Source organism: Strongylocentrotus purpuratus, unplaced genomic scaffold (assembly GCF_000002235.5).
Source record: "Strongylocentrotus purpuratus isolate Spur 01 unplaced genomic scaffold, Spur_5.0 spur5_scaffold_21, whole genome shotgun sequence".
Taxonomy (NCBI): domain Eukaryota; kingdom Metazoa; phylum Echinodermata; class Echinoidea; order Camarodonta; family Strongylocentrotidae; genus Strongylocentrotus; species Strongylocentrotus purpuratus.
In genome coordinates this window covers 21,690,040-21,762,128 of record NW_022145607.1, presented here as the reverse complement: position 1 = coordinate 21,762,128, position 72,089 = coordinate 21,690,040, and the positions used below count along the sequence as shown (strand labels likewise).

At 38.5% G+C, this 72,089-nt stretch overlaps 2 protein-coding genes and 1 long non-coding RNA gene across 4 annotated transcripts; all 3 read left to right on the top strand.

Annotated features, from left to right (window-relative positions):
• The first annotated feature begins 23,763 nt into the window (after nucleotides 1-23,763).
• Nucleotides 23,764-30,803, top strand: LOC100892677 (lachesin). The gene is made up of 3 exons (XM_030995355.1): nucleotides 23,764-24,211; nucleotides 26,802-26,920; nucleotides 27,884-30,803. The coding sequence occupies exons 1-3, from the start codon at nucleotides 24,083-24,085 to the stop codon at nucleotides 29,190-29,192; spliced, it is 1,557 nt and encodes a 518-aa protein (XP_030851215.1). The 5' UTR covers nucleotides 23,764-24,082; the 3' UTR covers nucleotides 29,193-30,803.
• Nucleotides 30,804-34,818: 4,015 nt separating this feature from the next.
• On the top strand, nucleotides 34,819-45,241 carry LOC582474 (creatinase). The gene is made up of 6 exons (XM_030995499.1): nucleotides 34,819-35,319; nucleotides 39,510-39,878; nucleotides 40,392-40,638; nucleotides 41,188-41,305; nucleotides 43,479-43,726; nucleotides 44,739-45,241. The coding sequence occupies exons 1-6, from the start codon at nucleotides 35,131-35,133 to the stop codon at nucleotides 44,936-44,938; spliced, it is 1,371 nt and encodes a 456-aa protein (XP_030851359.1). The 5' UTR covers nucleotides 34,819-35,130; the 3' UTR covers nucleotides 44,939-45,241.
• Nucleotides 45,242-56,366: 11,125 nt separating this feature from the next.
• On the top strand, nucleotides 56,367-71,785 carry LOC100892535. Of its 2 annotated transcripts, none has more exons than XR_143580.3 (3): nucleotides 56,367-56,869; nucleotides 58,400-58,660; nucleotides 65,162-71,785. It is a non-coding gene; the product is annotated as an uncharacterized LOC100892535 (long non-coding RNA). The 2 variants fall into 2 exon arrangements; XR_004065991.1 differs by lacking the exon at nucleotides 56,367-56,869 and adding an exon at nucleotides 57,741-58,196.
• The last annotated feature ends 304 nt before the right edge of the window (nucleotides 71,786-72,089 follow it).

Below are 72,089 nucleotides of genomic sequence, written 5' to 3'. Positions count from 1 at the left end.
TCAAAGTAACCTAAACAATTATCATCGTCAATATTTCCAGGTGGATGATTCAATCCCGGATATACTTATTTACATGAATTAAGTATGATTTTAGCAGATTTTCAATCAGATTGCTTAGACGTTATCGGTAGGACGCACTGGTCCTGCAATTACTGGTCTCATTTTTAAGAAGAAAGAAAGTAGAAAAAGGATCTGTAAACTTCATGGGCACTACAAAACGTAACGTTTTAAGTACATGGGTGTAACAAATGGGGCAATAGACGTCATAGTAATTAAGAAACATTGAAGGGCACTGAACTATATTAAGTGTACTTGGTCCACAAAGCCTATTTTTTCTCTTAGCATACTTATTGTATGACCCGATTTGATGTGATTTTGCTGGTCAGTGTGATTTGAGCAAGAATGATGACCGGCAATAGTGATCGCACTATTATTTAAATATTGTGTAAATCTTTTTTGTCTTTAATATGTAAAATTTCTCTTGTCAGTTTTATGTAATAAGCATCATTATCCGTTCTTCTGTTTAGTTTATCTTTATCTAATTCAAATACCAATCATGGGAAACAATCAAATCGTGCACTACAAACTTATACAGCAACAGCCATATAGACTCCATGTAGTGGTTACGAGCTTTTGTTTATGTTTTGGGGACATGCTACAATCGCCTACGCCACATTATTTTGGGTGTTTTATTGGTTTGATTCGGGCGAGAAAATGAATGATTAAAAAAATAATAATAATAGTAATTGCTTTTCGTTTTAATTAAACGACATAATTAAGCATATAAAATCTGAATTAATTTTCCCCGATTTCTGAGGTCACAAGCTATCCATTAATATATACAGTGTAAACAAATTGTTTTAAAAATCATCTATGAACAGTAAATTATTATACGTCATATGAAAGAGTGTTTCATCCCGAATCATTTGGTATCATTTTTGTGTGGTATGTGGTAACGCTTGGATGAACAAGATGCATTGTTTGCGAGAGTGCAACATTCGTCTTGCGCCAAAGTTGCTTATGTATATTTATAAAATAATTGGGATTTGGGTATTAATTCGGCCTTTGCAGATCCAAATAACATTCCTAACAAATTTAATCATGCCACACATACCGAATATCGAATATCAAATATCAAGAACATTTGTGCGCGTCGGTGTGTGTGTATGTTTTAGGTAGTATGTGTGTGTGTGCGTGCGTGTGTGTGTGTGTGTGACTTTGCTTCTGCAAACAGCATATGCAATGCATTTCATTTGATACATTCAATTCACTCTCTCACTCCTCTAATCCCAACATAATACATACTGTAGGCATCACTTTGGCGCAAGTCGATTTTTGCACTCTCGCAAACTATGCCTCCTGTTTATCCAAGCGTGAACACATACCACACAAAAATGATACAAAATGATTTGGGATAAAACACTCTTTCATAAGATGTATAATAAGTTACTGTTCAAAGATGATTTTTAAAATAATTAGCAATTTTCTAGGTGTAAACTTTTTTTTGACTCACAGAATGGCGACTTTAATCCCACTTGTATGTTCAGTGGGTGACGAACACATCAGGGTGACAAGAGGTGTGGACCCCTTCATCTTTACCAAATAACTACAAGGAGGTGGTAGGTTAGAACCCTGAAGTATCGAGATGCAGTGGACCTCGGCTGGAAAGATGTCAAATCTGTTACAGTAAACCACATATTATGGACAAATTTTGTTGCTGGTCAATGTACCACATGGAATAGAGGGAACTAAGGCTAGGCTAAGTAAGATATAATTGTACTGATCCTTTCTCTTTTTTCAATTTTTCCTTTGGAATAAGCATGTGTTCGGAGCAAGTCGTTTGGGTGGGTAATAAATGCATGTTTACGATATTTATGACGTTTATTGAAAGGGGGTGTAGCTTGGCAAATACTGGTAAACGCCAACTACGTCTACTTTTGGACAACTGCACGCAAACGAATGGGCTTGATTAACGGTAGTCAGCGAATTAATCTCTACACGGTCAGCGTTCGCGAAACAGGAAGTTCTCCTCACGCTTCGGTTTCGCGTATGTTGCACGCACGTGATTGCTGCGGTCGCGTCGTCCGTAGTCGTATACCATATTGACCCCGAGTCAGGCCACGGGATAGACACGTAGTCTCGTCAGGCTACACTCCCTTTAAGTATTTGCTAGTTCTGATCCTCTGTGGTGCACACGCAATCTCTGTGAACATCTACCATTATGCGCACATGTATTAATTATTCGTTTAATAATTAACTACAGGTTCGCCTTCGGAACCCTCATCGATTAATACCCAGACCAACGGCGGGTATTCACAGGAGTTCCTGAGATCCGTTCTGCCTCTTTGCTCTCTTACGATGATTGGTATCTAATATAGCAAAACCGTTTTCGCGCAGTGACAAGGATACTGTTCGGATTCTCCATGCATCGGACAAGAAGGGGTTCTTCTCCTAGTATGAGTGCCATCTTTATCCATATCGTCACCACTTCATTGTGTGAATATCTCATTGATCTGGAAATCAAGACGACATGATTGTACTATTGTATTTGGGGTATTTGGTCACCGCTCTTTAATTTGGAAATGCTAGAAACACTGTTAAATTACACTTTGCATTATATATACAACGGATCATACCCCAAAAAGAATAATAACTTTAAGAGCACCAAAAACTTTCAGGCAAAGCCGGGACTGGAGCAGGAAAAGATGATCAAAAAAATATTTGATTTGATGACTATGATCGATAAGTTTGGAAGAGCAATGGGATTCATTGTTGAAATGCCATGAAAAAACGCAAAAAACGGAAAATACAAAAATAAACTTATCGTATCCAATTTAGATCGGAAGAGTATAAGGACTTATAACGTTAACATTAGGCTCATATTTTAAATGCGGTAGCCAACTTACGTAATCATTTATACAGTTATTAGGGACACGTTTCGATTCATTATAACAAGTATTCAATGGACTTTTTATCTCACCCGAACTTGATTTGAAGTTGTCATAATTGTTTTTTCATAAGTTTTGTCTTAACTTGATCCTTCGACATGTATATGGTAACAGCAATCGAATTTATATATAAATTTAGACTTTACATTTTGCTCTTTTTATTTTTTCTGACCCCTACAATGTGCAATTCTAGACACTTGAAAGCAATGGAGGGAACGGAAGTACAGCTTTATTTCTCATACCCATGCGATGCTACTCTAGTGTCATTACAGTATGGCAATCGTCTTCCATTTTACCGCTTAGAAGGCTCCTCTGAATCCCTCACTCTCAGACCCGATCAAATTGATAGATACACCATCAAAAATACGACTAAGATGATTCATGTAAAAAGTTGTTCAATCCACTTGTTTATCAGTCCTGTTAGTAGGAATGATGAAGGGACATTCATACTTTTTGCAAACATTAATTATGATTATATGACGAGGGTAGGGTTGCGTGTTACCTTCCCGCCTGGCAAAGCACATTGCCTAGGGAATGGAAAACATTTTGCAGGAGATTGGATGAAGCTACAGTGCTCGGCTCCAGCAGGTAGTATCGAAGGAAACATCCAATGTTATCAAGATGGTATCATGATGCCTCCATTCAATACACCATTTGAAACCTGGAAAACTTTAAAACAGACCATACTGGTACGGCAGATTGATTACCATGCTTTCTGTTGCTCCTCTGTCTTGGCAGAACCTAAAGGGATACGCGAATGTGCTGATTTTGAGTGGGATCCCAATTATAATAACGAGTCAATGATCGAAGAGCAACCTTGTCCAATAACAACTGTCCGTGTTGAAAAGGAGCAAACAGACGAAACTACGACAACGATTGTCAAATCACAAAAGACGAGAAATCCACGCAATCATGACGACATTTACACAGATGGTGATGATTCAAAATTTTCTCTTCCATTATATATTTCAATCGTGGGCACATTATATATGCTTTTACTTTTACTCCGTTTTGCCGTATATCTTGAGCAGTCAAAATGGTTTATTCCATTATCACAGACAATATAGTCTATTATAGACATTAAATTTGATGACTGCAAAATTGAATCCAATGGTGTACGTAATAGCGTTAGTGAACAAAAATATATTGCCAATGAACTTAATGTAGTTTCTCCCAATGTTTGTTAAAAGTTAGCAAGTAATATTAATGGAACTGAAAATAAATGTCATGATAGTAACAAACGTACATACTCTCACGCGGGACACAGGTCAGAGTACAGGCGTTTTAATTAATGAAATTCCTTTGAAATTATAGCCTTTCCCTTTATAGCTGTCTGCACCTCTATGTTTATATGTATGTTTTATTTCAATTGAGAATGAAATAAATAAACGAAACGAAACGAAACGTGCTAAGTTGTCATTGCTATTGTATTGTTTGTAGTTATGATTTTTTTCTTCATATTAATCAAGACTAATTCATCATTGTTAAAAAGCTTAAGTATGGGCATATAGTATGGTAAAGGTTTACCTTGTTCTAGAATTGCATGTAGCTATTTGCGGAGTGTCAGTTTTGTATGCACTTCATTCATAATATGTTCGACACCATTTATTTGTCCGTTTGCTTTATGCTATGATATCAAAAGTTTGTGTGTTGCTCAATAAATGTATATACTAGTAATTGAATTTATCGTGCGTTTGTTCTTCCTTTTCAACGAAACCTTCTAACCCGTCGTTAGGTAGAGCTCCGGTCCTACCATGTGACAGCCACAATAAAAGAGCTCCAAATGAGATTGTGCTGTTTAAGCACACTGTCTGAATCAATGATAGTCCGATGAGGCTAAGACCCCTTTATAGTGAGCAAAAAAGCCGGGCCGGCCTAGCACTGTAAACGCGCAAAAGGCCAAATGCGAGCCCAAACTGGCCGGGTATTTGGCCCTGCTCTGGAGGTAGTCTCGGCCGCAGCCAGGCCGCGGCTCGGCCCGGGCTTTTCGCACTGTAAACGCACGCTGGGCCAAATGCACTGTGACCCCCGGCGCCCCCCCCCCCCCCATAATCGTTTGTTTACATGCAGAGCGCCACTACGACAAAATATTGAAAGGTTACAATTTAGGCCGCGGCCGAGCCTGCCATTGTAAACGCACAAAATTGCGGAGCCGAGTAGGCCTGGCTCGGCCGCTGCCCGGCCACGGCCCTTTTCTCACTGTAAAAGGGGTCTTATTTTCACAATTTACAACCTAATATTTTTTATTTTAGCTAAAATAGATTATCAACAATTGTGAATTTTATGTAAATAATTTGATTTGACCTGATATGTTTTGTTTCGATTTGATTTGATTTGATTCGGTTAATTTGATCTGGTGTGATCTGGTTTGATTTTGTTTAATTTGATTTGATTTGTATTGGTTCGAGAGAGGACTGTTTACAGCCAAGTAGACCCAGTATTTGATTTTTTTTTTCAATGTTGAGATGCATATGCGTTTAACAGCCTGCTCGTCTCCTCCTCCACCATGTGAGTTGGTCTAACGGCACGTTCACTCGTGGTCAGCTCTCTTTCTTTGCGTTCGAACTGGCCCAAGGCAGGCGACCCCGGTTCGAAACTGAGTCAGGACTTTCGGATGGTGACGTTAAAGGTCGGTCCCAATACGTAAATAAGCATATCTGATCGATACACGTCAGACTCTGTAAAAACCCAATTACACACCCACACAAACACACGCACACACGTACACCCACACTCCTACCCTCCCTCTCCGAGAACTACAATACTATACAAATAGTGAATGGTCATGAGTGCAATGGTACACGATTTTGCACGAGGTGAAAGATAAGAGACGCTATATTCAACGAGGCGCAGCCGAGTTGAATGGAGCGTCTCATCTTTCACCGAATGCAAAATATTGTTCCATTGCACGAATAAAAACCATTCACTATTTGTTTTATACAACACCTCGGACGTTAGCGGGCTTAAAACAGCTTTCCTAGGCCTAAATATCAGCGATTTTTTTTTGTTAGTTTTCAGTTGATGAAATTGCTGATAGTGAGCGCGCACTATTAAGCAGGCAGCAATGACAATGACAATGACAATGACAATGACAATTTATTCTCATGTCACCCACATTGGGGTATTGGAGAAGTTTGCAATCAGTTTGAATTTGTCAATTAAACACTGTGAAATATACAATACAAATAGAATTAATGTTAATCCATACAAAATAAAACTATCGACAATAGTGAGAAAAATTATGATGATAATGATAATAACAATATTGATGATGATAATAATAATAATAATCAAAAACAAAACGATAATATTAATTAAAACGATAATTAATGACGAAATTAATGGAAGCAATTGAAAAAGAAATTTACTGGCACCAGTAAATTGATATCTGAATTAATGAATTACTGAAAATATTCTTGATATCAATTTAATAAAGAAGGGAGAAACATAAAGTTAATATTGAACTCATAACATGTTTTTGCACATACTTAAATTAATGAAAACGAAGCATTATTTTTCGACAGAATTTTACTAAGTTTAAACGTGTTTGTACATTATTGGAGTTAAAAAGCTGATCCATTTTCAGTGTATTTGGTCTTTCAATAAAATATTTATCGATGAACAATTTTCTTTCTGAACGAAAGGTAGGGCATACAAACAAGTAATGAAACTCATCCCCAAGCGATTGCAAATTGCACAGCATACATAGCCTCATTTCCCTTGGATTATTTGAATATCTACCAGCTACAATCGGCAGGTAATGATTGCCACAGCGAAAACGACTTAATATTGTCCGATCTCTTTTAATGAGATCGATTAAGTATCTTTCTAAACATAAAGAATGTTTGAAGATTCGATAGTTAACACAATGCGAATTATCGTACATACAAGCAAACCAATACTGAGCATGAGAATCTCTCAATCGACGTTCCACAGTTTGTTTGACCCACTCATAGCTAGTATTTTCACAAATTTCCCATAAATTAGACATCCCCATATTGTCCAGAGTCTGCTTGATTTTTTTTAACCAAGGTGCCTGATATATATTCTTCTCAAAGAGTAATTTTAAGATAATATACACCTTACCAGAAAATTTATCCTGTCCACTATGTACAATCCTACACCAGAAGTTTATCATTCTGCTTTCGATATATTTCTCAAGTTTAAGCCTCCCCAATTCACCAAGTACCATACAATTTGCAGTTGTTTTGTTGACAGAAAGGGTTTGCTTACAAAATTTCATGTGGAAAATTTCAAGATCATGTAGCACTTCAAATCCCCATATCTTACTTCCATAGAGCAGAATGGGCAACACAAGTTGATCAAATAATTCCAAGAGGATATCAATAGGTAAGTGCAGTTGATAAGTTTTAGATAATAGACTATACATTGCTCGTCTAGCTTGATTAAGTTGCTTAATTTGTGCTTTACGAAATTTGTTGTTGTAGTTAAAAGTAGTTCCAAGATAGACGTATTCATCAACAACTTCTACAATATCATGATCAAATTTAAATATAGGAATTTTTCGAACTTTACCACGAGAAAATACAACAACATTGGTTTTAGCTATGTTAACTTGAAGAAACCATGCGCCGCGCGTACCAACCTTTATGTTTAATGTGACGCGGAGTGCAATTTCGTTTCATCCTTAGTTAGTGACGTCAGAGTGCAATGGTGCGAAAGGATCAAACGGAATTGCAAGGCTGGAGAATGATGCCGTTTAATGGTACTTTTAGCGCATGTCATGTGATCAAGAATTGACCAATGAGTTTGCAAGAATCTTAGTAGGCGTTGTACAATATACAAATAGTGAATGGCCATGAGTGCAATGATACAAGATTTTGCACGAGGTGAAAGATAAGAGACGCTCTATTCAACGAGGCGCAGCCGAGTTGAATAGAGCGTCTCATCTTTCACCGTTCCATTGCACGAATGGAGGCCATTCACTATTTGTTTTATACAACACCTCGAACGTTAATGGGCTTCAAATGGGCTTTTTTGTTTGTTTTTAATTCATGAAATTGCCGATAGTAAGCGCGCACTATTAAGCAGGCAGCAAACCATGCGCATACTATGCACCGCGCGTACAAAGATTTATGTTTATTTTGACGCGGAGTGCAATTTCGTTTGATCCTTTGGTACCATTGCACGGCGACGTCACTTACCTCACCATATACTTTGTACATCGTAAGTGACGTCAGCGTGCAATGGTGCGAAAGGATTAAATGGAATTGCACGGCTGGAGAATGATGCCGTTCAACAGTACTTATAGCGCATGTCATGTGATCTATAATTGACCAATGAGGTTGCAAGAATCTTAGTAGGCGTTGTTTAAAAGCCTTTAGTCTAGCTCGCACTTTCTTTCGCCATAGGCTCATTTGAACCGGCCATCCGAAAGGGCAACTATGCAAAATACGTTCGGATCACTCTTAGCTTTGAGGCACTATTTCAGCAGTTAGATCTACATGCACAATGGTGGATGACCGGGATAAGAAAAAGATATATATACAACATGCCAGATGAGCTCCAGTGAGCAATAATTTTTTTTTTGGCCCTCGAAAATTTGAAAAATGCACCCCCCTTGACCGCTAGGGGGGGGGGGGCATCTCTAAAAAAAGGTAAAATTAACGTTAAAAAATGTAAAAATACACATTTTTTCCAAGAGAGGGGGGGGGGGGGGCGCCCCCCCTCCTGGATCCGCCACGGCTGTAAGACACTGGTGGATATGATAAGAGAATAAGAGAATAGTTTCAATGATCATGATAAATAATTTCAGTCATGAATCAGAAAAATATTCCCTCGTTTCATTTTCATCTCCTATTTGTTTATTGGTTCATTGAATTCTCTCTTGAATGTAAGTCGCAAAATGCATTATTTTGTTTAAAATTAGTTCATGATCCCTACCTGAAACACGAGTAATATTTTGTGTCTTATAAGAGGGCACGGTCAACGCACTGATATACTTTCGAAACTGGGATCTCCTTTAACACTCTTTACACGTCATTCCAAATCCTCAAGAAGAAGAGATATTGTGATTAGAGGGCCCTTTTTATTTCATGTTTATTACCAACATGATCATGGACGTTTTTCTCTTCGTTAGCGATCAACAACGTTTTTTCTTCAAATAATGCCGTCTGTTAAAATCTACAAGACCCTAAAAATGGTGAAGATATAGTATAATAATACATACTTGTTATTAAACGATTCAATATCATAATATGTGTACTATTTTTGTTTATGAAAGAGCTTAAACAAATACATGTATATGCAATTATTTTATAACATTTATTAAACTACCTCTAAAATTCGGGACCTTTTACAACTCGGTCCTCATCTCATCATTTAAGCATATAAAATGAAGGTTTCATTTTTTTGCTGAAATCACCACTGAAAAAAACCATACGTATAGCTTTCATATTAAATGGCATATTTAGTTTAGACTTTGGCATTCTACACACGTTTATAACAGAGCTTAAACACGTATTTGAAATTATTTTATGATATTTATTGAACTACCTCTAAACTTCGGGATTTTTTTTTACAACTCTCGGTGTTTATCTCATCATTAAAGCATATCAAATAAAGCTTTCGTATTAAATGACATCTTTAATTTAATTTAGACTTTGGCATGCTAGATAGGGCTAGATCTATTTTATGACTGAGTTATGGAGCATAATTTCTAGCCTACTCATCCCGAATGGTGTGGACTAAAGGAACAAAGAAAACAAACACACGTGTATTTGATGCCCATAATAATTTGCTGACTCTATCTACATCAGTTATTTATTTATTTTATTTCTGAAATGTGCTCAACCGTCCGACTTTATGGCCTAACAAATACGAAAGACTTTAAAAAAAAAATGTCTAATCATCATTTCATCCTCGTAACCTCTTATTTACAATCCCCCCCATAAAAAAGCCATTAAAAGGTTAAACTATAATTTTTTTAAATGTTATTATCATTCGTGAAATCCGTGTATAATTGTGAATACACGAGATTCTCAATGATCACAGCCATTATACAGACAGATATGGTTTTATTTCAATATTCTTTTATGGCAAGGTTTCATTGCCAAAATCAGAAGTTTGAAGATTCGAGTTCGGAAATGTTGTAAGCAGCTTTGTAAGCAGTGTATTGGTATGCAGTTTATCTTATTTCAGTAGTATGATTAATCCACTTTTTTTGGGGGGGGGGGGGGGCAATAACAAGTTGTTTTTTTCTACCCCCAAAAGTTAGCCGTGTGTTACCAGTAATGATACAGCATCAAGAAGAGCAAACAAATAGCTTAAGCTTTGATTCCTGATCTGTAATGATTAGGTTTCATTTCAAGAAGAATAAATGTTATCAGTTCCTGATAGTTTAAGCATGTGATTGTTTGCAAAAGTGCCACTTAATATGTATCTCCTTGATTTGATACAATAGTTCCCTTTTTAACGTATATGAAGACATTCCAGTCAATATTTCCGCATTCTGCCAGAACATGTAGCAATATTATTAGTTGGTGGATGGGAGAAACACCCTATGTTTTTAATTTCAAGTAGTAAAACTGAAATCTGGGTAACAAAATAATGTCTCTTAATTTTCAGATTAAACAAATCACATGAATAAATGGACTAACAAGAGCGCAAGTAGCCTCGGACAAACATGTGGTCAGATTTCAAAAAGCTCTGTGAAATCTCTGTGAAATTATTATCTTATCCTCCACTTGCACTCCTGCACTCTCCGATTGGGAAAGGCTGCCAATGCTATACTCATCTGAAAGATACATGTAATCAAGAAAGGTCTGTATGTTCATTTGAATCAACCAGATACAAAGAAGATCCTCAATTCTCGTCGATGCAGCAAAGGCCTTCATATCCCAAGCATCTGTCCATAACTTCGTCGGTAGAGTCATCTGTATATGGTACATCGTTCTTGAAGCCTAAAATGTTTCAAGAAGGTCGATTTCGAAACAGATTGTTTTATATAATTCTTTTGTTTTCTTTTTCAAGTACAAGATGTGATTCTATAATGCATGCTAGAGACGGAGAAGAGGTAAACCTCGAATTCCCATATCCATGTAACAGTACAGATGCTACATTACAGTTGGGATACAGAACCCCATTTTACAATTCAGCAGATCCGAAAGCTCTGATTCTGCATCCTAATCAATTTAATAGAATCTCGGTGAAGAAAACATTTAAAAATGGCATTTGTCTGCTCCAGTTAAACATTAGCCATGTGAATAGGCATGAAGAAAATATTATAAAACAACTTGAATCCGACACAAAGACCAACTCAAAGCTTCTGAGTAAACTCAATGATGATATGACAGATAACCACCAACGTTTGCTGACAAGATGCGAAAAGTTGGAGTAAACTATTAAGGACCTAGAAAATGAAAGAGATATAAGAACGCAACATATCACACGTCTGCAAACACAACTGGAAACTAAAGAAGACAGTCTACAACACGTCACCAATGACATGAATAGCCTACATCAATACTCCAGACGGAATTGCCTTCGCATTTTTGGCCTGAAACCGGAAACACCAAATGAAAGTACAGATGAAATCATCATGGATGTTGCAAAGAAGATTGGAGTAAGCATCAATACAGGAGACATCGACCGAAGCCACCGAGTTGGATCAGCGCCGACAGACAAGAAAAAAGGCCGCGCAGTCATTGTCAAATTTTGTTCCTACAAAAAGCGCGAGCTCTTCATAAGAAGCAGAAAAAAGTTGAAAGGAACAGGACAGTCAATCCACGAGGATTTAACACCAAGGAACAGCGGTCTTCTGCATGAAGCGCAGAAGGTTGATATAGTGACATCGGCATGGTCAATGGATGGCCGGATCTTCGTTGCTGTGACTGGCGAGAACGGAAAATCAAAGAAGCACCTCATTAGAAGTGCTGACGATCTGAGAAAGCTGGAAAAGAAATGAACACCGAAAACAGACACTGAAATCTAAAATGGCTCCTCTAGCGGATTTTTTATATTCTCCACCGATTAGGTTCTTTTAGGTATTTATATTATTTTAATCATTGGTACATATATATTTGTTTGTTTGTAGTATTGTGTAGTTATGTCTTGCCAAAGTCTTGTTGCAAAATGTCTTGAACATACTGATTTAGATACCTTACATGAATATTTATCACCGGCAGATCATGATGGTGTCATTAAGCCACCAATAACTTATCTTACACCCGAGGAATTTAGCACATCTATTTTTAATTAAAAAAAAACACAAAATCTTTCAATCATAACCTATCCTTGCTTCATGCAAACATTAGAAGTTTAAGTTGTAACTATGATGCAATGTCCTTATTTTTGAACTCGTTGAATATGCAAATGTCAGTGATTGGTATTACGGAAACATGGCTAACAGAAACATCACCTCAATCTTTGTATAACTTAGATAATTATGAGTTTGTTAATAATAATCGTTGCAATAGAAGAGGAGGTGGCACTGGAATTTGTATACGATCAAACATTTCTTTTAAGCGACGTCATGACTTAGATGTAAATTGAAATAGATAGTCACAGACTTTTAATTGGTGTTATTTACAGGCCACCAGACCAAGCAGTTGACCAGTTTTATGATTCTCTCTCAAATATTTTTGATATTGTAAATAAAGAAAACAAAACCTTGTATTAAATGGGAGATTTTAATATAGATCTTCTTAAGGTGGGTAAACTGCAATCTGTTAATGATTTTCTAGAGATTTTAATGTTGTATTCCATGTTCCCTCTTGTGAAATATCCGACTCGTGTAAACGAACACTCCATATCCCTGATTGATAACATTATCACAAATGATACTTGCCAAACCCATGTAGGTATTATTTTATCTGCATTAAGCGACCACTTTCCTGTTTACTGTTTGTGCGAAAATGAAGTAAATACTTTAGATAAAATAATTTATGAAAGAAGAGAAATACATGATAATAATATTAGTAGATTTGCTTATTTGTTGGAATTACAACGATGGAATCTCAGTGGAAATAATACTGATAAGAGTTATGATGATTTCTTTAGACAATTCATGGATGCATTGTTTTCCTATTGAATTTATATCTTATAAAAAAAAGCGTATGGACAAACCTTGGTTTACAAGCGATATTCGGAAATTGAGTACAAAGAAAAACAGATATTATAAGCTATATTTGAAAAATCCCACTGTATATAGAAAGAATGTTTATAGAAAAATGTCGTAATAAAGTAACGAATATGATAAAAAGTACGAAAAGAGCGTATTATGGAAACAAATTTCGGAATAATAAAGGGAATATGAAAAAAACATGGAGCGTTATCAATCAGGCTCTTGGTAAGCAGAATAAAAAATCTGTTATTAAATGTATTCAATGTAATGAAAAAAAATATTACAACTGATATGGAAATTTGTAATATATTGAATGAACATTTTGTAAACATCGGTCATAACTTGAACCTTTCTTTTTCTTCGTGTAATAATAATTTTAAAAATTATGTAATTCAAAATGATCAAACTGCATTTTTTAAACCTATTACTAGTAAAGAAATTATAGATATTGTAGACAAACTTAAGCCTAATTCTAGTACAGGTTATGATGAAATAGATATTAAAGTAGTAAAACCGATTATACATAAGATAAGTGCACATCTCAGTGAAATATTCAACCAATGCCTTAAATGTGGAGAATTCCTACATCGTTAAAGATAGCTCGTGTAATACCCATTTTTAAAAGTGGTCCACCAGAAGTGATGTCTAATTATCGTCCAATTTCTGTTTTACCTGTTTTTTCCAAAATTTTTGAAAGGTGTATTTATACCAGACTTTTACATTTTATTACAAAGTGCAATATTATAAACAATAACCAGTATGGATTTAGAGCAGGACACTCAACATCTTCAGCTTTGATAGATTTTGTTCATAAAGTGGGAAGTGCAATAGATAACGAAGAAACAACAATTGGCTTATTTCTTGATCTCACTAAAGCGTTTGACACGCTTGACCATAGTATTTTGTTGGATAAATTGTATATGTATGGAATTAGGGGTATAACATTGAAAATATTTAAAAATTATTTATCAAATCGAAAACAATTTGTTGCATTAAATAAAAACAAATCACAGTTACAGCTAATTAGATGTGGAGTGCCACAAGGTTCCATTCTTGGACCACTTTTATTTATTTTGTATATAAATGATATTGTCAATGCTTCAAAAATTTTAAAATGTATTCTGTTTGCAGATGACACCAGTATTTTCCTTTCACACAAAAACAAACATACTCTTGAAACTACATTTAATATTGAGATTGGATTAATTGTTCAATGGTTTTACGCTAATAAACTTTCCATTAATGAAAAGAAAACCAATTTTATGATTTTTACCAAAAAGAAACTAAATAAAGACTCAATAACAATCAAACTAGGTAATGCAAACATTCAGAGAGTTTCTTCAGCAAAGTTTTTGGGTGTTATTATCGATGATAAGTTCTCCTGGTCTAATCATATTGGTGTCATCTGCAACAAATTATCTAAAAGTATTGGTGTCATGTACGGATTGAAATCTCTCCCTAAAATTATACTCAAAATGATATACTATGCAATTGTGTACCCTTACTTACATTATGCTATTATTGTATGGGGCAGTGCTGCATTTATTTATCAAGATAGACTGTTTAAATTACAAAAACGTGCAATAAGAATTATTAATCATTCTTCTTTTCTTGCCCATACCAATCCAATATTTTACTCATTAAACATGTTGCAATATAGGGATGTATATTTATTACAAGTAGGTGTTTTTATGTATTTATGTCACCACAATGTTATCCCTGATTCTATTTCCAAATTGTTTATTTTAAACTGTAATGTTCATAGTTATAATACTAGAAATGCTAAACAATTTCACTTGCCATTGACTCGTACAGTACTAAACCAAAAAATAATTATTTTCCAAGGACCCTTTTTATGGAACACTCTTCCCCATTATATTCATAATTCTGTTAGTGTAAATGTTTTTAAACGTAAGTATAAGAAATTTCTTTTAGATAAACTGCAATAATCATTTAAGTTCAAGACATATTTTATTTGTTTATTGTATGTATGTTTGTTGTCTCGATTTGAGTATAGTAAAATGTTTAGTAACGGATATATTTCATATTTGTTTATTATAAAAAAGGGTCAACCTTTTTATAAGGATTATTTTTTTCCTTTCAGGTTGCAACCTATTCAGTTTATATAATGTCCAAATGTCAAATATGTTCGTAATGTGTATTTTATGTTAAATAGCTGGTTGTTATATGAAATGTTGTCTTTTTAAACTGAATGAAATAAAATTGAATTGAATTGAATTGAATTGAACTGAATTGATCCAGGAACATACATTCTCCTGGCACAGAATAATGGATATATCGAAAGGGTAGGGTTACGTGTTGAGTTTCTCCCTGGTGAGGCACAGTGTGCACGAAATGAAATATCAAGAACAGGGCAGTGGGTGGAACTGATTTGTACAGCTCCAGTTGGGAGTATACCGGGACAGATTTTGTGTTATCAAGATGGTACATCGATGCCTTTGTTAGGTAAACCTCTTAAAGTAGGTAAATCTCTACAACAGACCATACTGGTACAACAAACTAACCACCATGTATTTTGCTGCTCCTCGACCATGGTAAAACCTAAAGAAATATGTCAATGCAAGGACTTTGTTTGGGATCCGCAGGTGAACTTGGAGATCAATGATCAAATCGATCCATGTGTTTCTCCGAAGCCTGTTGGCATTCAAACAGTGCCCCCATCAGATCCATCCGATCACATAATCACATCAGAAACAACATCAACAGCGGTTTACGAAGATGAAAAATGCAAAAATGCAAAAATATCGTTTAACGCATTGCATCTTTTTCTGTTTGCAACGATTGCCTTGTATGTGATAGTTATTATTATTCATGTTTGGCCTTCGATGTATAAGTGGGTTACCTCTAAATCGGATTAACGACGCTCAACATTATTTTGTAATTGACAACACATTCAACTGTTCACCCTGTTCACCCTGTCAAAAAGGTTCCCATACTGACCGTAGCCGTCGGGTTAAGCCAACAGAGCCGTCGATACAAATCGTAAAGTCATGTCGAGTTTACCTCCATCTACCCCATGGACACTATTAAACACAAAACCTGACAAAACTTGTCGTCTTCATTGGTTATTTGTCTAGACAGATTTGACTGCCCCTTTCCATAACGGTTAATGTTAAGGCCCACGGGGTCCACGGACCAAAACTGTCAGAAGGAAGAGGTATTGCAATACAAAACATGAACAAAGAAAAAACTTTCCATCGGGGTTGGGATCATGTAACACTCTCCGAAAGAAGTAAAAAAAGAAAAGAAAAAATGAGTGCACTTTGACCACGCTGAGTTGCCCTAATATATGCTCTGGATTTAAAAGAAAAAACGCATTTCCTGTCAGTCGAACCTTAATACCCCTGCTCCCAACCCCCCCCCCCCCCCCCCTCAAAGAGTTTAATTCAATTCAGCTTAAATTGACATAGTGAAATTTTGAGTCTTTGGATTATCTAGGGGTGCAGTTTGGTGTCAAATGATTATTTCATTAATTAATAAGGTCTGAAATTGTGAATATTATATTGCTTCTCAGCATTCAAGTAATTTGGGGAAATTGGGGGGGGGGGGGGGGGGGGGGGACCTTACTTTGAATCTAAGATTGTATCTTTAATTTCTAAGCTGTACCATGAACACTAACAATTTATCATTTTGAATAGCAACGTATTATATTCTATGTTACTATACAGTGCGTCCCAAAAAAAAACTATACACTTTTGAAATGGCTGCCGAATAAAAAATATATGATTCTGGGGGGACAAGTTTTATATGTATGGAAAGCTCATAAACTCAACTTTCATATGACACCAAAAAGTCCGAAAAAAATTCATGCTTGGGTGAGCACTGCTCACTTTTGTAAAGGGTATGAAAATTAGGTTGCGCGGGAATTAGCCTTCCAATTTGTGAGAGGTAAATCCTTTGGAGCTTACAAAATTGAGGGTGATATGATACATTCATGATTTGCTGAGTGAATTTCATGGTTTATTAAACCAAACTTTTATGCATGAGTGAACAGGAATTGCATTTTTTTTTACTGTAGCATTGTAACTTTCCCTGGTAGTCTCAGTGGTGTGTTAATGTGAGTCAGGATGGGGCAGGCGCGTACGCAGGATTTTTTTCAAGGGGGGTGGGGGGGGGGGGGTTTAAGAGGACATTTTTTTTTTTTTTTGGTATCGAAATTTGTAAATTTTACATTTTGCTCCGTTGGGGGGGGGGTGAGGTCAGCTTTTTTAGGTCAGCCATGGGAAGTTTTTTTTTTTTTTTTTTTTTTATATAAAAAAAAAAAAAAATCCAAAAGGGGGGGGGGGTTTAGGGAAATTTAGGGGGGGTTTACACACAAAAAATACCAAAGGGGGGATTTAACCCCCCAAACCCTCCCCCTGTGTACGCGCCTGGGATGGGGTGATGGTACATGTTGTAATTTCCATGTTACAAACTGTTATTTTTTTTTACATCGGTGACTTTGAATAAAAACCTTCACCCCACATTTCAATTATTGTAAGATTAGTTGAACATCTCATTGATTTACTTAATACCCAGGTAGGGATTATGTAAATTGAATATTCAAATACGGTTTGTTCATGAAAGGAATGTCCAAGGTGACGGCTACTTATTCTTCAGGTAAATGGTGAGACGCGAAACTACAAGGGTACCATGACCCCCTAAAATGGGTGAAAAACGCTGATCTAGTAAACTAAAGACTGGAGCTCCCTCCAATGACTAAGCCAACGCTTCGCCTCTGAATACGGATGCCCAAGTGCATCAACACAATGATTCGATTGTCAACGTGTGTCTTTTGATTGCATACCGCCTTCTCTACTAATGATAAGTACACGTCCCCAGGCGAAAATCTAGAAGATTAACCGGTGTCAGCCATGGAGGTATATGCTGTCAATTTCTACATGTTCCTTGCGTTAATCAATATTTTTGTTAAAATTATCATTATCATTATCTTGGGGGGGGGGGGGGCGGAGTGGGACAATCCTCTCTTTTGGACCGGTACTGCACCTCCCGCAACCCGCTTAATGAAAGTAACATATCAATATACAGTTCAGTCACACCAACCGGTCTTCTCCAAATAACGACTGATTAACTATTATTATCAGCTCACCATATTAACGAGATTAGATAACGGTAAAGGACAAATAACCCTCATACAGCAGATTAGCACATGCCAAATTACACACGCTCTAAATTCCAATGATAATAAAAGTATAATGTAATAAATACAAATTGCGTGCAATGTCCATTTAGAGTGCAATCAGAGCGGTAAGTTAACTCAGATAAGGCAATGCTATTAGCGTACAGAATGAGCTTCCTGACTGATTTAGAACGTGAATTCATAAGGTTATGATAAATGATATGTTTTGGGTCCTGATACATCTCTTTGGATTTGGAAATTGGAATCCAAGCACGACAGAGGTAAGCACATAATATGTTGTGAACTTAACGTATATAGTTTTGAGGGCATTTCTTCAGAAATTTTAATAATAATTTTCAAGATTTGACAGCATTTCCTATGTCCAAGATCACTGTTATGGTACCGAGCAGTAATTTTTGTTCTTAATTTCTTTCTTGTATTAGTTATCGTGGGTCTTAAAAAGCAATCTTCCACTTATTGCCTTACATACGATTCCCGAACCTGTCAACTTCTAGAATATTCAACATGAGGATACATACAGTGGTGTGTTTTTCGGTCGGAAATCTGTTACGAGGGGCAATTTGCCCTTTGCCCTTTCCTCAAATATGTCTTTGTCTAATAATAAACTTAACGACTTTTCTTTCATTCTTCTTTTTTACTTTTAGCTTGAGAAACGCATATCCAATCATATGGAATTATTTGGACCATAGTTTTGCAAGATGTTTGTAAGCCTTCCATCTTCTGTTATATGTTGGTCAGAAATTATCAATAGTACTGCTTGATGATTTCCTTATATGGTCGCCTGTACGTTTGTTATTTCCGTGGATCCTTCATTTAACAGGTAAAGTTAATGATTTTATTTTCACAGCCCCCATCCTCTCACTCTTCTCCTCTTCTCTCTTCTGTCTTGCTTTCTTCTTTTATGTTTTCTTTACACTGTCGCTCATAAAGGTGGAATATATTTTTTTAACCCAATTTAAGGAACTATTTAAAAAATAAATTAAAAATAATAGATCTAGATAATAGTATACGTTCTCAGATTTTATTGAATAATAATTTGCCAATGTGTGTTTTGCGTGACTGCTAAAGCATGTATATGCTACTATGCTTATCAACTAGGGGACCTATGCCCTTAAGTCATAAATGACAGTAATGAGGATTAATGCCCTACAAAAGGGCACTAATATAGCACACCGACACGATGTTGATCCTGGGGCCTTAAAGTTACGAGGCCATTGCTTTGTCACTGAACCATTACTGTACGCAGCGGGGGCTGGGGTAGGGGGCAGTTTCCATAAATATAAAAGAACACAGAAAATGCAATAAATTTTAAATAATTTATTGCATTTTACCCTGGTCCCCAACATAAACAAAATCCTCTGGACGGCCATGCATTATGGCTCAAGGCAGGGGCACACGGAAGATTTTTTTTATGTTGGGGACCGGGGTAGAATGCAATAAATTATTGAAAATTTATTGCATTTGTTTTTTATTTTTTTATTTATGGAAACTGCCCCCTACCCTAGCCCCCGCTGCGTACAGCCATGGTTCAGTGACAAAGCAATGGCCTCGTAGCTGTAAGGCCCCAGGATCAACACCGTGTCGATGTGCTATTTTAGTGCCCTTTTGTGGGGCATTAATCCTCATTACTGTCATTTATGACTTAAGGGCATAGGTCCCCTAATTGATAAGCATAGTAGCACATACATGCTTTAGCAGTCACGCAAAACACACATTGGCAAATTATCATTCAATAAAATCTGAGAACGTATACTATTATCTAGATCTAGTATTTTTAAATTATTTTTAAAATAATTCCATAAATTGGGATTTAAAAAAAAAATCCACCGTTATGAGCGACAGTGTGTTTACCATTCGATTTGGGCACGTAAATGCCCCTCCTCGGAGCTTGACCACCTTGAGGAACTGAAGGTTTAAAATTACACACCTTGTAAACTGTATCGTCAGACAATCATGGCAGGTTGAATGTTCCGGTGACGTTCAGACTTGAACTAGTGTATTTCATTAAGCATGATAAGGTTGAGACGGAAACACATTAACTGCACTTTTTAAAAAGAGAATGTTTTTATTTTCTAAATTTGTGATTTCAGAGGCCAGACGTACTGGGATATCAATCAATGTGAATATATTTGCAAGATCATCAGAGTTCTGTAAAAGGCAGAGAATAAAGAGCCATCGTGCAGCCCGTGAGGTGATTCTCGTGGACCTGATTGTCTCATTTCATGCCAGATAGGGTTGTAACAACGAGAAGATCAGTTTTTAAATAACGATATTAAGTATATTTTCATCGACGCTGATTTGATGGCAAAGTATAGTCGTATGTTATTCACTTGTTATATTTCAAAATTACTTATAATAGTTGAGCGTAGAAGATTCGTAATCTTATTCGTTGTATAAAGTACATTCTTTTTATTTTTCTTCATGATACCTATCTCGCCCTTCCCCCAAAAATGTATCCACCACATAAGGTTCCACTTGGATTTTTCTTCTTCTATGTATTACATATTGTAGTGATCCACTGTGATGTAATAGTTAATGTAATAGAAGGAGATGACGTAACACTTAGATTTCCTTTTCCATGTGGTACCTTAGATGTTACATTACAGTACGGAAACAGGATTCCATTTTACAATTTAGCATATCCAAAATCTCTGACTCTGCATCCTAGTCAATTCAATAGATTCTTGGTGAGGGATACATTTGAAGATGGCATTTGTCTGCTCCAGTTAAACATTAGCCATGTGAACAGGGAAGACGAAGGAACATACATTCTCCTTGCACAGAATAATGGATATATCGACAGAGTAGGGCTACGTGTTGATATTCCCCCTGGTAAGGCACAGTGTAGACGGAATGAAATGTCAAGAACAGGGTATTGGGTCGAGCTTATTTGTACAGCTCCAGTTGGGGATATACCGGGACAGATTTTGTGTTATCAAGATGGTACATTGATGCCTTGGTTAAGTAAACCTCTTAAAGTCGGTAAATCTCTAGAACAGACCATACTGGTACAACAAACTAACCACTTTGCATTTTGCTGCTCCTCGACCATGGTAAAACCTAAAGAAATATGTCAATGCAAGGACTTTGTATGGGATCCGCAGGTGAACTCGGAGATAAATGATCAAATCGATCCATGTGTTTCTCAGGAGCCTGTTGCCATTCAGACAGTGCCCCCGGCATACCCAATCGATTACACAATCGCATCAGTACCATCAATATCAGAAACAAGAACAACAGCGGTATACGAAGATGCAAATGAAAAAGTTGCAAAAATATCGTTTGACGCATGGCAAGTTTTTCTGTTGGCAACGTTTCCCTTATATGTAATAGTTAATATTGCTCATTTTAAAGGGGTGTGGCATGATAAATACTGGTTGAAACCACCTGCGTATTGTTGTGGAAAACTGCACGTAAACGATTGGACTTGATTAATTGATTAATTGATTAATATGCTCCGGATGTAAAGAAAAAAAGGACATTTCCTGTCAGGCGAACATCAATACCCCCTCCCCCCGCCAAAAAAAAGTTTTATTCAATTCAGCTTAAATTGACGAAGTGAAATTTTGAGTCTTTGGATTTTCGGGGGTGTAGTTTAATCAACAATGAATTTAAATTGTGAATATTCTATAACTTTCTCGGTATTTGAGTAGTTTTGGGAAATTGGTGGGACTTTCCTTCGTATTTAAGATTGTATCTTCAATTACTAAGCTGCACCATGAACCTTATAATAAGTTGTAATATGTTGTTATATATTCTATGTAACTAAATATCAGTATGTACAGACTTTAGTCCTGAAAGTGGATCTTCATGTATAAAATATTCAGTCAGAATGTACTTTTTACTATGTTTATGAACTTTCAAATGTTTTATCAGTATCTTTAAAACTTCACGATGAATGTATCAGGCTGAAAAACTGATTACTATTTGCACGTGTAGTAAGGTATTTTGTTGAAAATCCACGTTTATTACGAGGATACCAATGGATTTGTCTTTTCCTCTGGATTTTGTTTTTGTTGTTGTTGTGTGTTTCAATACATAATTATTATTTGATATTGTTTTTATCAAACAGGGCCTCATGGGACACCCCAATATATGCTAACCTGTATAAGTATTAGAAATAAATACATTTGTAAATGAATAGACAAACAAATAAAATGATAAATAAATGAATGCTTCCTATAAGTTTATAATTCTGTCATGATGTAAGTAATTACTCCTTGTTATGTTAATCTATAGCAATATTTAATTTCATTTTCTTTATGTGTGTAACCTGATGGGCCTTAGTCGACAGGCACATGCTACCATTTGACTCTTTTCATCATATGCAATACAGTTTTTGGCTATTTTCTAACTTCTAGTTGCAACGCAGTCATTTTTGCTCCATATATACTGTATTACCATAATTGGTACTAGCAGTGTCCGCAATGTTTTGTTAATGAAAAATAAATATTAGGTCATGTATTGATTTCTTGTACATAGTGAAGACCGTCTAATCACCGTCCAATAAAAATTCGTTCTGATTACCTAGCAATACGTTTTTGTGTCCATTTAGAAGGTGAGCGATCGGGGAAGAAACTTTAAAGAGGGGAAACTGTTCGAGGGGAAGGGTGATAAAAAGAGAGGGGAGGGAGAGAGGGAAGAGGGGGAGAGGGTAAAAGAAAGAGATAGAGGGAGGGAGAGAGAGAGAGAGAGAGAGAGAGAGAGAGAGAGAGAGAGAGAGAGAGAGTGAGGGGTAAGAGCGGGAAAGAGGGAGCAAATGGGGAGTTATCAAAGCAATTTATGGATATGTGCCGGTCATTGAAAAGCCTTTTTTGAACGGTTTTATCATAACAAACCCAGGATTCACTCGAGTCGTGTCGGACCCTGATTGACAGTCGAGCTAGGAGTAGGGAGGGGGCTGAAGGGAGGCATATGCTCCCCTCCATCGAATTGCATGCATGGAGAAGGGCAAAGAGGGAGAGAGAGAGAGAGAGAGAGAGAGAAAGAGAGAGAGAAAGAGAGAGAGAGAAAGAGAGATGGAAATATTTGAGTCAATTTGAAAGTGAGGTAATAAACACCTTCCCACACGCTCCGGTCCATGTTGACGTCCCTCGATCACCGTGTTCTCTCGCATCTCATTTATCTTGTAAGACCAGCGCCCCCTATAGTCAGTGCCTCATTCAATGGACCCACTTCTTTTCAACACTGAGTACAGGATAATGACAACTAAATCGGGACTATTTAAATGACAATGAATAATAAAAACGTACAATAGGGAAGAAATAGATAAACGTATATAGATAAAAAGACGATCAAATTCATGACAATTGTATGGAGAACCTCCATTCTTTTTTTCAATGATGTACCTACCCTAAGAACATTTGTAAACGCAACCAAATGAAAATCTAGCGATGAACCTTATTCCATTAGCCAGAAAGCATTACCCTCATAAGACTTCAGTCGCCATACCGCATCTTTTGTTCTCTTACGTAACCCTCCCTTTGTCGCGGAGGCAACGGAGCTGAGAACTGTGAGATCAAGGAAGAATGGGTATGGCGACGCCCTGAAACAAGCATTGTTTGAAAGGAATTCGGAGGGTACCCGATATAATAAAATACACAGGTATATACCATCATCTCTGCGAGCCCATGCAGGACCACTGCGCACCCATAACGTTGGCGTAGAGACGGGACAGGCTGAGAACTAAGGGTGTTGCTTGTCAAGAACTTCAACTTCTAGAATTAATATGGTTGTGAATAAGGTTTTGTGAATGCACGAAATACATATATGTTTCACTTTGGAATATATAAATATATTCGACACTTATTCTATACCGAATCAACGCCATATTCCTTCATCTTTTGAGGGGAAGTCTTTGACTGATATTGTCTAGCTGACTTATATGCCATGATGATTCTTTTTCGATCACGACTCGAGATTGTCGTCGTCCTCGTGGCGACTTTGCTGCTGTCGACGACGTCAGCTGCCGACTCGTTCGGCTTCATCATCGAGCCCAGTGATACTACTGCTGTTCAGGTAGGTTGTCGTTTTTGTTTTATTTAATATCTATAGAAATTGCTGCTGTATGACGTGATGTAAGGTGTGTACATGCATGGTAAGGTGTGGTGTATCTACGTGTTGTCTGTTATCATGCATCTTGCAATGTTTATTGAATAGAGCACGGGATACATATTTTCAAAACGATGCTATGCCTATGATTGAAGTTATTATTTACCGTATTTGTTTGCTATAATCATATTTTAAAAACTCTTCTGTAGTAAGGGGAGATCAAGACAGAAACAAAATAAGATGTTTATCTCTATTTAAAGGTACCTCCGTACCCTTATGGAACTCATCTTATCATGCATAGATCAAACAAAAGAGACAAATAATAATTCGAATTTCTTTTAATTAGCATTAACAATTACCCTTCGGGCAAGTATCTTTTTGTCAAGCTGTTGAAAAAATGATACTTATGGCCGACACAAATATCAAAAAATTGCATATACCCCCTTCAAATTAAGTCTATATTTATTTTTTCTCAAAGCTTAAAACAGTATAAGCAAATGTACAAAATGATGAATACATACCTTTGACAAAGAAAGATACAATGAAAAAAAGGTTCTAGTGTAGTTGGAAGTGCCTCCATCTATCAAAAAAATATTATAATCTTTTTGCTTATAAATGCAGATTGTTCAACACCATAATGATAGTTTAAGCTTTTATATTTACTTTAAAAAGGGAAGAAACGATATAGGAATCTAAAAATAATTTCCGCTGCCGGCTCTTTCATCATAATTAATCAAAATGATTATATCCACCCAATCGCGCTGTACGTTGTATGTTGTACAATATTGTTATGGAAATTGCACAACGCTCGCCAGAAGCTGTATTTTCTTACCACTAGTTCTTTGTGTAATTTGGGTTTTTAAAGACGTATATCAATCATATACGATTATTTACATCTGGGGACCGACCTTTACCGTCACCTTCCGAAGACGATATACTGGACGTAGCTTTTAATTATTTTTTCTCATTATATTTGTCTTGTGAAATCTAAAGCATGAGAAGATGTTGGGAGTTTGAGCACTACTGCCTTTGTTGACATCACTTTTGTTCCCATTTTGGAGCACCATAAAACCCTTAACTCTTAACATGAGGTTGTGCTAGATTGTTTATTCTTGATCTAAACAAGGAAAACATCACCAATTCAGAAAGAAGTGATAAATAGTATTTAAAAGCTTAATTTACCCGTACATTGTCGAGCACTATGTGTAAAAAGGTTTAACCCTTTGTATACGGGAGCCAACTGGTCCCTGTATAAGGTCTATGGTAATTAGATAATTCAGAAGTCGGCAGGTTAATGGTGACTCCTTACTTTATATGAGCCTTTGTTATAAAAAGTACATGAATAGAACCAGTGGAGCTCAGGCTCATGGAAAATCAATGGCGGATTAGTAAATGAATGATGAGATAGAGTGATTGAATGATATTAAATGCAACGTTATCTAAAAACTAAACTTCGGATAGTTCCTGAACTCGAAAGCAGTAAGATTACGTCCCATCTCATAGTTTTATGATGTTTACCGCTCAACAACAACAAAATCCAAATTATCCCCAAATGCTCCTTCCCATTCGAATATGAACAAAACATCTCCCTGACCAACCCCCCCCCCCCCCTTCCTCACACACACACTTCCACCAAATAACTACTATGATCATCCCTAGTCTTACCATCATCGCTGCTGTCACTGCCTTTTATGAATGCCATCTCAGTCACCAATGCCATTAGTATTTATCATCATCAAAATGTTATCATTGTCATCATCATCATCATCATCACCATTTTCATCATCACCAACATCATCAACCACGGTCTCACCTGCATCATCTCGATAATAATAATAATAATGGTGGCTTCTTATATAGCGCGCATGTCCATCACATCGTGACGCTCCTGGCGCTGCCCCGATTATTACCCTGGCTGTAGCAAGGCGACCATTACGGCGCTCTAGCATTTCAAGCATTATCCTCATCATTACCACGATTACTACATTACCATCATCCGTGTCATCACCATCATTATTATTATTAGTAGAAGTATTATTATTAGAACTATTATTAGTATTAGTATTAGTATTAGTATTAGTATCATCATCATCATCATCATCATCATCATCATACTACCGCCGTCACCATCACCACCACCATCATAACTATCATTATATCAATTGTCCTCACACCTTATCATCAAAATTGTTATAGCTACATAATCGTCATTTCATCATCATCATCATCATCATCATCATCATCATCATCATCATCATCATACTACCGCCGTCACCATCACCACCACCATCATAACTATCATTATATCAATTTTCCTCACACCTTATCATCAAAATTGCTATAGCTACATAATCGTCATTTCATCATCATCATCATCATCATCATCATCATCATCATAGTCATCACTACCTTCGCCTATCACCACAACCGTCACAGGAATGTTTCTCAACGCTAGTTTAAAGAGAAGTTATAATTTCTACTACAGTCTTATTCTGAATTTTAACAAACAAAAAATGATAATGATTTGATACAATTTGTTGTTTCTTTTTTGACATAGGGCACGACGATGACTCTGTACTGTTCTGTCAACCAAGATGCTACTACCTTCATGTGGGTGAGGGATACAGTGGTCATCGGTCAGAACCTACAGATAGTAGGAGATGCTGACCCAGACAGGTGAGAAGGAGAGAATGGTCAATGGAGAAGAGGGATACGTTGAGAGTGAGAGAGAGGGAGAGATAGAGAGAGTGTGAGAGAAAGAGAGAGAGAGAGAGAGAGAGAGAGAGAAAGAGAGAGAGAGAGGCGATAGAGACATAGACCTACGAGAGGTCCATGGTAGAGTGGGTAGGAAGAAGGTGGGGATTAGAGACCGACGGTGAAAGAGAAGGGGAGAGATAGATAGAGGAGGGCAAGAGATTTTGAGAGAGAGAGGAGAGAAAGAGAGAGCGAGAGAGAGAGAGAGAGATTCAGAGACATACATGTAGATGGAGAGAACTAAAAGGAGAAAATAGACCTAGATCAATAAGAAACACAAGGATATGCATGAGACCACAGATAAAAAGACGGGGAAGAGAGAAGAGGTGGTACTGTAAGATTATCAGACATCCAATAAAGGATGATATATTTTTTTATTTTCCAGGTACTCGGTCTCTTACAGAAAATTTTCAAAGGAGAAAGTGAGAGGGAAAGAGAGGGAGAGAGAGTAGTGTGATAGAGACATGGACCTACGAGAGGTCCACGATAGAGTTGATAGGAAGAGAGAGGGGATTAGAGACCTCAGGTGAAAGAAAAAGGGGCGGGGAAGAGAGAAAGAGTGAGGGAGAGAGAGAGAGAGGGAGAGGACACGACATTTGGAGAAAAGAGAGAGAGAGAGAGAAAGAGAGAGCGAGAGAGGTAGAGAAAGTGTGAGAGTGAGAGATTGACATTCAGAAAGTAGATATAGAGAACTGGAAGGAGGATATAGACCTAGAACGATAAGAAACAGAAAGACATATATGACAGAGAGAGAGTGAAAGAGAGAACCTTACATAGAATGAGACCACAGATAAACTGATGGGGAAGAGATAAGAAATGGTATTGTCAGATTAGCAGACATCCAATAAAGGATGATATCATTTTTATTTTATTTTTATTTTTCAGGTATTCGGTCTCCTACAGCAGCCAGTCCTACAGCCTCATCATCGAAGACGTCAGACCAGAGGATGCAGGTACGTTCAAGTGTGTTGCCTTCTCTGGAGGAGCCGGCCTCCTATCTCGAAACGCCAAGCTCGAGGTGCACGCCCCACCCGTTCAGGAATACCCTTCCATCACCAGCACGGTGACGGGAATGATCGTCGTGGGCGAGACCATCGAGATCGTGTGCGAAATCGAAGGCGGGAATCCCATCCCGGAGATCGAGCTCATCAAAGGCAATGAGATCATCGTAGTCGCATCGGGACGTCTGGTCTACGTATGGGTGACGGAACAAGGCGATGAGGGCGCGATGTTCGAGTGTCGGGCTCAGCATTCTCTTTGGACAGAAACAAGGTCGTCCTTCATCGGTCCATTCGACCTCGTGACGGAATTGCCGAATATCGTGCTGGCGCCCTCGACGGCGGAGATCACCCTTGGCTCACAGACGTCATTCGTCTGTACCGCAGCGCCGGCTCCAAGGGCGGTCTACCGCTGGTTCCTGAACGACGAGGAGTTGGAAAGCAACGGTGATGGTTCGGTGGTGATCGACAGCACCTTCTCGGCGACTGTACTGCACTTGGTAGGTACAAGGGACACCAATGGTCTCGTACGGTGCCAGGTTGAAGCACCTAATGGACAAGCTTCTGCAGACTCTTCCTTAACCCTGATCCTAACGGAAGTCTCCACCCAGGCACCTACCGGACCTGTTGCTTCAACAGAGAGGGTCACTCAAGCACCGAACACCCGCGTTCCCTCCCTTCCTACTGAGGCACCGAGGGAGACGGATGCACCAAGCACTAAAGCAACAACCATTGCTCCGCAAGAGACAAATACCCCTCGTCCCTCTTCTACTACCCTACCACGTACTACCCTACGACGACAGGCAATAACCGACGAACCATTACCATCCACTCAAGGACTCACCGACTCCATGACAACTGGAGAAACCCCATCGGATGGTATGGTCCGTGGTGCATCTTCCTTCGACACCATCTTCGTGGCCTCGGTCAGTACCATCGCCTCCCTCATTGGCGTCATTTTCGTCGCTGCAATGGGCGCCGTCTGCTACGTCACCACGAAACGTCGCCGCGAGAGGCGCGCCAATATGCAATCCGGTGGCAACACGAATGGGGACGTATTCTTCCGTAGCCGCTACATCGGCATCGTTCGCTCCTGGTTTTCACCCGTCCACCAAGACACGCAAAAAACCCTGACCTCGTTTGAGGGTCCTACTCCCGACCAATCCCCATATAATACTATTACTTCAAGGCGATAGGTTCAGTTTCATAATGAAGCTGATAATACGCTCAATAGGCAAACCGGTTTACACGGCTTGAATATTTAATCTTTATTTGCCACATTATTTTCCTTTAAAAAAAAAGATTCACATTCTTTCTTAAGCAATGATATTGCAGATGTATTATCTGAATAGTAGTTTAGATTCTGAATATAATAGAAAATTTGTCACCTGATACTGCATTTGCAATTATTGAGGAATATTTATTGTACCGATTGGCATTTGTGGCAAATAAGGGGTAAAACAAATCGTTGCTACCTTTCCTCGAAGCGGGGAAACATTTTAATGGTAGATATTTTACCTGTAAAAGAAATGTACTCTCAATGTAAGATCATCCATATAATTATGTCGTGGATTGTGTTATTGCGGATTTTCCCGTATTTTTTAAACCATTAATTGGTATCTTTCCACAAAAATGTGAGACAATTTTGTTAGTGATGGACATTTTAAATATTTTAAAGATTTTACTCTTGAGGGTGAACTGACTCATTTACTGACTTGCTACCTTGCCGTTTGTTGCTCTGCCGTGGGTTGTACCGGATGGTACGCTTTTTATTCACTGTTTTAGCACGAAGGCAAATGAGCGAAATTGTATTTGATATTCAACAAAGGTCTTTCAAATCTCTTCAGTAATAGCATAGTCACGCCAAAGAGACCGAAGCGAGACCGAATTACATTACCGCAAATTGCCAAGAATCGGGGAGACGATATGGAGTCAGTTTGGCCGTGTAACTGGCCGGGGTGTCAGAGCTTGCATTTTAGGAGGGTAATTGATGTACGGCATTATCTATCATTTTGTTTTACTAATCATTTTCTTATACGTTGACTTCAAAATGTGACTCGTGCTTTTGGAAATATCATGTCCAAATGGGCAATAAGTAAAATCTTTGCCGAATGCGGACGATTTTATATCATAATGCACAACAAAAGTGGGTCGTTTTTGTATTAGTGTTGTTAATACAGAGAATTTCCTCATAGTTTTTCGTTTCTTTTCGTATAATTTCATTTCTTATTTTACTTATTTATCTATTCACCTTTTTAGCATATTATATCAAAGGTTGCAAACATCTAATCAAATGTACTTCTCTTTCTTTATTTCACATTATCTATTCATCGTCTAATTAACTTAACATTAACTCTTCTTATAAAAAAAGGGTACCGCCATAGATTCATTCTACATTAAAAACGCATTGAAATGTTCTTTAACAAAATACGGTTTTTCCTCTCTGTATCTGATCCTAGCACCCCTCAGTAATTCAGCTTGAAGAAAAGTAAGAAGCCATTCTATTCTGAAACTTGTTTGTTCTATTTTTGTCTGATGTAAAAGGTGGTGTGTAATCTGTTTCACTTTTATCGGATTTTTAAAACAAAAACAAATCCAAACGAGTCTTAAAATGTTTTTATCTAATGTTACCAGTAGATAGATATGAAACAACATAATGTAATGTATTTTTTTATGGAATACCCTATATGCGAGTCTTAAAATGTTTTTATCTAATGTTACCAGTAGATAAATATGATTCGACACAATGTAATGTATGTTTTTATGGAATACCCTATATATTTCAAATAAAATGTTTGTTTTAAGAAGCTAATGAGTCCAAAGGTTTATTTTATCATGTACCCATGTTTATTATTACGACATATCAACCGGAAAGTGGTATGAATCTGTTTGTCTGTAGATTGGAACATTGATAAATTACTTGGCTTCGAACATGAGCTGTCTTTAGCCTATATATCAAAATATTTTCCGATGTAGAACATTCTTCAAATATATAAACAGTCATGCATGTTCCACACGAATTCACATATTACATAAGGCCTACCTCGATATGTCTGAGACAAATTCAGCCAAAACATTGTGCAGTTGTTTTTCACGTCTACTCTCGATTGTTTTCTTAATTATAATTTTATTTGGTTGGTAAAAAATATGAAAAAAACATTCATATTGGCTTTAAAATGGAAAGGATGTGTTTCAGTCGCTTTTGAAAGAAGGTGAAATAGTTGTGGTTACGGAGAAACGGGGATAAACATTTGGGCTCTCACCCCCCCCCCCCCCCTCTCTCTCTCTCTCTCTCTCTCTCTCTCTCTCTCTCTCTAATTACGATAATGTTCACTAGCGTAATGGGGTGGGGGCTGGCTGGGAGATGCTGCTCCCCAAAGTTTGATTTAAAAACCACAAGGAGGGGAGGAAGGAAGGAAACAAAATTGTTTTACCACTGCCGAATTCATAATAATCCCATTGGTCAGTTGGTTACATCAAATATTGTTTTGGTCTTATTTTTTGTTTCTTGAACGCCTGTCTTCTTACCAGATTTAAAGAATGTATGTGAAATCCATGTCCTTTGCTATAATAAATTGTACAAAATCCATGTAATCACGATTGCCCTTCTCATACACCTCCCAGCCCCTCTTACCGCATGTTATATTCTTTTTAGATTGAGGAAAGGCTTGTGAAATACTGCAAGCAATGGCATTAGTTCCCCACAATTTGAATCTTCATCTGGGATTGTCTACCATCCCTTTACACGTAAAATTGAAGAAAAATAGAGAAACAGAATTGGGTGGATCTCGTGAATAAGACTACGTCACACTCTTTATCTTTGAAAGGGAATTTTGTAAATTGTAGAAATTGTATATCATTGGAGAAGTTTTGTCCCCAGAAATTACATTTGATACGGTTTCAGGTGATAATTTAAGACTGCCTAGCGCCATAAGAGAGGGAGAAGGGGTAAATATTAAGCTGCCTGAGTAATCAAAAGTGCCATTAGGAATAAAAGATTCCAAACTTAAACATTTCTCGCTCGGTTGCTACCTGACTTTGCGAAATAACGTCACCATAAATGCAACATTTTATTCAGTAAAATTCAGGGTTTTTCACACCCCCTCTCGCAGATTCAAGAGACCAATCCCCGAGTCGTGTCTCATTTACATCACTGTAAACACTTCCCCCCTCTCTCTTTTTTTTCTTTCTCTCTCTCTCTCTCTCTCTCTCTCTTTTTTCTCTCTCTCTACCCCTCTCTCTTACGCTCTCTCTCTCGCTCTCTCTCTCTTTTCTCTCTCTCTCTCTCTCTCTCTACCCCCTCTACCCCCTCTCTCTCCCTCCCTCTCTCTCTCTCTACATGCTATATTATTATATTGCATCCAAATTCCAAGCTGACCCGCTTAGCATTAAAATCGAAAATTCATTTTAAAGCGAGTAATTAATCTACATGATAACGCAGATGGCGCCCATACACAATTACAGAATCGCAGAATTGGGCAGTTGACAAGTACGATACGACAATATTGTATGAGAATTTCTGCTACAAAATTATGATTGCATCGGATTTAACTCTCCACAATGGCGTAGCCTGAGTCCACTCATTGAGGGTCATTAGAACCTGGGGGGGGGGGGGGGGGGGGGGCTCCGTTTTTAATCGAAAAACAAAATGCAAAATTACAAGGCTACTCATGGGGGGGGGGGGGGGGTAGCCCAAGTCAATATTCATTAAATCTTACTAAGCTAGTTTTCAACGAATTACATAGGCTATAGTTCATATTTGACAACTTTGCAAGATGTAACTTTGTAGGCTTTGTAAGATTATGGCCCTTGACGTTCCCGAATATCCTGGTATTTGAGCAGTAATTTGCCCGAGGATATCCTCATTTACGGGCAGGAGGTGCCCGAAGATGTGATTTCCCTCACAAACTGACAAAAAGTGTTAAAACATGTCAGAAAATATAGAATATAGACAGCTGATATTTGGTAGGGGATGCCCCCCCCCAACCCGGCTCGTCACAAATAAATGCACCCGTACGTCTATTATAGTTTACAAAGCTCTAAATGGTCAAACTCCTAGTTATGTAACTGAATTGTTGAATATCGAGTCTCAAACTCATGGTGGTAACCTTCGCAGAACACAAGTTGCAAATACCCCCATATAAAACCAAAGTAACCCTCGGAGACCGGTCATTTCTTTGACTATGGAATAGATTATTAGATTATGGAATAGATTAACAGTAGAAATAAGGAAAGCCCCATCACTAGAAAAAGTTGAATCAAGACTGAAAAGTCACTTGTTCATGAAATATGTATAGCACAGCATTTACGAGCTCTTGCAGCGCAGTAGAACATATTTATCCACATAGTTATTGCGCCTTACAAATGAATATATTATTATTTTTATTGTTATTAATATCGGTGATGGGTTTGGCCTACTTATGGACATATTTCTCTAAATTTTTCAGAAAATCTACTTGACACAGTTTCATCAATTACTATTTGAATAATACTTACAAAGAAAAATTCATAAGTTATATATCACAACATTAATTATTCGTTTTTAAAATAATTAACGTTTTTTTTTCAACAGGTGTTACTTTTCAACATCTGCCCTTTATGATATTTCCTTTAAAAATTTTCGAATATGTTTGTAAAATTGCATTTTGTTTTTGTGTATATAAAACATACGAAGCTAAATAATAGATTTGTAAAACCTGCATATTTTGAATTTAATGATCACGCCATCTTCGTCTGGAAGCAAGTACGTAGGGGAAGGTAGCGTTGGACGTGCACTAGTGGAGATCAACATTAAATAGGCCAGATTCTGGACTAACCATTCGGCTGAGTTGAGAAACTTGTCACAAATGAACGTATCGTTTCCGGTTGGTCCTTAGACGTACAAATATAGCCAATAAGCCTTTCGCTCGCCAGCCACTGACCTCTTCAACATTGAATAAAAAGTTTTAAAATCCTATTTATCCAATTCTGTATAATCAAAACAGTATTATAATTTAATAAAAGATAACATTCCTATAACAGGCATACGTACAGGTTCACTCCTGAATGATAAACGCCTATAAACCTACACAACAACAACAACAACAACAAATGTCTATTCTCGTATAGCTTCCTACGTACAAGGACGCTTTAAAGGCCCACTGCACTATATAACAAGCCATGCCTAATCGGTGACCATTGATCCCCCATGATCCTCTTTTTCTTATGTTAACTGAGAGCTGAGTTGATGAGATAACCACCTGTCCAGTGACCTTGCAGGGCAGTCTAATCCCTCCTGTAATCTATGGCAGATACGCTTTAATATCATGATTATGTAACGTAAAGGGTGTGTGAAGCGGATCTAGGGGGGGGGGGGTTCGGCGGTTTGAACACCCCCTTGGGCGGCCAAGTGAAAGGGGGGGGGAGGGGGAATAGAAGAAGAAAAACGAAGGATAAAAAGTAAAATAGTAAAACGGCGCGATTTTTGGAAAATCCTGGATCCGCCACTGGGTCAAACACCCCCCTTGGCAAAAAGCTAGATCCACCCCTGATCTATTTCCATATGGTCTACACCCAGCCCGGTTCCTCTCCTTTTCTGCTTCTATTAAAACCAACTTGTGAAAACCAACTTAATATCAGGGTGGACTTCCCCTTTCTCCCAGTGTAGGGTTTAAAAATACGAGACCATGCATGGGTTTCCCAGGAAAACTGAAAAAAGTAGTCAATTTATGAGTGACCTGAGGAAACGTAACTTGACCTTCAACTTGTCAAGTTGACCCTAGTTAAGCGAGTCCATGCTTGGGTAACTCTACTCACTGATAATTTCTACAGAGGCTCGGCGGAACAATCAATGGTGCACGCCCCCGGAATATTATCTTGAGCCTCAATATTTAATCGTAAAACCGTGACCAAAAGGTATACGACATTGCAGTTATTAAATGGTCATAATCTAGTCTGTACATATACACTGTCCAATCACAACTCCTTGGTCTAACGCAGTGTGAAGACAGGTGCATACGCGGTCGTCGTTAAAATTAATATACAATTTCGCTCGTGCATGTGAAGCCTGGGAGTCTGGCCAGGATAGGTCGTCGTTGGACTAGTTGAATCGTAGCAGGGTCTGTTCTACAGGGATCTAAACTAACTAAAGGAGCCATGTTTGGAAGATTGGTGAACCGGTGCGTTTCAGGAGTTGTAAGGCGACAGCCAGTGGTTGGAACCCGTAGGCAAGTCGTTCCCCTGATGTCACAATGTTCGAATTCGGCTAGTTACCATTCTAAAATAACAACCATTAGCTCCTCCTCAGAGATGCCAAAGTTGATGACCTACGAAAATGGTGAACGGGTAAGTAATGTCATGCGCCCAGAAAACAGGCTGCTGGGCCGGATAGATTTAAAGCATTTAACAGAATACAATTATGAATGTTTTCTTGAATCGTTCAAAAATATAAAGGTCGAAGAAGCATATATAAGACCGAACAGGAGCGTACACAGGGGGGGGGGGGGGGGGTTAAACCCCCCCCCCTTTGGTATTTTTTTGTGTGTAAACCCCCCTAAATTTCTCTAAACCCCCCCCCCCCCCCTTTTTATTTTTATTTTTTATTTTTTTTATTTAAAAAAAAAAAAAAAAAAAAAAAAAATATTCCCATGGTTGACCTAAAAAAACTGACCTTACCTCCTCCCCAACGGAGCAAAATGTCAAATGTTCAAATTTCGAGACCCCCCCCCCCCCCCCCAAAAAAAAAAAAAAAAAAAAAAAAAAAAAAAATGTGTCCTCTTATTTTTCCTCCCCAACGAAAAAGATTAATACCATGTAGGTAGGATCTACTATCGCAGTGCACTGGTGAGCAGCTATCGAACGGTGTGTTGCTGACAGATTCTAAGTACATGTATTTGTTTTAGGGACCATTTACGGTTGATCAAACAGTGGTTTTATTTACCATTTTCAAAAAACCGCTTACACAGCAGAATCCAGAAACAATGTTGCCGAGAGAAATAAATAGGTTAAATGTCAAATGATTATGTAATGAACGACACTCTTTGAAATCGGTGAAAATGTCATTATCATTACGATTTGCATGAATCTTTTCATTTCTGAGGGTGATAAAATGAATGCAGGAAATGAAATAGCATGTATTTTGAAAGAGTTCATGTATCATTTGTCGTATTGTACTATTTCCTATATTGCGACTGCTTACACAGTAAGATGTTTACACAGTAGGCCTACATGAATTATATACACAAAAGTCAATATTAACATATTAAATAGACATTGCTTTAGGAAGTTTGATAGCTAAGGGTGACGAACTTTGAGGGTCAATAAACTTCAACATGAATATACACGTAGTATAGCGCAGTTTTGGATCTTTTCATGAGTTTCATGAAATCATACAGTACATTTTAATATTGGTTTGGGAGATTTGAAGCGGCTGACGTACTGTGCAGTCAAAAACTTCAAAAACAGGGGAGGGGGTGGTACTAACAAATTAAGACATACATGAATATGTGCCGGTCTAAGGAGTCACTTTTTCACACAAAAAACCTAAACATGTGTCCCATTTTGTACAAAGATATCACTAAACATATTTCCTTTTTTCAAAAAATTTGAAAAATGGCCCCACTGATATTTCGAGAAAAATCCCTAAACAGGGTACCTTTTTTTATAGTCAAAATGACCCTTAAAATAGGTTGGGGTTCGAGGCTTAACTTAAGTGGCACATCGCCCGTCAAAACTAAATCTGAGTACCCCCCCCCCTTGAATTCAAACATGAATGTAGCAGAACTTATCTTCTGTAGGCCTATAGAAATACAATTTAATCACTTTATCTACACATGCTTCATAAAAACAGTCAATTCCAACACTGTGACGTATAATTAGGTGATACGTACGTAGACGTATCACCTTTTGATTTCGTCAAGATTTTTATTATTTATTTATTTATTTATTTATCAGGTGGGCTGTATAACGTACAGACCACCTTATAATTTCGTTAGAATTGCCTTTATTATTTATTTATCAGGTGGGCTGTATATAATACAGAACACCTTATGTTTTCGTTAGAATATTTTTCTTATTTTGACCCACTTTTTTGTTAGCAGGATAACTTGAAAATGGCTCAATCAATTGCCTTGAAATTTGGCACACATATTTATTGGCACGAGGAAAGAGCACAGTAAGGTTTTCAACCTTGACCTTGACTGAAAACGTTATCTAGGCGCCATTTTGTGAAAATCAACATATGATCATATCTTCATAACGGAAAGTTTCTTCTCATTCATATTTATCATGATCAAGGTCAATATCAGTCCGGTCAATTTCAGGTCCAAAAACGCGCGCGTACGCCATTATTAGCAATGGCATTTTATAAAGAGTCGCGCGCGTTTTCGTTTGTCACGGCCGAACGCAAAATAATTCCTCCCGGGTATCTTTTGACACAGTATTCCTCATATTTTTCCGAACAATTTGATACCATGTTTATCTCCTTACGACCATTATTAAGGGAATGAGCGTCCGTTCAAGATAAATGTCCGTGTGCGCGAACTCTTGTAATACATAGCATATATGGGCAACAACATGCCTATATAAAACCCTTATGGCTCTTTGGAATGGACGGGAACCCTCAATTTTTGTTCATATTCGGATAGAGTATGAGTGGGAGATGTGATTTCATGTCTCATTTGGCCATTAAGTATATCGTGTCATCATCATATTGACCTTGGAACTCAAAATACGAATTTGCATATTATGACGTCAGCATATTTATGAAAAATTGATTGTATCTCTGTAAATATTTATTGAATCTCTTCCTAAATTACACGAGGGTTTGTATCTTTTTACAAAATACACGATAAACAATTAGCCGAAAATATCCTCAACCGTGTCAAGTTTAGCTGAATTAATGCGGGTATTATTCGATGGTAAAAAGTTTGTAAAACGACTTTGAATTAAAGGGAGACAAAAATCTTTTCTCAAAGTTTGTTTGTTGATTCAGGGAAGCAGGGTGCGATCCAGCCGGGGGCGATTCTCAACAACATGAAGCAAATAGTAAGCATCTAAAAACTTCAGATGCCTGTTTGATTATGATTTAAATTTGAGTGTATGCCTCAATCATATAAAGAGAATATAACCACTAATTTCGCTGAAACGATTCTCCTCCTCCCCGTTCTTCTTCATCTTCTACTTCCTAGTTGTAGTAGTTGGAGTAGTAATAGCAGCAGTATCATAATAATCATTGTTATATTTATAATTATAGTAACTATCGTAGTTATAATCATTATTATAGTAAGTGTGTGTTATTGTTGTTATTCTTATAGTTATTTGTAGGCTTTTTCTTCTGATCATAATTATCGTACACACAATACGTCATGTGCCAATAAACTATGATACATCCAAGATGTCTACCAAAACTGTCAATTCGTTGCTGAAATAATCAAGCCAAAAGAAGAAACATTAGAATTTCTACTTTAAATTGAAATAAATTATATAGGAGAAATAAATAGAGAATACAATCATGATTTTGGAACTAGGGGATTAACATGGACATAATGCACTTGTTTGCATGATCACAATATCTTTTATTCATTCTACCTCCAATTTTTCAGACTGTTTTCAAAACAAAATCATGTTTGTCGATCATAGTTCTATGTAGCTTGATGTCTCATGGTAATTTAATAAATCTAAGCAACAATTTCTGAATTTTAGCGACAATCGTTCGCCATTACTGCTCTTTAATACTATTATGACGTGCAGTAACAAATAGAAATTTCAGAACTCATGATAAATTCGATTAACATTTGATTCTACTTGGTTGATTCTATTGTTCGGATTATTTAGCAGAACGAGATAGAAATTGACATTCTCATGGCTAACGACTTTGCGTTAGCAGTTGTTCATCGTCTCTACAATGCTATTTGAACAATATTTGGTGACAAAAGACGGCATTTCTATGTGGCGTCAAAAGCAATCAAATAACAAAAACAAGGCAGATGAAAAGATCCTCAGTACACGGTCTAATAATTTAAAGAACACTTAATTTGAACCCGGCCATATTCTGTCTGTCTCTCTCTCTCGCTCTCGTTTGTCATTGCCTTCATTTCCCCTCGCTTACTTCATTCTTACCACGGAATATGTAATGTGTATGTGTAGGCCTCATTATGTTAATTAGGGTCAATGGTCAAATTGTCTCAATATATCTTACAGACATCCATAATGATCAAGGCTAAACAGTAGAAACTTGACATATGGATAGAACATAATGGGAGAAGCATTTTATTTAACAATATGAAATCGTGAAAATGCATTTTTCATTATGTAAATCATTAGCATACGTATCACCTAATTCGTCAGAGTGACGAATTAAAGTCTAGTTATTAGTTTTAATAGTAACAATTCTAATCATTTTATTGACTATTATTAATATTAGTAACAAAAAATAAAGATTAAATTCGTGAAGAAAGGTTTTAGCACCATTCATGCACAGATTTTCATTTCGGGTGGAAAATGTAGGTAATTACCGCTCCATCTCGTCTCCATAGGCCCAGCCAACCTTCCCACGCGCCGAGATGCAACGCCGTGTCAACGCCCTCCGAAGCCACATGCTCGATCAGGGAATCGAAGGCGTACTCCTGACGTCAATGCACAACATCAAATACTTCTCCGACTACCTCTACTGCAGCGTCGGTCGTCCCTACGGGCTCGTCATCACCATGGACAAGGTGGTCAACATCGCTGCCCTCGTCGACAGCGGCCAGGCCTGGCGGAGATCACCCGTGAGCGACGATGTGGTCATCTACACGGATTGGCATCGCGACAACTTCTGGAGCGCCGTTCGGCACCTGCTCGGCAACGCTTCGGGGAAGATCGGAGCCGAATTTGATCATATACCTCATGGAGGGAAACTAAAGGTTTGAATGTTATGGATTTTTCTTCCTCTCTTGTTTGTTTGTCATTGTTTTGTTCTGTTGCTTTGTTAATGTTGACTAAAAATGTCAAGAATTCCTAATTGATAACAAAACGTATCCTTTCAACCAATGAGCGGCATGAGCAGGATTCTTTAGGGGGAGGGTCACCGTTCTTCTGCATGGGTATAGTTTTTAAAAAAGGGGAGATCGAACTATTAAATTTTATCAAAATGAATTCTACATCATTATCTTTCTAACCGATCGAGGCATGTATCGATCGATCTACGCCATCCCTGTAATTTTCTGTCTTTCATGTAAGGAAAGATCAGTTCATTTTACCCCAGGCTGATTGATTGATTGCGAAATTCTTAACCTATTTGCATAATTATAAGAATACGTCTTTTCACTATTTTCTGCAAAACACTTAAGCCCCACTTGAAAAAACCCTATATTTTTGAAGAATCTTTCTGATGAAATTTAATGATAACTTAAATAATATTTATCTCGAATTAACAGTTAGAACAAGCTGTATCTCGAGACGACACCGTTGATGTTGGCATACCCATCATGCAGATGCGAATCATCAAGTCCCCCGAGGAGATCGCCCTCGTCACAGAAGGCGCCCGCATCGCCGACTTGGGCGCAGAAGCTGTGGTGTCTGCAAGCGTAGAGGGCGCTATGGAATACGAGGTCGCCCAGCATGCCACGACGGTCATGATGCGAGAGGTGGCCAAATCGTTCCCGGACTCGGAGATTCGGGATAGTGAGTTAGAGCGAGTAATGTTTCAAACTGTATGATTTAAAGTTTCATAACGCCATTTGTTGAGAGCAAGAAGGACATAACTCGATGTGAAATGACAACGACTGAGTGTCGTTGGCTTTTGGCCGACTACACTTTTCCAAGGTGGATTAAAATTAGAAATTAATATTCCTCTCCCGTCAACATTATTCCCTTCTTGAGAACGGTTCGCTTGAAATGAATTTAACATATGCTTGATTCCCTCTTCCACAAAAAATTATTCAATTATTTTTCATTTCATTTTCATTTTCAGTTGCCAAACGTTAAATAAACGGTTAAAACACTCTGTCTCCCATTCTGTATATCTCTCTTCTTTGCCGCAATCCCTATACCCTCTTCCGTCTAATTGTTTCTCTGTATTAATGTTTCCATCATTGTTTCTCCCCTCTCTCTCCCTCCCTCCATCCCCATCTCTTCCTCATCTTTCTTTCCCTCCCATTCTTTCTTCCCTCTATTATATCTATCTCTCTCTCTCTCTCTCTTTCTCACTCACTCTCACTCTCTTGTTCATAGCTTGGTCCTGGGTGCAGTCTGGTCCTATCAACTCAGACGGCGCACACAACGCGACCACGACACGGCAACTCATCAAAGGTGACGGCATCGTCCTTAACGTCTTCCCTATGATAGCCGGGTGAGTATCATGTACGGGTGATCCGACGTTTTTATCTTTCGACAATAATTCGTCCCTGTTTTTACGAAGTGACGGTAGTGAGGAAAATCGTCACGCAAAGTGAATGCAATTTTTTTTTCACTACCGTCACTTCGTGAAAACAGCGACGAATTGTTCCGGCGACAATTGCTCCGGGCTTTACGTCATACGGATGGGGTTAGGGTTGAGCATGGAGTAACTAGGCTCGTTCACATTTGACGTGGAGAACCCCGCGGTCTTCTCATGATGACTTTAAAGGGAGTGTGTCATGACGAGACTATCCCCTTGGCCTTACCCGGAGCCAATCGGGTATATACGACTACAGACGACGCGACCGCAGCATTCACGTGCGTGCTACATACGCGAAACCGAAGCGAGTGGAGAACTTCGGTCTGTTTCGCGAACGCTGGCGCGCGCTGACCCAGTAAAGCGTTGGTCACATCCCACCGTGCGTGTTTTTAGTCCGTACGGTTTTTGGGGAGGCCACGGCCGCCACGTTTTTCTGAAAACGTAGGGAGGGAGTGGCAAAGACAGGGAGGGAGTACCGGCAACGCACGTCACACGCACGGTGTAAGTACGTGGCCCGCACGCCACGCCTGGCCGTGAGTGGTTGTGTGCATCGTACGTTGCGCACGTGGTAAGTGCGTTGTACGTGCTGACAACGTGCTTACAACGTGCTTACAATGTACGGTCTCCGTGCGGTTGCCACGTTATCGTACTTACACGTGCTGCTCACGTACGGTGTCCCTACTCACCCGCACGTTGTAAGTGCGTGCCGTGCGCTAAACTCGGTTAGTTTTTCCACCCGATGTCGGGGTATATATACGATGCCGCCCATTCCACCGCAGAGACGATACAGGCTACTGCATAAATCAGTGCGCACAACGTGCGTTGTAAGTGCCGAGCACGTGCTTACTCGGTACGGTCCACGTAAGTTATGCGTGCTCATTGGACAGTTGAACTGGGGAAGTAGCGAGTAAGCACGGACCACGCACTTATCAGGTGCGCAACACGCACGTGCTAAGTTGGCAGTACCGGGCACGCACGTCACACGCACTGGGGGTAAATCGGTAGCCCGACCGCAGCCCGAACGCAGCGAAAGTGCACTAAAAGTGCTACGGTGTGTCTGCGTGCTCCCAAATCAGTACTGAGGCGGTACTCACCACGTACGGATACCCAAATTTTGCCCACGTTTTTGCACGTAGACAGCACGCACTTGCAAGTACGGCGGGATGTGACCACCGCATAAATCAAGTCCATTCGTTTACGTGCAAATGTCCAACAGAAGACGTAGATGGCGTTAACCAGTATTTCCCATGAAACACTCACTTTAAGTGTAATACGCTTCTCATTTCTGAAACTTACAACCAGGGAGTTCAGAGAGCTCCGTGAATGCGCAAAAGTCCATCTTTGGGCGCAGTTGCCATTCATTTAGACCACAAAAAACGGTGGTTTACCGGGCCTCATCTGAACAAGCCTTTGGGGTTGCATAATCTGTTGTCTAGACAATAATTAGTTGTCCTATCATAGTTGAAAATGCCGCTCGACGTGTAACATCATATGGACAGCAAAATGTTGTCTGGCATTTGCTTTTTGGGGGGGGGGGGGGGGGTGGTGAGGAGACTTACGTGTCTGGGTATATAGGCCTATTTGTCCAGGGTTGAAAATTAAAAATCAGTAAGGTAGTGTGGCAAAGTCTGCGGAACTATTATTGTCGCAGGAGCATGTTTAATACAACCCTTTAGTCATCTAATGAGCTGACGAAAGATTGCGATTGCTACACAAAATAATGTGGTAAAATATATGAGCCTTTATATCGTGCAATTATTTTGATCGTGCTTTGGTGTGTACGACAAGAAAATGTTTTCCGTTTCCCAAAGTATTCAGTCATTATCATCGAGACTGACAGCCATTCGCATGAGCACGTCATGAGCAATACTTGGTTAGAAAAACGATGTTTTCAGATTAATGCATACTAAATTCATATTTAATTTGTCATTTAATCCTTTCATTATTTGTATTCTAATTTTTCATTGCTAATCTTGTAACTACTACTCTTCTTAACCACACCTCTGACAGCTATTTCTCGGCGCTAGGACGTTTTCATTGCTAATCTTGTAAATACAACTACTCTTCTTAACCACAACTCTGACAGCTATTTCTCGGCGCTAGAACGAACCCTTTTCTTGAACCACGTGCCTTCCGACCGCCATCTTGAAGTGTGGCAGGTCAATTGCGACGTTCACCGCCGCGGTATGGAGCTCATCAAGCCTGGTGTCAAATGCTGCGACGTCGCGCTCGAGTTGAACGAGATGTACCGGGAAAAGAACCTACTCCAGTACAAGAGCTTCGGCTACGGACACTCCTTCGGGGTCCTGTCGCACTACTACGGCCGCGAAGCTGGTAGACTTCTTTTTAAAAATGTCCTCTTAAAATTTTCCTTTTCTCCAGAGATTTTGTGCAATAAGCTAGTATAACACGACACAACAATGATATTTTAACGTACCAACATTTTCTCTAAATGAGCAATTACAATCTGTTTTGTCACATAGGTGACGTAACGCCCCCAATCACATTTAACACGATCTAAAAGACTTTAAACCCCTATTGTCAAGTCTGTCGAAGTCACGCTCGGATTACCTAATATACGATCCCTGTCACGTTCGCACATATTTTGTATGGATGATGAAAAAGTTTATTGAAATTGCATTGGGTGGCGTGATTTTCTTTTAAAGTCTATACGACAGTGTTGTTTGTTGGTGTGTCTGTTACTTTTTTTAAACGCAGTTTTGTTGATATGTCACGGGCAGACAGTAGGCCTACACTAGTCTTCATTTAACCCAATATCTTCTGGAAAGTCCCAGGGATCCTTGCTGATAATGAACGTAAACGAATTTGCCCCGATTTGTGTACATTACTGAATGTCCCAGCGAAAGATGCTTACATACAATTTAGGTTTTGGCGACATCGCTAATCGCTTCAGATATGCAGACATTCAGACACTTCGGATGTCAGTGCCATGGCATTGGTTATGTCCTTGGGTATCAGAACCATATAATCAATGGTTCTGCCGGAGTGTCAAGCACCAGCGCCCTCTATAGAGAAACCGTAGTTATCTAGTCTCGGTGTCCGTGAGAACGAACTGTCACAAAAAGTTAATCTTTTGCAGAATGTATCAGCCTCCTTAAGAACATATTCATGTTTTAGTAGTAGTTGATCGGGGGGGGGGGGCGGTATAATAATTCGGTTATAATTATAAGTAAATTTGGTTAATAAATCGATATAGGCCTACTGATTATACAGAAGTATCCCCTATGAAAAAATATTGTTAAAAATATCCCCCATTTTTTTTCTTCAAGTAGGCCTACATGTTAAACTCAATTTCTTCTATAACATTTTCAAAATATTTGTTTAGCTCTTGAGTTGAGGGAAGACATCGAGACTGTTATACAGCCCGGTATGGTGCTTTCCATGGAGCCACATCTAACGATACCAGACGGACAACCTGGTGCAGGAGGCTACAGGGAGCATGATATCATGGTTGTGACTGAAGAGGGCGCCGCTTCGATTACTGGATTTCCTTACGGACCAGAACATAACATTATCCACCAATGATTGATTAATTAATCTGTTGCTGACCGATTGATTCCTTCATTGATTCGTTGAAGGGGTCAGGATCATATGTAGAATTTTTATCAAAGGTTGTCATGGTAAATCATAAATAGTCTTGAAATGATTTTTAAAGAATAAAATGAGGGAAATTCGAAAAAAATCTGGACAAGAAATTTTGATATAAGAAAAATGGTAACACGAAATAATTATTGACATTTTGATATCAATATCGTCATATCTACACCTTGTTTTTAAAAGACTGTTAAACAAAGTAAAACTTTGAAATGTTCAAAAGCGATATATAAATGTCTAAGCAAGAATGTTATTTGTTTTCATGGAATGTTTCTTGCACTGGGTTTTGTTTTGTTTGTTTTGGTTTCTTTTACTTCCTTTATAAAAGTAAGCTAATCTATATTTTTACATAATATAATCTTGGATACATCTCATTTTTTAATTTGTTTTGGTCATTATTATGTCCAAAGTATATTCTTATACAATCGTCATTTGCCTTATTTACATTCTAATATATGTACAACGTTGAATGTTCGCTTTAAATGTACATTAACACTGAACATGATTGCAAAGGCTTTCGAGAAATCAACCGAAACGAAATGTCAATACCTTGAAGTGCCATAGGGCGGCATGGATAGAAATCATGTTCAGGTTACGTAATACGTTATGTAATGTTCGCGCATTGTTGCATTTGTAAGGAAATTGAAATTGCCTCAAGTTGATCTTTTCGAAAGCTTTTACGATCGGTATTGTGAGTCAGTCGATATAAAGTTCACCGCAGAAACGTGCTCCTGTATTACAATGATGTTCTTCAACTCGCATTAAAGAACCCCAAAGTAATAATAGTAATTCGATAATCCATTTGCTATTTAAGTTCTTGTATATATATAATATATGAATCTATTTTGTGTCTGTATCACATGTTATGTATCTACTGACGAAGTGTTTTCATATTTTGTGATTTTGCAATAGCGATTGATCACTATCTTTTAATCATTAAAGTTGCATCTGAGCAGCAGAAAGGGCGTCAAAAATTTGGTTACCGTTTGAGAAAGCTGTTGGCGTGTCCTCTTTACTTTTTGGAGAAAAGAAATGCTGTTTGTTAGTTGATTTTGAGGAAAATAGGGAGTTGGCATGTTAGCCCCCACCCTCCACCCCAACATTGGACAAGGAGCGAAGAAGTGAATTCTTTTGCAAGCATCTCCAAGATTTCGTAAAGAACTATGGATCATTGTTAATATCGTTAAAGATCGCTACCTTTTATAATTTCTTCTAGTTTAAACAATTTATGAGCTTATTCAGGAATAATACAATATGCCTATGTAATTAAGCAGAAAGCAAAAAGAAAAGGATGAGAAGAAGAAGAAGAAGAAGAAGAAGAAGAAGAAGAAGAAGAAGATGATGATAAAGGAGAATGAGGAGGAAGAGGAGGAGAAGAATAAAAAGGAGGAGGAGGAGATGAAGAAGCAGTAAAAGAAGTGAAAAAAGTGAAACTGCAAAAGTGAGTTCTATGGAAACAGGAAACCTGAAATGAGTTCAAAAGTTAACCATGAGGAAAGTATTAACAAATGCGATTTAAAATCCAGATTAGTAAGAAAAATCAAAGCGAATGGAGTAAATCAGGAGTAGGTGTGGGGGGGGGGGGGGGGGGGGTCAGGCAAAGGCACTATATCAACCACATAAAAAACAGTAAAGAAAATGACACATATGGACTCCACCTGCTTTATAATCAAATCAAGAGTCGACCGGTATTACGTTTCTTAGAATTTCCTGCCTTCCCTCATTAAATTTCACTTGTTTCCTGTATGCAAAAATGTAAATATCCTGAATGTCAAGAACTTTTGAAGGATTTTCTTCTGAAGGTGAACAAAAGCTATCCTTGGCAGTGAACGGAAAGAAGGCCAAGGCTGAGCGCCATGACGTACATATTACGCGTCATCTGGGTATAGAAATTTCTTCTATTCATTGCTCACACAATAATTATCAAATAATCTCGTACAGCAAGTCAGGAAATTACACATTCCCTACACGCACAATAACCGACACACACAAAACAACACACATGCAGTGTACGGATGGACTGCAATGTGTGTCGTATTTGCACGCGTGTAAATATCGCGTGCATGACATACACGGATGGGCACGAAAAAGTCGGCCTCTCCAGATAGAGTGCACAGGTGACGTGTCAAGGATTGTCCATCGTAAAGGATGGTGAACTTGCAGATGTTAACAATAATGATATCATTAGAAAAATATAAACAAATCAGAATAGTGAGAGAGGGAGGGAGAGAGAGAGAGAGACTGTGATGTGTTCATTTGACACGTCCCCCTGCACCCGACTAGTAGTAAGAATATTAAATGTGTCTAATTACAGAACAACAAAGGAAAAACTGAAACTAGTATGTGATTTTCAGATTTAAAACGCTTCAAAAAAAAAAAATCCTTTGCAAGAAGTGTTGAAGGATTATAATTTATGTCATAAAAAAAGGAGCACAAATTTTTTTTGTCCGAGGCCTTTTTTTTGTCTTTCAAAGACGCCTTTGGCTCTCAAATTTGAAAGGAATACAAGATTGCAATGGGGCACATTCTTATGTTGTGTAATTGAGGCAAGTCACGCTGGGTTTCAACATAAGGTGCCCCCCCCCAACACATACACACCCATATAAACAAACTAATATACCGTCGTAAATCATTCTCCATACAGCTCGGCTGCTTGCATGCAGCCAATGAGACCTAAAATTGACATTGATCTACACTTGCCACTCTCCACCTAGGTGTTAAATGGGTACCGGTAGGAAGGAATTCCTTGAAATGCTGTGAGCGTCGAAATCGGCAGCCTAGCATAGCATAGCCGGGTAATGTTGGAGCGCCTTGAGGACCTTGCAAGGTCGATACGTGCGCTATATAAGAATCCAATATTATTATATTATTATTAAAACAAAAATGCTGTATTGCCCTTTAGGTGCCAAACCATGGGTCGGTCGGTCGAAAATCTTTTTAAAAAATATTGTTTTCCCTTCTCCTCTTTGGGCTGGTATTTTTCAGTTTTTTGCTTTAATACATTTTTTTCTGTTAAAAAACGGTAAAAAGAAGAAAAATATAATAATTTAAAAGCCGACCGTAGATTTCAAAATTTTTGGGTCGGTCGCAAAGGGCGATACAACATTTTTTTGTTTAACGCCTAATAGCATATCAAACAAGCAGAGTATACATTCGCTACATAATAATACGTCACTCTAACGCAGAGTATGGAATCCGACCTCGATGAATCATCTTTCAATCGAGTCATTCGTGCTGGCGAACTATCTGGGCTAATAACAAAAGTGATTTTGCTGAACCTCTACGACGTCATTAAAGAATGCTTGTTTATGTTGATGTCAGGGGATCAGCGAATGCTCTATGAACTCGCCCTGCTTCTATTTAATGACCCTTGCGTGTGAGGAGTAATGAGGAATGGCCTTGGTATTATGATAAACGTGTAACTTAAATTAAATTTATTGCTTCTGAATTGTATTGTGCTTGAATGAATCCATGCATATAGGCCTATATAATAATTAATAGCGGCTTCTCATATTGTATTTACAAACTGATGATACTGCATGGTAGCAATAAATATTTTCAATAATAAGGAAGAATTGATATTCATTTGATGGGGTTGTTAACTGGTATCAATATTGACATAGAGTTAACGCCCTTCCGGGTTTGGCAATATCATACACGAAATGTTAATTTCGTGCATTTAAGTATGATTACGAATTATTGCTGCACAGAATGGATCTAGAATGTCTTAACTGTGAATGCAGTTTACCACAGTGTGGATATAGTTTTACACAGTATGCACACATCGAAACACGCACGGTGCAAATTTGGTATGAATCGAAAACTGAACATAAATGGGGAAAATAATATATCAATGACAACCATTGTCATTTTGTGTGTGAATAACCATATCCATACAGTCTATACCCCTCTCTCTCTCTCTCTCTCTCTCTCCCTCTCTTCCTCCTGACTCTTATGTTGACCCACAGTCAAAGAACATAATATGAGGACACACGTTAAAAGGACGTGTATTCAAAATGAAAAACTTCCTAAACTTCGATGGAAATCCCAATTTGTTACGTTACTAATCACCGTGACACGAGTATACTCGGAAACTAGGTCGCAAACGATAATGAGTAAGTAAAAGATTTCTAATACAAGAATTTGAAAATAAGGGCTGGCACTTATCAAAATAGAAAGCGAAAGTAGAGGAGGGCGGGGAGGGGATAACATCAATTAGGAGAAAGGGGTCATTCATTCAACTGGGCTTATAGCAAGAATGCGGGTGAAGTGCAAGGCCGTGGACTTGTGACCTGAAACATACGTAACGATAAACCCGATCGGTCAAGTACCGCGAAAAAAATGAAATATGGTATGGCCGCTTGTAAGGGATCATCGCCGAGAACGAAAGTTAGTCTGCGAATGCAGACAGTTTTTGTATGACCATCAGAAATATTACGCGCCTATTAATATGTGTTTTTTCTGTTTCCCCCTAATACTTAGCACCTTTAAAATCTTCTTAACCATGAGCAAAACATACTTGTCACATGTGTATTCTTTTGTTTTCGTAGCGGGAATATACACATCTTAAATATAAAATTATATTTAAATTAACGGTCATAGGCACGCTGGGTAGTTGTGTATGTGCGTGTGTGTAGGTATTTTCGGGAGGGGAGGGGGGGGGGGAGGAATATAGGCTTAAAATGAATGGGCCTTTCTACCATCAATGTGTACCCTTTGTGATGTTTCTTTGATTTGAAAAACGTAGGCCTATATAAAAATGATTGTCACTATTATATGAGTCTTGAAATAGACTCTCGATCGCTCGTGTTTTCAAGGAATCTAAAAAGTTGTTATTTGGGCAAGAATCGTTACCTATAGCCTTTGTCCATGTATGGCAATAAATTGGACACTTCCAAGTTTTCCATTACATTCATTGCAGGGATAGAAAATTACAAAACAAACCGAATTTATGGTGGATAGTTAGATTTACAGCGTCTGTCCGCTGAGACTAGCGGCATTGGCGATGGTCAGTTGAATTATTTACGATGACCAGTCACCTACTTTTCCTCGTGACGTCGTAAAAGTGTCGCCGCTTGACCGATAGATTTCTGGGTTTCTCCTTTTTTATCTTCTCATTCGCTACCTCGAGGGATGAATGGACGATGAGTAAGAAATCTAGGCCAAGTATGAGGCCGCGAACTTGCGACCCCTCAATTATTTGTAAAGCTACACGAATGGTAAAGAAAAACTTTCGTGTGTGTGCGTTTGCGAGCGTGCGTGCGTGCGTGTGCGTTTTTAATGTTATTTCTGTGCGATGGTTGAAAAAAAAAGGAGGTCGGTGCATATTGCCTGTAGACCTGCTTTGAGCACAGTGCACACAAACTGGGTCATGTGTACATGCGTGTGTTGATTTCATGGCGGAGGGATATCATCGTCTTGTACTTGGAGAAGGGGTCACGCAGAGGACAACTGAGGACACTTGAAGACATAATGGCTTTTTTGCAGCAAGAGACTCGATCCTCACTCGAGATCGCGATCTTTCGAAATTGTAGATGTCGGCTAGATAGCATTGCGCATTGGTCAATGCATCGCTGAATAATATTGAAGAGTCTGAGTGTGATTTACGATGGCAAGAAATGATTAATGTTAGGATTTCATACTGGGTGTCGGAAAGTAGATAGATAGAAAGATAGATAAAAAGATAAATGAGTAGATAGACATAAGATAGACAGTAATCCTGATAGATTGATTAAGAGGTTTGGAAAGAGAGAAAATGGTAATCCTATAATATGATTGGTACATTTTACATAGCCTGCAGATAAGTCAAGTTATAGATGAAAAGGAGTGATTGTTGCTATTCCCCACATTCGTGTTTCGATCTCATGCATAGTCTGTGAACTTCCATGAAGTACCGAACAAGAGAGAGAGAGAGAGAGAGAGGGGGGGGGGGGGGGGAGAGAGAGAGAGAAGAGAAAGAAATGGAAATAGAGGGAGAGAGAGAGAGAGAGAAGGCCGGGGGCATAAATGCATAAGTCAGCACAAATAAACAAAATGTACAAACGAACAAAATAATGAGTCGTGTATCATTCGCAAAGGTCAAATTTTCATGGAGACGCTCTTTTCAATATTTGCGAGGATTATCTTCAACAAAAAAACAAAAAACAAAAAACGCCAGGCTGCAGCCCCTGCAACAAGCGACGATTTTGGATTTTCATTTCACCTTGTATAATATACTGTATAAATCCTTTTTTTTTAATTAAAAAAAACTTTGATTGTATAAATATTTGTGTGACTTAATTGTTCTCTTTCATTTGTCTTTATTACAAGCTTTTTACAATTGTGTTTGTTTGTATCCCGACATTTTCCAACCTTCCCTTGTCGACCTCTAAAAATGTGAATATCCAATTTCGTTATCCAATTCTTTCCTTAAAAAATAAAAGCTATGTTCTCAATTTGTGAACGCCACTGACCGTTCAGTTTTAGCCTCAGGCTCAAGCAAATAAGCATTTGACCAGTAGAGTGACCAACTTAGGAAGGTGACCGACAAACTGGGCTAAGTTCGAGGCCGTGGACCTACGAACTTTCGGAGTGACCTCCGCAGTAGTTCTGGGTCAAGTTTGATGACATGAAATTCCTGAATAAATCCATTTTGTTGTCCAGAGAGCGTCGATAGTAACGGTCAGTTGAACTTTTGACGCCCACGCACTGTTTTCAACACTGACCACTGACGCGGGACTGACTGGCTGACCAGTGGTCTAATTCCACTTCCTCTCTCTCTCTCTCTCTCTCTCTCCCTCTTTCTCTAGTCTGCACCCCCTCTCTCTCTCTCTTTACCATCCCTCTGCCCCTTCCCCTACCTGTCTCTCATCTCCTATATTATCTTCTCTCACTTCTCCTTCTTTATCTTCTCTCTCTCCCCATCTTTTCCTTTTCTTCTCTCCCTAATTCCTCTGTTTCCTTTTTCTCTGTCAGATGTCTCTTTTTTTCTGTCTTTCTGTCAGATACTCCCCCATAGCCTATACTATTTCCTCATTCACACATTGCATATTAAAAAATGGCGAATAAAATACTCGTTTATTATCTAGATCACGATTATATTTGTTGATGTTATTTTTGTATTGTCATAATCATCATTTTCATTATATTCCACGGAATATTCCCCACGAAGTGATGTGTGTGCACTGTAATACAAGAAGTTCAATGTAAAGCGCGTAGAAAAGAAGTATTAAGCGCTATATACATGTACATGTAAATATTATACTTTTTATTATTATTATCATAATCATTCAATTATTATTATTAGTAGTAGTAGAAGTAGTAATAGTACAGTAGGAATAGTATTGTTGTTGTCCGGTTGTTGCTGTTATTAGTATTATAATTACTATTATTATTATTAGTAGTAGTAGTATTGTTATTATTATTATTATTATTATTATCAGGACCGTAGCCAGAGTTTGATGTTGGGGGGGGGGGGGGGGGGGCACATACATGTAATTGATCGACGTCCTGGGGATGGGTCTAAAAAGTTCAACCGATTTTGGAATTTTTTTATGGGCAAGGTGCCCCCCGTGCCCCCCCCCCCGTGGCTACGGGCCTGATTATTATTATTATTATCATCATAATCATCATTGTCTTATCGTCATCATCCTCCTTCTCAGTAGTCAACATCATCAATGTGATAACTAACTTCATATCATGTAAATTATCATCGATGTCATCATCATTATCATCACCATCTTCTTCTTCTTCTTCATCATCCTCGCTGTAATTCTTACTACAGTGTATCATCAATATTAATGTCTTTGTAGCTTCTAACCAAATACTCTCCATCTCTCTTTTCTTTGTCTACGCTGTCCCTTGCACAAAATAAAAAACGCCAGGTTTTATTTGTTTACTGAGTTACAATAAAAAAATTACCTTTTCTAGATTTTATTCCTGAATTCTGCTAAATTACAATGTTATATAGTAGCTGTACAGATCTACATGTTCCCTGTTTCACTTTCCCTTATTTGGTTTTGATAGTGTCCCCTCTGAATGCCACAAACAGATTTGTCAAACCATCATTTGTTTACAAATTTGGGACGTATATTGTTTCTATACAGAAAGTATAAAAAAAACACCCAGATATTCTGAAGGGAGCAACCATTGGACCGGTGCTTATATTTCCTAGCAAATATTCAAACTAAATTTTATTCAAGTAAATGCCATTAATGTTAATTTTAATGGCACTCCAGAACGTTTGACATACTTTCAATGTACATGTATGAACAGATACCGTAATTAAAGATACATTGTGCAAAAGAATATTATAATTTGAAATCCCTTATAAATAAGGGATTGCAAATTATGATACCAATGTGGAAAATGCGTTTTGTTATTCATTTTACGATTTCCCTTTGGTGATGTGATTCAGTATTCTGCGAAATTTATTACAATTGTGAATGCATTTTTGTTATTCAAAATTATTTCTATAAGCGTAATGGAGTAATTGCTTCAGTGTAAATCACAGTGCGAACACATTGCTTAAATCACATTTAGTATCAATAATGTAAAATCGCTGCGTTCACACTGACCTCACAGTGATCACATTTGGTTAGTGAACACGATGTGTGATAGAATAGCTATTTAATATGCTGCATTAGCTATTAATTTGTTTCATTCGTTTACATTAAACAATATTTATATATGAACAAAAATTAATAATTAAAAATTGTGGGTCCTCAATGTAAACCACTCCCAACACATACCTTTCTATTTAATTCAATGTATGCTACAGTTGACTTTGTTGATAATGTTGTACGTTTCAAAATATTTTATATATATATATATATATATATATATATAAGACAATTTGGATGCAATATGAATGATAGAATGTCATAAGGTTCTTAGTCTGCCTATAATCGGAGGAAAAAAATATTAAGAACAAAGAGAAAGGGTAGTTGGGTCTTGATTAATTTTTGGCTATGTCCTTAGTTCCAGTCGCCCTGCCGATTGACAGCGGTATCTCAACAGCTATCATGGGTACCGGTCAGCTTGGTCAGTGGTCAATGGACCCCTTTGTCCAGCTAGTAACAACATAATTGAGATCACCCTGATTTACATATGTGCTGGTCAAATTCATAGGTTCACTCTTTGGTGAGGACGATCGCATTTCGAAATCAATTTTTCATGCCTTTGTCCCAATCTACGCTGGTGAGAGAAAGAGAGCACACAAGGGGTCTCACTCGGGACTTGATTGATTGTGATGTTCTCTTTATGTCGATTTGTTCCTCTATGGATACCCCCCCCCCCCCCCACCCCTGTCCTCCCCGCTCTCTCTCTCCCTCTCTCTCTCCCTCTCTACCTTTCACTCTTCCTCATTCTGTCTCTCTCTCTCTCTCTGCGTGTTTGGTCCTCTTTGTGTTTCTATTATTTTTTTTTTACTCGATCTGTGTTCTCATACCTGCCTCCCCTTTCTCCTCATAACCATGCTGTAACTTAATGTCCTTACAATAATACATTACCATGATTAACAATAATTTTAATACATATCCATTTCTCCCCATTCATCTTATTACCCTTTTTTGTTCTCCCCTGTTCACTCTTGCAGAAGCAGATTCAGTCATCACTGTCGATGCCACTAATTTATGTTGGTACCAAGAGGGATCCCGTTGTTTTATAATAATTGTGATGTTATGTCATTAGCAAAAAAATCGCGACCATCAAGATGTAACCTTCCAGTCAGGCTTTCAATAGAAAATTGCGGAATATGCATTTTCGATATATTTTGTTTTCATTTGGCTATGTCAAAGTATGATTGTCATCATGGCCATGTGTGTGCATGGGAGAAACGTATTTGTATTCGGTGTTCCTTGTTGTCCTTTTAAAAGGCCTACACTCCATTTCTTGTTCTAAAATGATAATGTTCCTTATACAGTTCTCTTTTAAATTTCTCCCCCCCCCCTCACTCTCCATCTCGTCTCTTCTTTCCCCCTCACTCTGTCTCTTTCTCTCCATCTCTCATCTGCACGGACAATGCCCATCTATCGGGGAAGTGACCTGAACAGACCTTGGCCTCATGTGAACTATGCTGCTGTGCTGCGCGCCCACCAGCCCCCCCCCCCCCCCCCCCCCCCCCCCAATTCGCACCCTTTTCCTCTCTCTCTGGGGCTATTCGATATTAATGTAGCCGAGGGCCCATCATGAATATGATTTTGTCCGGTTGGTCAAGACAAAAGCCAGGACTGGACATGGCACGGCTTGACCCATGCTCGGTACGCATTCTTCGCAGATGGTCAGTTATGACAGCGGTCAAATTCACAATGTAATTTACTCACACTTATGGGATTTCGTGTATAGATTTGGTGTGCAAGACAGACACAGGGAGAGAGAGAGAGGAGAGAAACGGAGAGGGAGAGAGAGAGAGGGGGAGAGAGAGAGAGGGAGAGAGAGAGGGGGGAGAGAGAGAGGGGGGGGGAGAGAGAGAGAGAGAGAGAGGGAGTATGAAAGTCAGGAGAGAATGATACAGTAATTAAACTGTAGCTATTAAACATGAGAAAAGATAAAACAAAGAAAAGCAAACTGATGACCAGAAGGGGCTGAAAATAATGAAGAAAGGATGTACCTTTTCTTTATTTCTTCTTCTTTTATCTTTCACTCTTGATAATTTTAAAAGATTTTTAAACTTTATTTTACTCTACAATGATTGTAGAGGCCACCAAAGAAATGTAGAGTTTCGATCAATCTTGAATAATGAAGAGGACACTTTCTTGGAAGCGACGGAGAAAAGAGAGAAACAGAGAAATGATTTGGCAAAGAAAGAGAGAGAGAGAGAGAGAGAGAGAGAGATGGGGGGGGGGGGCGGTAGGAAAGGGTGAGGGGGGGGGGGTAGTTGGGAGGCCATAAAGGGTTCACGAATGTGGGCTGCGAATAATGCAACACACTGAGCGTAAAATTGCACGGTGTAGGCTATATCTAGACCTCGGTGCCTCATTTCAATTGAATCAACGAAGACTTCATTTTGAAAACAACCGAAAACGTGTTAAATACGCCTTCCAGTTCGACTATCGTTAAAAGGAACAATATAGTACACTAATTACGCATCATCGGCGAGGAAACATTGTAATGATGAAAGTAATTAGTTGAATTTCTTCGGTCATGAATTATTTTGAGGTCTGCGCACACAGACAAGCACTTTGACCTCGAACTCGTGTGGCCATTTCGGCCACGGTCACTCAACGGGGAAGAGAGAGAGAGAGAGAGAGCGTTGTGTGTACTCAGTCGCACGCACACACGTATATGAATGATCAATAACAATACTTCCGGGCAGTTTATTCATGTTCGCCGTGCGCAATTTCAAAATTATCGCCTCGCTGACCCAGCTAGGTGACCGCGAATCGGTTATAAATAAGAACATTCGTGCGAGAGGCGAATCAGACAATCTACCTCACACGCCGGGCAGAATAGCTCTTGACCCTGCGCTTGACCATTCACCAGCCAGCCGGGCGCTTGACCACTTGCTTTCAGTGGTCAGCTGCCCGGCTCGTCGGCTTGGTAGGAGTACGGTCGGAGAAGGGGTCACTGTATGCCCGGTGCTTGGACTTCTTCGTGGAAATGTTTTGTCTCGTGCAGATCCTCAGACGATTCCCATGCAGTCTTCCAAATCTGGATCTTCCAGAAGTGAACAATTTATTCTTGTTTTCTCGCCAAATAACATTAAAATTAATCTACCGCATCATATGACTTCGAACCGCAGACATCGCTTTGGTGTAAATATGACTTCTGTCCTTGGTGTTGTCCATGTTGTTCCTACCGAATACAGCTCTACCACGTAAAGGAGGATGACATCATTTTGGTCGCAACCGCATCCTTTGTGGACCTATGACACAATCATCGATGGTAAGTTCGTTCAACTTTCACCTTCCCTTGTGTGTTTTTGGAAATGCCTCAGTTATTTGACTTTATATCTGGTAAGAAGCATTTCTTATGGTGTTTCTGCATTTATTCTGCTTTTATGTATCATCACAATTAATGCTTCATCAACAAAATAATGGACATTATTTTATCGAGAGTTTATACCATAGAACTAAATGCCATGGTAACACCGCCGTAGCAAAAATTAACAGTTTGTTGTTGCTTGTGTGTTGGCGCTCGGTCAAAATATAACATTTACGTCTCTCTGGTATTAACCTTGCTAGAGTAAAATCATTGCTTGGAAAATGAAACCGAAAGTTCAAAATAATTACAGCAAGGTTATCGAACATGTCCAGGGCATGTAATGACATATTTCCCAGCTAATGTCATTATGATGCATACTTTCTAATTACTATTCCATTTCAGTTTAACAAAATTATGATAACCTCACGTTACAGTGGGAATATATCTTAGTGTTATACGCTATCTCACAAGGACATATGCGTGTAAGTTTTATGTAAACGAGATTATAAACAAAGAGAAACAACTTATAGCTCTTTTACCAAGGATATAATGTTTATCTACTCGTCTATAGCGTTCACAACATACGAGATATTACCATTAGCTCTCGAAAGGAAACTGAAATCAGATAGATAACCTTGCATGCCCTCATTTCTAATACCGCGCTTTTTACTGTTTTATTGGGCTCCCAGCCAGGGCGCCATTCGACCCGTACGTTCGTACGATTCTCCGGCCTGGATACGACCCTACACAAAAGGCGACAACATTGACAATGTCCTTTGAATATAAACAAATCCGTATACGCTCTTTGTATCACGCGAGGTTTGTAGTCTAAATCTTCTCGCAAGCGGCTTTCTGTTTATGTTTTGGGGGTTTCAGCTGTAAATTCTACGATCTCCAAACTTGATTCGAACTCCTTGTCGAGAGTGGTTGCTTTATGTTTCTGTTTTCGATGCCTTAGAAAAAGTGGGAGGGGCCAGAGGAGCACTTTGCCCGCCCTATGTTCGGTCGGTGCCCTCCCGCAATGCCCCGCGTGTACTTTGTGCTAGATCTGCACGGTTTCATTCCATCGCTGTTGCTCCGTGCGTGCACGCGAGAGCTGGGGACCGAGAGAGTCGCACACAGCAGCGAAACGTGTTTTTACCAGATTAGTTGGTGACTCGCTGTGGTCGGCTGGAGTTTGTGATTTCTGGGAAAAGCCCGTGCTCGTCTGAAGGTTGGAGGACTGAGAAACACATTGTGGTAGTGGAGGAAGAGAAGTTGAGTCAGACTCTGGACAGCTTTCGTGAAGGTGGGATATAACTTGAAATTGGTGTTAGAAATCATGACTACATTTTGTAGTAATGACTCTCTGAGTATCGTTTTGGCTAGGGTATGCCGAGAATATCATATTGCACTGATCATTTCTAGTCTCTGTCGGGCGATTAAATCGTTCAACATTTTATTCCGCCCATCTAACAATTTATATGCTTGTTTCTCTTGTTTTTTGGACAGACAGAAGCCGGCCTTCGCAGCTTGCCCTTCACTCCTCGAAGTTCAGGATCTCTCAATCAAAGTCAGCGGCTAGACACTTTTACTTCGAGCGACATCCTCAGTGAGAGGACGTTCTCCCTTGACCACCGGCTTAGCTTAGCAGTGTTCCCATCATCAACCTCATGAACACGAGAATTAACGTCCTGGTGAAATGATTGGTGAAGGGCGTGGAAGAGAAAGACGCTGACAAAGGGTTCTTTGTGTCAAAGGACGAGCAAAATGGTAAGTTCACTTTCATGTGTTGCAGTTAACTTTTCATTTTTATATGTTTCATTATTTTGATCATCGACCTATGTCTGGAAAGCAGAATAATGTGTGAACTGGTGATAGGACGGTATATATATTGTATATAAATCTCGAAAGGTGTATAATTATAATATTAAACTGGGGAGGAGAGGGGCAGTTCGGTTATAAAACTGTAGAAGTTCATACAGCTAGAATCGTGATGTGATTCCGTGTGATTGCATTGCATTGTGAGTATGATGTCTATATGCAATGTTGAACTTCGATTTTTAGAGAAACCCAGGGAGTTGGAATGGAAAAACGCTCATTTCGAAATTGTGTCGTGAGTATCGAAAGAAACGCGCTAAATCAGATTGCATTGTTATCATGCAACCCGCGTTATATTATGTTTCGGAATTATTATGGGGTATATGTGTAGTAGGCCTTGTAATGCGTCAAAATCGTTATATCTTTTGACAAGAGATAATGCCAGAAACGGTAAATAACGTAACCTTTGGTCCACGTAGACCTAGAATCGGAAAGCCCACATTCATTGCCTCGCTCAAGACTCGTGCGTCAAACCGTGTTTCTTGCCGGCCAATAATGCATTCAACAGACTCCATAAACTACAAGCCAGTATGGTAGTTGAACGGCTTTTGCACGCAAATTCCCCATGCCTAGCTGGATGAAATGAATACAAAATAGGACGGTTCAGACAGAGTTCATGGAGCCATTGGCAATGCAGCGCCAGCTAGATGGGGGTCACACAGTCACTCACTCTACCCCATAACTCAAGGGAAAGAATCACACTGGTGCAGCCCTTATTTATTTACCCCTTACCCGAACCCGCAGATAATATTCCAGGTTCGTCGTATACGTGTATACATGTATTTGCAAGCCATGAGGATGTTGTATATATACTTCGAGTCGCTCACAGCGCACTCGAAGTTTTTATTTCTGCAAATTTACGATATATTTCATTATTCATCGAATAAATACTACCGCGACTTTACATGGCGCTGTAACGAATTTTATATGTTCCAGCGACAGTAGCTTGGAAAATTTGCCTTCTTTTCAGCTCCTCTTCAGCAATGGACGAGGCCGCGCTGCTTTGTCTTTGTTTCCTCGGCGGGAGAGAATGACGTCACAAGTTCAAATACAGTTCATCTGTCTGACTAGTCATGAAGGTTTCGGAATAGTTTCTGTGCCGTCTGCGTGTGTATTTCAGTCTGCGTGAAGCTGGCCAAGTCATGTTCTCTAGCATGCAACATTTTGTATGTGGTGCAAGTCGAGACTTGTTTTGTTCGGCTGGCGCATATTTGAGGTTTTCTAGAAATCAAAAGCGGTTGCCTGACGAACCACAATGATCTAGAAACATGAAACATAATTTATCTTTGTTTGTAGGGCATAATATTACGTTTTCCTGATAGAGAATATCATATCTCTTTCTTTTGATCAGGAATCGATACCCTGTCTTGATCATGCCAGAATTATATGGGCCATTCTGTTTTATAAAATCACAACCTGTTTGTTTGCGACAGTCATATCACCTTTCTGCATTCCATCCATATCCATTTTGATTTAAATCTAATCAGCTGATTTGTTAAGCTAGGAGTATATAGGAATCGTTTGTCCTTCATTTTGGACAGAAGCCAGTGATGCAATTCCCATTAATCTGTATGAACACTACGCCTTCATCAACACAATGCCAAGGCCATATTTACATCCATTTCCCTGTATTTCTGTAAACAGCTTTAGGAGATAGATGGAAAGGATGGTCATGTATATTTAGAAGTATGTCACAATTTTATAAGGTCACCACTCACGGCTAGCTGTACTGAGCTGGTCGAATGCGACCCGTCCGAGTTCGCAATTTATCTTCATTAAGTGTAATGATTGACAGTGCAGATGCAGTTACGATGCCATAGCAACTGTCTCTAATATTCCCCCAGCTTTTCACTAGTCTTTTGAGTGAATGCATATATCTCGTTTTTATTTTGACGGGAATATTAAAGTCCGGATTAAAAATGGGCGTGTTTTGGCAGTTGATTGGCCAATACGGTGCAACTGCTATATTATGTCTAACGTTGACCCCTGTCCAGTGACCTGCATTTGAGACTCCACCTCCTCTCCCCGTGACCCTCCATCAACTGACCCACTTCTGCCATGTCAAAGAACCCGAATGAAATCCGCCAGTTATTGGTCAACATGCGTGTTGCATATTCATGACGTTCAACTGGGTAAACTGACCTATATCCTCGTCTCTTATGTCCATCCTTCTTTGGCCATGCACTTTAGCTCAGGGCAAGCTCGTTGAATATTCATGACTATGAACTGACCGATATTGTTCGCCCATCTCCATCTCGGTCTGTAAATCCATTCTTGACCATTCACTAATCATAGAAGCGCTCCCGCTCGATTAAGAAGCGATCTCCTTGATGCGTTTTCCACCAATGATAACAGATACATCGAAGTAATTATTCCTGGAAGGATTTGGATGGCGGTTACAGAATTTGCCAGTTGCCTCCGCATTATCATGCCATAAATTGATGATTTACATGAAATAGCTAGATATAAAAGGCAATTCGAACGTCTTGCCAGATCTCGAAGAAGTCCGAAACTCCAGGTTTCTTCGGGGTTAGTTCTCAGAATGGTTTAATGCAAACCGATGAAGGGAAGTAAGCAACCAGTATCCTCATAATTACGAGGTAAACCTGATTTAATTGACTTCAGGTTTTACATATTTAGTAATACTAAACTGGATGCAAATTGTTGATCATATCCAGGACTGCAAGACGGAAGAAGTGAACCAGAGAAAAACTGACCTGCTTCTGGCCTGGGCTTGTAGCTGACATCGTCCAAACGCCCTACTTTCTAGGGGAATGAACCTCGAGCTCTGTTCTAAAATTTCGGCGTACGATTTATGCTGATGATAGCTCCATGAACTGCTTATTCATGCGAACGTGTCAGCGTTATTTATGCTAACGTGTCAGTGTATTTATCCATCTCACTGTTGTTCACATTTTTTTTGACATGGAAGTTGTTATCACGAACCACAACATTTAAACCAGAACCTTGCTTTCTAATTTTGTTTGGGTTTAGAAATAGACCGATTTTAAAATGTATGAAGCTCTTTAGATTTTTAATCTGAAAGATCTTGCATTAATGCAACTGTGTGTCAAAACTGCCACAATTGGCCTACCAAGAAGCATAGACATCGGCTCTTCATTTTACAGCTTTTCATTTTCATGCAACTGTTAATACGTTGACAAAGGATTATTGGAGAATGTGCTTTTCATCAATGGCAGTTCATTGCAATGTCACCAACTCCACATGAACTTGGAAATCGATTTCTATCGCTGCTAGGTATAATGACATGAGAGTGATGAATCACCGCTTAGTCATAGTCCAGACAAAAAGCAGAATCTATTCTCAGTACTTTCTAAATGGAAAAAATAAGTTCGTGCTCGACAAAAAGAAATGGTTAATCAAATATAGAAACCACACAGTAAACAGGGCCGGTAAACCCAAACAACATTTGGCTTTGCGCCCAATCGCTCACTTGCATATTTCAGTCGATAACCTGCCGATTGAAGCACGATAGTTACTCGAATGTTGCCATGTCGTCTGTTAGCTGCATGATTTGGCGGGAATGCCAGGTTCAACTGAAGTTCATTATTCCTCGCTGCCCCTGTTTGTAATGCGTCATTTCTCCACTGTCCGTGATAGTTATACATGAACACTGTTCTAGCATTAGAGTATTTCGGTAGGCAAAGACCTGTAATCTATGATTGTACGAATACGGTTGCGTTGATATCACAGGCATGACTTCCAAATTAACATTTTTTAATAACTTTGCGGACAAGTATGCATGAGACGAAAATCTGTGTCTGTAAACTAGTGATTATACATCAGACACATTTCTCGTCATTTTATTATTATTTTGTTTATTCACTACGTCATGATAATGCTCTTTGATCACAAAGCATTTATGTAATCAGACTTATTTGTATTCATTTCTTTGCATTTTTCTCGCTCTTTTTCGTGTGGGATGACTTTTTTGTGTGAGTTGTTAAATTTCGGTTCGTAAACTGGTTATTCGACAATTCGACAATTAACTTACACATACAAAACAATCATACTTCTCCGTAATGTTTTGTTTGTGTGTGAGATGTAAATGTTAGCATGTAAACTAGTAATTCAACATCTTACACATACAATTTGCATACAGTTTTGGTATTCGTTACGGCATGGGCTGTTTAATTACCAGCGTGAATATATAAGGTAATCGGGGAGGTAATGCAGGTATTTCGTGTTAAATTATCGGATTAATCCACTCACCGTATCGATAGGCCGTTCTTTGAAATCCCTTGCTTTCATTCTTGTTACGTCACACTCATGCTCTTATTGATTACGTCTTAACCTAGAAGCTGCAATACATCGAAGGTTGTATAGCATTTGTTGTGGTCATGGACCGGTTCGTTGGTCAATTCAATGCTCTTCGGATTTGGACGGCCCACTCAATTGTCTGGCGAACAATTGGCAATGGCCATTGATTCTGTGGATTAATGGGCGTAGGCGTAAAAAGATACTTTACGCTTAGCATTTCGGTTTTAAACGGGAAGGGGCGTGGTTATGATAAAAGGAGGATGGGGTCTATGATTCAGTTACTGGTATTGTGCCGCGCTCGGGTGCATTGGCCGAGTATAATAGATTACCACAAGACTGTTTTATTGCTAAAACTAAAACTAACGGTCTGCTCTGAAGCACGGATCATTCGCCGAATATTATAGAAGTAGAGAGAGCATACAAGTGAGCCATCGGTCTCAATCTCTGGAAGTAATAATGTAAATCATTGGCAAAAGGGCAAGTAAGTAAGCCTTCCCCCAAAATGAAATCATTCGTATCAACAAAATAAAAATGTTATTGCTTTCTGCAGTTACCCTTAACACCACCTCCACACACACACACACACACACACATACTCGATTTGTCTTTCACCCTGTTTCTACAATAATTATACTAGGGAGTTGGAATTCCTGATTATACTGCTATAAGATGACGAAACCATCTTGCTAGACATCAAATTAAATCAGGATTTCATTCATTCATTCATTTTGGGGTTGACACGCCACCTCAAGCATTCCTAAAGCCATACGAACGCCACAAATCGGTGTCGTGCATGTGAGGCACATTGTCCGCATCCATTTACCCCAATTACTATCCATGGGTGGCGATGAGTCATGAATGAGTCGATCGGAAGATCTCCTCCTTCTCCTCAGAGTCATACCTACACCCAAGTACAAGTGAAGTTCATGAATGAAGTCATCATGTGAACTATGGATTTTGCAGGCACAAACCGGTATCAGTCGTACCAGTGTTTGTACTTTGAGACTATAACAGACGACATGCTAGGCTCTGTACTGTATATTTCTAAGCTGATCGTAATCGACAGAGCTAGGTTATGTCCAAGGCTTTCGGAATTATGATAAAGAGTGTCTAATCAGAGTCTTTGTCAGCAGACTATGAACTGTTCATCAACCAAACCGAAAGTGTGGCAGAGCGAGAGAAATAGAAGAAGGGATGGATGCATCAAGAATACTGTGTCTCTAGATGCATCACCATTGTGCATTTTGAATTTTTCTGTTGCTTCCTTGCCATCTACGAGCCGGTCAATCTGTTAATATCATTTTCCAGTGAGCTTAGTCACATCGGGGACTATGGTTACGTCATACTATTCACAGTATCGACGACATTTATCATCATGGTAACATAGTACTTGTATGTGGATGTATAATGCTCGTGCACGCATTTTGATATCGGAAGGTTTTGTATTTGGGTACAAGTTAAAACGTTTATTGGTTTTGGAAGCAGAAAAACTCGCATTTTCATGGTCTGTTCCCAGAAACACACCTGAGCGGCGTGTAATTCATGGTCCCTGCTGTTTGTCGAGGATCACTAGGTATCTTCACAAAGCCGTTTGTTCTTTTTTGTTATGGATTTGTTTAGTTCAAAGTTTGTTGTCATCCTTGTTCATTCGATCTCCCAACAATGCATTTTCCAGGGAGATTCGGTGTGAGATTAGATTGATTTCTTTTGGAGGAAGACCCCATCGCTCTGCAAAAAAGCGTTGATCGGCGTTCCGAGAAATTACTTCTCGATTTTAGGATTACCGCCTTCAACTGTTTCTTTCATAGTTGAAACACATTGTGTGTTGACAACTTACTTACTGGAATTGTTTACTTCGGTTTCTAGAATACCTGGTAATGTTCGCTTTGTTAATTCCAGGGACGTTGAGCCTTATCAGAACAAAATTGAAGGCAAACCTAGATGTAAGGAGCGTCTACCCCATGCCCACTGTCCCCTCCTCATACTTTGATCGACTCCTTGATTTGTTTATATTGTCGTGCATCGTCTGAAGCATTTGAAATGTTACTGCAAGTAGATGAACGAACATACACTTTAACATTTCCTATTCTTTCTTTTTGTTCCGTGCATTAGGTGTACATTCACGTTAATGTGATGACCAACCAACATCGACAGAAGGTGGGACAACAAATTTGTCAATCGTCGTCGCGTCGGTCATCGCCTCACCACCAAGATGTAGTCATGCCCCGATGTCATCCTCCGTAGCGTCGTCGCAATGATCAGGAACATCGCATCGTGCGTTGCGATGTTCGCCGTCGTGAATTCTACGTCAGCTGTGTATGCGCTCTGCCAAAGATGCTCGTCAACAGGGTGTGGCTATTACGACGCGACAACCCTGGGACGCTACAAGCATCCAGAAACCTCAGTCAGCTTATACACCATCCCCAAGTCCTATCTCGAGGAGCTCACAACCCGCTTCGGGAAAAGGCTGCTGCGTTGTGCGATTTTATTTTGGTAAGGTCCAGTCAAGCGGTTTTTTAGGCGTCAGGAAGAACAGATGTCTTTTTCTACTTTTGCGGTTCAACTATTTGGCGGGAAAGGATACGGAGATGACACACTTCGGAGATCAGCTGCGGGAACGACGTGAGGTCTACAGCGCTCTCCTTTTAGACTGGTTTACGGACGACCCCTTCGCTAGTGGATTGGATCACCATCGCAAGTTTTCTCTACCTGTAAAACTCCAGACGATGTCGGATCAGATTCCGCTGGGAGAAGGAGGTCGTCAGGGGCCGTCGAAAGGAAGCCTGTTGTCCACGTTGGAGTCCACTTTTGTAGTTTAGTTGTGTTCTCTCTTTCTTTCTTTATTATTCTATTTCTGCTCTCTCTCTCTCTCTCTCTCTCTTTCTGTCCATAGTTATTAGAATCTTTCTTTCGATCAAACTTTATAACCAATTAACAGCAGCTTTGTAATTGATGGTTAAACTTTAAGTTATAAAATCCTTAGAGTAAATTTTATTGTGCACGATAATTATGTCTCCTCTCAAAGAGGTTTGTACTCGCCAGTGTACGTTTAAATTTAATGAGTATTTGTCTTTCGTTACTTTTGTGTCTTTTCTATTTACTATCTCTAAAACCTGCATGGATTTCATGCTTCCCCAGCTATGGTCACAATTACGTGAACAAATATTGCCAAAATTATTTAGCCAAAATTATTATGTATCGTTCACTCTGTAAGTACACTAGAATTCATTGTAGGACGTCGTATCGGACATGAAATTAGTTTGGTGGTTGCAATGTGCTTGTAATGCAGGTAGTGCCGAATCCCTTAACTCAAATGATTTTGTAGTTCACCAGTCAGGATTATATTCGTGTAAATGCAAACATAGTTCTTTAAGACCCAAAGGAAATTCTTTGGTTAATGCTGACCCCAAAACTATTGTGCAATAACGTTTAGGGGATGCATACCTATTTATTAAAACAATACCCAGCTTTGACATGTAGATGTCTTATTCTAACTTTCCAATCTAGGGGTTCTGAAGTGCTCGCTTTCTTTTCCTTTCTTTCTTTTTTCCCTTTTTCCCAAGGGTTTTCATAGATGATTTATCTATTGATAACTCGCTGCCATTTGAAATGCAAAAGGACTTCTCAGGTGTACCTTCTTGATGTAGGAAAAGGCTCTGACAAGCCAGATAGCGCGACAGCACTGCTCGTTGTTGTCGCGTGTTTATGGCAAGAATCTCCTTGTGCGCAATGTATCCAAGTGCTTATTTCTTTTGTATCATGTACAAACTCGCTTAACCGCTTTAAACATCTGTATTGGCTATGCATTTATGTATTGGAATGCAACTGTATACTCAAACTCCATTCACTATGTTCACTTTTGTCCGAAAACAGTAACGGTCGTATAAGGACTTCTATTTTGTGGAAGTAATAACACACCTAGCATTTTGGTATAGCGCATGCGCAAGCTGACGTCAGTAGCTGATTAGTAGTAGGATATAGAAGTAGAATGGGCCTACAAGTTTTGTTTTCATTCAGTGCCGTGTTTGTATACATAATACAGCTTACATATTGGCTGAAATCAAAACTTCTAAAGACCTAGTATTTTTGCATTTTTTGCGAACAATACATGAGAGTAGAGTTAGATCGTAGAGTAGCACCGAAATACTGCATCTGAAATATGACTGTAAAGTTACGTAATAGTTTAAGTTTATGATGTATCGTAAACTTGCACTGAATCATGTATCTTTTTTATAAACTTGTATTGAATGTTATTAGGAGGAGTTAGGAAGGGAGTTGTTTACGCCTTATGACGGTTAGAAGAAGCCGGAATGTAAAAGCCACACGAAATTGCTGCAAAAAATGTCGTAGATTTAGAATTGAAATGGGTATGTTTGTGTGTATGTGTTGGGGTGAAAAAGCGCGTCATTACATACGCGTTAATGAGTGAATGAGTGTGCGTGAGGTGGTGTGTGTGTGTGTGTGTTAATTGTGTGCGTGATGTTTCCGTTAGAAATAGCGTGTTCAGAAAACGGAGGACGAATTCAGATTTGATGGCCCGTATTGTACAGAAATATAGGATAAAACAGTCTTTTTGTCACATAATTTTGTCCTGTATTATATACTAGTATCGATGCTGAAATAGTCGTTGTTTATTTGGATATGTTACGCAAACTGAAATGTTTCTTATAGGTAAACAGAGGATTTGCTTCTTTAAAGAAGCGTTAGTATTAATCTAAAACTCGTTTTTATTTTCCCTAGAAGCGGGTTTTATTTTGCAAAACTGTTGACAATGGTGCTGATTTTTGATATTTTGGAGTAGATTTTCATCATTTTTTCGTTTCTATATCTGCTATTTGTGTGCGTATCAGGCTGGAGTTGAAACAACTTCATACGCCGCATCACCGATCACGTCATCATTTCCATGGCGACACTATCAAACTTGTGACCAATCACGTTGGCCGATCGCTGTTGTTGTAGAAACCTGTTTATCTTTCCAGCACGTGTAGCTGTCTTTGTGTCTTTAACCATTTTAGAAACATTTAGTTTTCAACTTGTAAGATATTCATTAGATTTATGTTCCACTTTTTCAACTGAAATATTATTTACTTAACAATTGTTTTTTCTTCTGAAAGGAACTTTAGGTTTCGATCTTTCCTTTTTTCTTTTGTGATGTACCATGATTGTCACCATATTTCTCGGGGAGGGACAATAATCACAACAACATTTAAGTTAACTAATTTAAACGTCCTCAGCAAGGAAAAAAAATGGGTTATGCTAATTGAAGCTGCTCCAATACATAAATGCTGTTGTATGTCTAACACTGTTTTTGCTGCATAGTATAGTGTAGATATTGAAAACAAATGCTGTAACTTTAGGCGTTCATTGAGCTAACATTTAATTATTTTAGATGTCGCAAAATATGCTGCATTATTTCCGAGGATGACTCGTTAGTCAACCGTTTTTGCCGCCAGAAAAATAATTTTGGTGGCTATAAGAGATACCACTGATATTTGCTGCTTTGGCCATCAGTTATAGCCAAATTAAATGATAATCGAGACATTCAATGTTTGTTTGATTTTTGCCACTGATTTTTCGGTGAGTAGCGAAATTGCTATGAAATATTGATTTTCGCTAAACAGAGTATCAAACTTACGGTGATGTCTCAATTATTAACAAGGTGGTAAGGAAGAGAAGAAAAAAAAAAGCATTTGAAAGGCTCGTTTACACTAAGGTCCAAAGTCCAAACATTGTGGAGTTCATCAGCAACGTACATCGTGACGTCATGAGGTACGTTTCTAAAATCACGTTGTTTTTTACCGTAGTGTGAACGGGGCCTGTTGTGAAAGGTTTAAAGAACGGAGAGTCATTTGATATCAAAGGAGAGTTCATACTACAAAGATGCTGCTAGATTACATCTCTGATCCAACTTTGGATGGAGACGGTCTCCTTAACAAATTTACACCACATCGTTGCTGCATTGATCCGTAGAAATATGCTGTCGCTTCGTTCATAGAGAGCTGAAGAATAAGGCTTTTAAGATTTAGTTTTTAATGATTGCCTTGTTAAAGATCCAAAGCTTACAAACGCTCATAGCTTAATGCAAGCCTTAGGAAGAGGCATGTAACATACTGCATGGAATATAAATATCACAGAAGAGATATTTAGAAATGAAATTAGTGCATATACTGTCATCATTGCAAATAGATATGGCAGGCTAATAATCTACTAATCTCCGTTTAGTACACGCATAATATGCTGATAAAATTATTGCTACTTAATGCTGCAATAATGCGCATGCTCTTTATTTTAGAGTCAATATTATTATTACATACGTGCTGCACTAATAATAATAGTAGGCCTAACTGTTATTTTATATGCTGCTTTCTTTGACGTAAGCTTGCATTAATTTAATATAATTCAAAGCTATTATAGTTGATAAGGTTAATATAAAAGTGAAGAGATTTAAGATGTACAAATTGCTGCAAACTGTGTCAATGCGCTATACACGCAAAAAAGACCGGTTGTACACCACAAAGTTGCTGCAATGTAACTCAAAGTAGTCGGAGTTGAAGCCGTTGTCATTCATCGACTTTGAGTAACTAGTTTGGTGAAACAATTATTATTATTATTATTATTATTATTATTATTATTATTATGTGTATGGTAGCTTTAAACCTACTAATTGCTGCAAAAATGTCTATACCGTGCTTGACACACGCTAGACAAAACTACACCACATCATGGCTGCATACGATAGTAGAAATAGATTCATTACGAAAAAATGGTGTTGGCGGATTACCATAGCGTTTATAAAAAATGTGTAGATATTCGTTTAGTTCCTGACTGTTAACAGTTTCCATAGACAGATTTGACCCGGGTTAAAGTGTTAAACATGCGGACAACATGAAAGGCGTATACAACTTATTTTCTTTTGTATTGATTGTTTAGTAAAAATCATACGCTCTCTGTATCTTGAACACTTTCCATCATATTGTATTGCACGCATATTTCGCAAATTACTATATTTTAGATCATTATATATGTCTTGTTGTCCCATTTATTGTATATATATAGTTTGCATATCTGTACACACAATAGTATGTTTTGTGTATTTGGTGGACAGATTGTAAATGTTAAACTGGTAGAACACTTCATATAATAACGATCGAACTGTACAATATGTATACACCTTAATCTTCTTTTGCTCTTTTGATAACATTTTATTCATGTTACGAATATGAAATACTACCTTAATGGAGTTATTAACAACGATTTGATGATGCATACGAATGAAAGTTTACACGGATCTAATTTCGATACCTCATTGATAGATTTCCTTCCAGAAATATTATTGTGTAGTAAATTAATTTCTCAATTGAATTAGAAAGGAGGGAGGATGTATTTTAAAATGCAAGTCGTGTGTGTGGGTGTCCTTCGTTGTATTTCTTTCATTTGTATTTGTTCGATCGAATTCAGGGTACTTTTGTATAGCCCCCCTCAACAGAAAAATCCGTCTACACATTCATCATCCACAAATGTTTCTCAGATAAAATTACCTGGGCACTTGTGATGATCAAGGGTGTGTGAGTATTGATATAATGTATAGGTGTACATTGTCTGTATTATGCAAACTTTATTTTAGTCAGGGTAATTTTTTTAATCCCAAACGAGCACAGTTGAGATCATTTGGTGTGAACAACTCCTGTATGCGTCGTTAGAGAAACGTCAAGTTCCCTCGTCATGTTCAGACAAATACATGTACTGTTATATTGTCAATCGAAAAATGTGAAATGTGCCATTAAATAAAAATGTGAACGTAGAGTAAGTATTTCATTGGACTATTATCATTTTAATTTGAACGGATATTGGATTGTGTAGTACTGATGTTATTAGACAAAAAGAAAATAATAATTTCAATTGTTGATGATGTCAATCTTGTAATATTTCCGTATATGTTGTAGTTCTTGCGTCCATGAATATTTGGTATCTCAGGATATTTGGATAATAACTTTTCGTCGCTTTCCTTTCTTGTTTTTAGATTGTAGAATTGTTATTAAGCTTGTAGATAGGATAGGATAGGATAAATTCGTAGTAGAATATTGGTAGTGTATTAGTAGCATGTAGGTAGTAGTACATCTATATTATTCTATCCTCACTTTGTTTTCCCAGCATTTATCGAAAGAAAAAGAACCAGTATGGAACGTTATACTTTGTCGATATTTTTTTTCTTTCAGAAATGTTGTACTTCATTTTGTAATCAGGTGATGCATGTTGGGAACGTCGGGCATTATTTACAATGTTGTTTTATTTGTTTATTTTTTCATATATTATCGTCGCGGGTTGTTTTGGTATGTATTGGTATACTTGATTAATGGGTGCTCTGCAGGAATTATATTTTGATCGTCTTACATCAAATTATTTCAAAATTGCTTGTATAATCTTTGATATTTTTTAAAGAAAATCTGTAAAAACATTATCATTAGTCTTAAAGTCGTCTTGCTGACATAATAATTGTTCTCATTGCTCTAAAAAAATCGTAAACGAGTATAACTTTGACGAATGATGATCATTCATTCTTAATTTTCCCAAACAAGTTCTTTTGAAATTGAAGAGCATTAATTTTTTATTTGATCTCGACTTTTAAGTGTGAAATGCCAAACAGAGAAAAAAATGTCAATGCACTGTAATTAGCATGTAAATTAACTGTAAATTCTTTATTTTGATGTAAATAAATGATTTAAAAGCTGAATCGTATATTCAAATGTCGTATTTACTGTTTACTAGTCCTGAGAGAGAGAGAGAGAGAGAGAGATGGGAAGGGGGTAGGTAAGGAAAGAGAGGGAAGGCGGTGTTAGAGGAAACAGTTGAGAGATAGAGAAAGAGGGGGGGGAGAAGAAAAAGACAGAAGAGAGAGAGAGAGAGAGAGAGAGAGAGAGAGGGGGGGGGGGGTAAAAGTAGAAAGCAGGAAGGGAGAAGGAGAGTGGGTCCGTTTGCTATTCATTAGGACCGCTATTGTATATGTGTGTAATTGGGGATTTACAGACGTGTATCAATCAGA

Coding starts and splice junctions, on each gene's coding strand:
- LOC100892677 (XM_030995355.1), top strand. CDS start 24,083: ATGATGATTCTTTTTCGATCACGACTCGAGATTGTCGTCGTCCTCGTG. Junction 24,212..26,801: donor GTGATACTACTGCTGTTCAG/GTAGGTTGTCGT, acceptor TTTTTGACATAG/GGCACGACGATGACTCTGTA. Junction 26,921..27,883: donor GGAGATGCTGACCCAGACAG/GTGAGAAGGAGA, acceptor TTTATTTTTCAG/GTATTCGGTCTCCTACAGCA.
- LOC582474 (XM_030995499.1), top strand. CDS start 35,131: ATGTTTGGAAGATTGGTGAACCGGTGCGTTTCAGGAGTTGTAAGGCGA. Junction 40,639..41,187: donor GGACTCGGAGATTCGGGATA/GTGAGTTAGAGC, acceptor TCTTGTTCATAG/CTTGGTCCTGGGTGCAGTCT. Junction 43,727..44,738: donor CTACTACGGCCGCGAAGCTG/GTAGACTTCTTT, acceptor ATATTTGTTTAG/CTCTTGAGTTGAGGGAAGAC.